Source organism: Marmota marmota, unplaced genomic scaffold, assembly GCF_001458135.2.
Source record: "Marmota marmota marmota unplaced genomic scaffold, marMar, whole genome shotgun sequence".
Classification (NCBI taxonomy): domain Eukaryota; kingdom Metazoa; phylum Chordata; class Mammalia; order Rodentia; family Sciuridae; genus Marmota; species Marmota marmota.
In genome coordinates this window covers 21,934,819-22,005,894 of record NW_026000142.1, presented here as the reverse complement: position 1 = coordinate 22,005,894, position 71,076 = coordinate 21,934,819, and the positions used below count along the sequence as shown (strand labels likewise).

At 41.9% G+C, this 71,076-nt stretch overlaps 3 protein-coding genes and 1 pseudogene across 4 annotated transcripts; 2 read left to right on the top strand and 2 right to left on the bottom strand.

Annotated features, from left to right (window-relative positions):
- The first annotated feature begins 16,269 nt into the window (after positions 1–16,269).
- On the top strand, positions 16,270–26,315 carry Prrt4 (proline rich transmembrane protein 4). The gene is given in 6 exon segments (XM_015488310.2): positions 16,270–16,399; positions 17,814–18,537; positions 18,622–18,726; positions 19,077–19,202; positions 24,040–25,458; positions 25,461–26,315. Coding segments are annotated over 5 exon segments (2,619 nt in total). The 5' UTR covers positions 16,270–16,399; positions 17,814–17,888; the 3' UTR covers positions 25,781–26,315.
- Positions 26,316–30,756: 4,441 nt separating this feature from the next.
- Positions 30,757–60,772, top strand: Rbm28 (RNA binding motif protein 28). 2 transcript variants are annotated; one of them, XM_015488309.2, is made up of 19 exons: positions 30,757–31,010; positions 33,403–33,561; positions 33,887–33,981; positions 34,457–34,532; positions 35,142–35,234; positions 35,911–35,982; positions 37,285–37,480; positions 37,634–37,776; positions 39,829–39,901; positions 42,524–42,633; positions 47,833–47,906; positions 48,692–48,827; positions 50,258–50,322; positions 52,082–52,240; positions 54,088–54,237; positions 54,566–54,640; positions 57,010–57,266; positions 57,880–57,979; positions 60,270–60,772. In XM_015488309.2, exons 1-19 carry the CDS (start codon positions 30,893–30,895, stop codon positions 60,402–60,404), a joined length of 2,286 nt encoding a protein of 761 aa, XP_015343795.1. In that variant the 5' UTR covers positions 30,757–30,892; the 3' UTR covers positions 60,405–60,772. The 2 variants fall into 2 exon arrangements, with proteins under 2 accessions (XP_015343795.1, XP_048642027.1); XM_048786070.1 differs by lacking the exon at positions 35,911–35,982.
- LOC125611341 (ras GTPase-activating protein 2-like) lies at positions 43,727–46,426 on the bottom strand. Its single transcript, XM_048785912.1, has 2 exons — positions 46,387–46,426; positions 43,727–44,901 (listed from the first exon to the last, which is right to left on the bottom strand). Exons 1-2 carry the CDS (start codon positions 46,424–46,426, stop codon positions 43,727–43,729), a joined length of 1,215 nt encoding a protein of 404 aa, XP_048641869.1.
- LOC107144522 lies at positions 58,498–58,809 on the bottom strand (annotated as a pseudogene).
- Positions 60,773–71,076: the final 10,304 nt, after the last annotated feature.

The window sequence follows — 71,076 nt, the reverse complement described above, 5'->3', positions numbered from 1 at the left end:
AAGGACCTAGAGGACCTGGGCCCACCGTTGTCCTCTCCTGCCTCTCAACATTCATTCAGTGGGTCCATATTTCTGGTACTCTCACAGTGCAGTGTGTTGCTCTCCACGCTCTCCTGCTGCCTTCACCCTCTGATGCCGGCTGGGAGGGCCTGGGTGGCAGCAACTACCACTTTCTGGCAGAGTCTGGACCCTGGGGACAAAAGTAGGTTCTCCTCACCTCGGTCACTTCTCACACTCCTCCCTACCCTGAATCTCCATAGTGGCCCCACCCTGCAAGCTTTTCCTGTCCTCGGAACTCCCAGACATGACTTCACTCTCCTATCAGCTGTGGCTGTTCAGAAAGAAGAAGTGTGGAGTAGTTCACATGGCTTTGCCAAGGCAGGACTGGAACACAGCTCTTCCAGTTCCCAGGGAAGCCTGATTAGAATTTCAGAATTTGGGATGGAGTGTAGTGAATGACTTATTTCATCTTATAAAACAGAGGTGTGTTTTGAGCCATCTGAAGACGCTGTTGTTTCTGGTTTGATCTCTTCTCCAAACTCTCATACCCTATGGATTTACAAAAGACTCCCTCAGCACACCCTATAGACCACCCAGTGAAGAGCTGCATCTGTGGAGCAGGGAAGATGCAGAGCAAAGAAACAGGACATGAGCTGTTTGTACCTACAGCCTGCACTCTGAGAGACAGCAAGCTGTGTGACGCCCCCCCCCACACACACACACACTACCCAGGAGAGGGTTAAGGTGTGAGAGGGAGAGAAAAGGAGCTGAGAGTCCCAGTGTTCTCCCTCAGTGGTCCCAGGCACAGAGCATGTCCTCCACTCCACCCTCTGCCTCAGTCTACATTTTCTAGGGCCTAAGCATCCATGGTGCTACTTAGGAACCCGGCTATTGATAGAATGAAGGCCTTAAACCTCAGGGGGAACATGAAGGAGGGCTGAGACGAGGGACCAGAGATTTCAGGATTTCAGGAGGCTCTTCCTTAGCTCTGGGCTGCAGGAAGGAAGGAGGCCTGCAAAAGTGAGCTGGGGGATCTGTAACTCCAGAGGAGAGGAGGGTACCATCCCCCACCCACAGACACCCTGACTAGGCCTCCTGTGGGCGCTGACCCGCTGGCTCTGCTATTGTCCATCCTCCCTGTCTCAGCTAGGAGCTCCTCAGCTGTTCCTCTTTCTCCTCTCCTGAGGACCCTCAGGTCATACCCAGAAGGGGATGGGGTCACAGGCAGCAGGGCTGCACTCACCTGCTGTGGGAAACAGCTGAGTTAACTGGGGGCATCTGTGAAAATCCTTCAGGCTGTCAGGTGTCAAGGCTTGGCTGAGGTTTTGTCCTACTGTCTGCCTGCTAGGGCTTCAGTGGAGGGAGGGGCTCACGTTAGAGCCCCCAGAGCTGCCCTTGACCTATCACTTCATCCCTGCTTATTCTCTACCTGGGTGGTCCATGGGTCTGTGGCAGGTTGGGAAGGCAGGAAGGAGTAGGACACCTCTGCTTTACATGGGCAAGCTGTTTACTTTTTCACAGTGACATAAGAACCAGAATTCCCCTGGGGCCTATTCTGCCCTACAAAAGCTAAACAAATCAGTGTTGCAGATGGAATCAGAGCTCCTACCAGCCACTAGCCTCTGCCCCTCCTGAAACTTGTAGCCCATCCCCTGGTAGGAACCCTTCTCTCCCCATGTCTATCTCTTACTTTTCCCAGCCCACACCTGGCATCCCCCATCACTCTCTTCTGTTCACTCCCAGCCTAAGGGCTTTGTCCTGACACCAGAGTAGTGATAGTAACCAACACACAGTATTTCTAGGTGTCAGACACTGTTCAAAGCCCTCTGTACATATTGACTAATTAATGGTCACAGTAATTCTATAAGAGAAGGACTGTTGTTGTTTCCTTCTGCAAATGAGGCCTCTGATGCATTAGAAAACAATAAGGTTAAGTCTAAGGGCTGAAGACAATAGATAGCAACCCCCAAAGCAGGTATTTAGGAGCAGCTGTCCTTGTCAAAAGATTAGGGTACTGCTGTTTTGTTTTGTTTTGTTTTAATTACAAAGTAATGGCTATAACAGGCCACTGACCTTTGCCATGTCCATCCCCCAGGAGCTAAAGACACAGATGTAAAGCAGGAACTCTCTGGAAGGAAAGGAGAAGGAAACAGAGTTGGGTAGGGATACTTAATCCCAGACCCTCAGCTCCATTGCCATCCCCACTTTGTTTCTCATTCACCCCCAATTTTCTCCATCTCTTCTGTGGAGAATGGGCAGTCACCTGCTAGAGCTGGCCCTTGGGGTGTGTGTGTGGGGGGGGGAGGGTTCTGACCTGCCTAGGAGGAGACAGCCCTATAGAACTGGGTTGTAGAGCTCCTGCCCGGACCTGCCTCTTGATATTCCTGGCAGTGACACTCTCCCCTCTCATTCCTTCCCCTGCCACCCAGGACCAGGCCAAATTCCACTCTCAGGTGACTTTGTGCATGAGTCTCACCCAGTTCCTGAACCACTGTCCTTTCCCAGGAGGGACTTGGCCCCTGGAGTATCCCTGGAAGGTGACTTCACTCTGCCCTGCAAAAAGGGTGAAAATCCTTGATCATGGTAAGAGCAGGAGTAAGAAAACAGCTGAGCTCAGGAAGCCTAGACAAGGAAGTGACATTAGGAAGATGTTAACCAGGGCCATGGGGATTAGGGGTGGGAGGGGATCCTAGTGTTAGATCCAGGAAGATCACAGGATTCTTGGATGATAGAGGTGCTTAAGTTGTTGATAATATGACTGGGTGGTTTGGTTCATATAGAATCTGAAAAGCACTTTTTTTCTGATTAAAAAGTAACTTATTGGATAAGTTAAAACTGAGAAAATAGCATCAAAAGACATATATAATAAAGAATTGCCATCCAAAATACACAAAGAATTCGTAAAACTCAATAATAAGAGAATGAATAACCAATTTTAAAATGGGAAAAAGATGCCAGGCATGGTGGCACATGACTGTAATCCCAGCAGCTCAGGCAGATGAGGCAGGAGGATAGAGAATTCAAAGCCAGCCTCAGCAATTTAGTGAGGCCCAAAACAACTCAGCGAGACTCAGTCTCTAAATAAACTATTATAAAAAGGCTAGGGGTGTGGCTCAGTGGTTATGTGCCTCTGGGTTCAATTCTGGTTAAAAAAAAAAAAGGCAATAGACTTAAAAGGAAGTTCAACAAAGAATATATACAGATAGTTGATAAGAGAAAAGATGCGCAACACCATGTATTATTAGGGAAATGAAAATTAAAACAATGAGATACACATCTATTAGAATGGGAAAGCCCCAAGCACCAAATACTTACAAGGATATAGAGCTACAGGAGCTCTCACTCATTGTCAGCAGGAATGCAAACTGGTAAGGCCACTCTGGGACACAATCTGGCAGTTTCTTACAAAGCTAAACATGCTATTGCCATAGAACCTAGAAATTTCACTCCACAGCATTTACCCAAATGCTTGAAAACTTACGTCCAAACACTTGCACATGAATGTTAACAGCAGCTTTGTTCCTAATGGTCAAAATGTGGAAATGACAAGATGTCCGTCATGGGTAAGTGGATAAAGTGTGGCACATGCAGACAATGGAGTATTATTTAGTGCTGAAAAGAAATGAGCTATCAAGCCGTGAAAAGACATGGAAGAAATGAATATTATGAAATGAAAGAAGCCAATCTGAAAGCCACTACAACTATGTGATTTCAACTTTAGAATATTTTGGAAAGGAAAACCTATGTAGACAATAAAAGGATCAGTGATGGTCAGAAATTATAGAAGAAAGGAAGAATAGGCGGAGCACAGAGGACTTTCAGGGATATGACACTCCTCTGTATGATACTATAATGATGGAAAAATGTCATTATGCATTTGTCTAAACACATAGATTATACAGTGCCAAGAGTGAACCCTAATTTAAATGATGGACTTTGGGTGATAAAGTCCATCATTTAAATTAGGGTTTCAATGTACACTTATTGATTGCTAACAAATGGACGATTCTCATGGAGGATATTGACAATGGGAGTAGCTGTGGGTATGTGGGGGCAGGAGGCTTGTGGGAAATTGCTGCACTTTCCACTCAGTTTTGCAGTGAATGCAGAACTATTAAAAAAAATAATAAAGTCTACTAAAAATGTTTAAAGTGAGTGAAAAGGGAGAGAAACCAAATGAGGCCAATTTCCCAAAGCCATTCATGTAAATTAGAAGCACAAATGCAGATAAAACAGTATTTCATGATGGGGGGGGGGGAAGTAATATATGTTAAAGTCAGGAAATTAGGAATACAAACCAAAAAAAAAATGTAAAGAAGGTAAAAACCATCCATGGTCATAGCAACCTAAGATAACCACCATTAAAATTTTGATGTATTTCCTTTTTGTCCTATTTTTAGACATAAGTGTGTAATGTAATGTGATTGTGATGCTATTGCTTAAATGCTCTTATGTCCTGTTCTCTCTCTCTCTCTCTCTCTCTCTCTCTCTCGTTGGTATTTCAGTTCCATCTGGTCTAAAAAATTAGCATTGTAAGACAACTTTCTTCCCCATTTCAATACAATCTTTATAGTACTTTACTTGAAACTGTAGCTTAAGGGATATACCATAATTTAGTTATTTCCCTTTTGTTAGACCTGTAATAGTGTCCAGATTCTGTTGTTACAGATAATGCTGTCATTAATACCTACTACCATTATACATACATATTTCCTGCAGAGTGTTTTTTTTTTTTAACTGGAGATGGAACCCAGAGGTGCTTTATCACTGAGTTACATCTCCAGTCCTATGTGTTTATTTATTTACTATTTTGAGACAAAGTCTTGCTAAGTTGTTGAGGATCTCACTAAGTTGCTGAGACTGGCCTTGAACTTACAATCCTTTTGTCTCAACGTTCTAAGTTTCTGGGATTGTCAGCATGTGCCATCAAGCCTAGCTGCATAGCTGATTTTTGATATGCAATCAGTATCTAAAAGAGGAATCATTGCATCAAAAACGTATGAACTTTTAAAAAGTTTCTAGTATCTGTTGTGAAATTGCAATTATATTTACACCATTTTATTTTTCCCCTCAGTGTTTTATTTTAATTTTCTGCTGATAAGATTCTACTTTTACATTATGTTTTTCTTCCATTTTTATTGATGAATTATGTTTATACATAATGGTGATATTTGTTGTTATATATTTGTACATGAACACAATGTAGCAATAAAGCTTGGCCAATATCTTTCCCTTGTATTTCCCTTTTCTTGCCCCTCTTTCTCTGGTTCCTTTCCTCTACTCTACTGATCTCCCTTCAATTTTCATGAGATCCCCCCACCTTTCTTTACCTTTTTCTTCTCTTGCTTCCACATAGAGGAAAAACATCTATGACCCTTGACCTTCTGAGCTTGACTTATTTCACTTAAACTAATGTTCTCAATTTCCATCCATTTTTCTGCAAATGACATAATTTTATTCTTCTTTATGACTGGATAAAACTCCATTGTGTGTGTGTGTGTGTGTGTGTGTGTATCACCCAGAATGCTAACCCCAAACCTGCTGGCTGCCTGCCAGGGAAGTTTAAGAAGAAGGAAGTTTTTGTTTGGGGGAGAGAAAACACAATTTTTATTAGATCATTATAATTCAACTTAGTATTGGGGTTCATTTTGACAAAATCATACATGCAAAGAATTTAATTTTAATCCTCATCCTCTTCCTTTTCCTCCTCTCCTCCTCCCTTCCCCAGTCTTCTTTCTCTGCCCCACCACACATGCTTTCTTGTCCATATACACAAAGTTGACATTCCCTTTGGTAACTTTATGTGTATATACATACACACACACCTTACACATGCACACACAATGCTGAAGTTGGCCTTGAACTTGCAGTTTTCCTGCCTCAGCCCCTCAACTTACTGGGATTACAGGCATATACCACTACACCCAACTTATTTTCTCAATTTCTTTTTCAGTGGATTAAGTATTGGTATTAATTATTCAGTGATTAATTATTGTTTTTTAACTTATACATCACATTTTCTTTATTCTTTATTCATTCATCCATTGATGGACACGTAGAATGGTTCCATAGTTGGGCTATTGTGAATTGTGCAGCTATAAGCATGGGTATCCATATATCACTCGAGTATGCTAACTTTAATTCTTTAGGATAAATACTGAGGAGTGGTGTAGTTGGGTCATATAGTGGTTCAATTACTAGTCTTTTGAGGAAACTCCATATTAGTTTCCATAGTGATTGTTCTAATTTACAATCCCACCAATAGAGTAAATGTGTTCCTTTTTGCTGGCTGTGGTGGCACATGCCTATAATTCCAGCATCTTGGGAGGTTGAGGCAGGAGGATTGTGAGTTCAAAGCCAGCCTCAGCAATTTAGCAAGTCACTTAGCAACTCAGTGGGACCCTGTCTCTAAAAAATATATAAAAAAGGGCTGAGGATGTGGCTCAGTGGTTAAGCACCCCTCGGTTCAATCCTCAGTACCATTAAAAAAAAAAAGAAAGAAAGAAAAGAAATTTTCATATAAAAAAGTAAAGAAAACAGCAAAATAAAAAAACTCATCACCGGGGCTGGGGATGTGGCTCAAGCGGTAGCGCGCTCACCTGGCATGCGTGCGGCCGGGTTCAATCCTCAGCACCACATACAGACAAAGATGTGTCCGCCAAATATTAAAAATAAATATTAAAATTAAAAAAAACAACTCATCACCCAACAACAACAACAACAAAAAAACCTATTCCATTTTCTCCACATCCACCCTAGCATTTATTATTGTTCATTCATTTATTTATTTATTGTTTGTATTCTTCATTGCTGCCATGTGACTGGCAGTGAGATGAAATCTCAGAGTAATTTTGATTTGCATTTCCCTAATTGTTAATGATGTTGAACATCTTTTTATTTATTTGCTGGCTATTGTCATTTCTTCTTTTGAGAACTGTCTTTTTAATTAATTTGCCCATTTATTAATTGAGTTTTTTATGTTAATTTTTTTGAATTCTTTATAATTCTGGATATTAATCCTCTGTCAGAAAAGTAGTTAGCAAAGATTTTCTCACATTCTGTAGGTTCTCTCTTCACATTCTTAATTGTTTTCTTTGCTGTGCAGAAGCTTTTTAATTTGATACATTCCATTTATTAACTCTTGGCATTATTTCCTGAGATTTAGGTGTTCTATTGAGAAAGTCATTGTCTGTGCTTATATGCTGGAGTGTTGACCCTACACTTTCTTCTAGGAGTTGCATAATTTCTCTTCTAATTCCTAGATCTTTGTTCCATTTTGTGTTGATTTTTGTGCAGGGTGAGAGATAAAGGTCTAGTTTCATTCTCCTGAATATGGATAACCAGTTTTTCTAGCTCCATTTGTTAAAAGCTTATCCTTTTCTTCAATGTGTTTTTGGCACCTTTGTCGAGGATGTGCAGGTTTGTCTCTGTGTCTTCTATTCTGTACCAATGATCTATATATTTGTTTTTGAGGCAGTACCATGCATTTTATTGTTGTTATTACTATAGCTCTGTAGTACAATTTGAAGTTAGGTACTATTTTGTCTCCAGCATTACTTTTTTGGCTTAGAATTTTTTTTCTGTAGTTGTAGATGGACAGCATGCCTTTATTTTATTTGTGTATTTTTTTTTTTTAATGTGGTGCTGAGGATCAAACCCAGTGCCTCTCACGTGCAAGGCAAGTGCTCTGCCACTAAGCTACAGCCCCAGTCCATTTGGCTTAGAATTTCTTTGACTGTTTTGGGTCTTTTATTTTTCCAAATGAGTTTTTGGACTGTTAATCTAGTTCTGGGAAGAATGTCATTGGTATTTTGATGGGAATTGTATTGAATTTACATATTTCTTTTGGTAATATGTTTGTTTTTTAACTTGCTACTTTGCTACTTTGCTAGAGTTACTAGCTGTCTTTTGGTGGAGATTTTTGAATCTTCTAATTATAGGATCATATCATCTGCAAACAGTGATAATTTAACTTATCTCTTTCCTATTTTTATCCCTTTTATTTCCTTCTCTTGCCTAATTACTCTGGCAAGAATTTCTAATACTATATTAATTAGGAGTGGTGAGAGTGGACATCCTTGTCTTGTTTCAAATTTTAAAGAAAATGCTTTCAGTTTTTCCTCATTCACTATGACAGTTGCTTTGGGTTTATCATATATAGTCTTTATGATGTTGAGGTCATTCATTCTATCCCTAGATTCTTCAGTGTTTTTATCATGAATGGGTGCTGAATTTTGTCAAAGGCTTTCTCTTCATCTATTGAGATGATTAAGTGATTTGTGTCCTTAATTCTTTTTATGTAATGGATTACATTTATTGATATGCATATGTTAAACCATTCTTGCATCCCTGGGATAAAACCAACTAGGTCATGATATAAATCTTAATATTTTGTTGAATATGATTTGCTAATATTTTATTAAGTATTTTTGCATCTAAGTTCATCAGGGTAATGGTCTGTAGTTTTCTTTCTTCTCTGGTTTTGATATGAGAGTGATACTGACTTCATAGAATGACTTTTGAAGTGTTCCATCCTTTTTTTAAAAAAATCTATTTTTTAGTTGTAGTTGGACATAATACCTTTATTTCACTTATTTATTTTTAGGTGGTGCTGAAGATCAAACCCAGGGTCTCGAACATGTGAGGCTAGCGCTCTACCACTGAGCCACAACCCAGCCCTATTCCATCCTTTTCTATTTCATGAAATAATTTGAGGAGAATTGGCATTAGTTTTTTTTTTTTTTAAAGGCATAGTAGAATGCAGCTGAGAATCCATCCATCTGGTCCTGGGCTTTTCTTTGATGGAAGGACTTTTTATTACTGCTTCTATCTCATTGCTAGCTATTGGTCTATTTAGGTTTTCTGTGTCCTCTTGATTCACTTTTGGCAGGTTGTTGGTGTCTAGAAATATATTAATTTCTTCTAGGTTTTTCAATTTATTGGACTATAGTTTGCAAAATGGTCCTTAATGATTCTCTGAATTTCTATGATGTCTATAGTGATTTCTCCTTTCTCATCTCTAATTTTATTAATTTGGGTCTTCTTTCTTTTTCTTACGATTAGCTTGGCTAAGGGTTATCACCATCTTGTTTATATTTTCAAAGAGCCAATTCTTCATTTCATTCATTCTTTGCATTTTTTTTATTCTCAATTTCATTGATTTTGGTTCTGATCTTAATTATTTATTTCCTCCTATTGGCTTTGGAATTGGGTTGTTCTTCTTTTTCAAGGACCTTGAGGTGCGTCATTAGGTTGCTTATTTTTTTTCTATCCAAATTGGCTTTTTATTAATAGTAAATTCTATTCACACATACTGCTTGCAAATAGTATAAACACAAAAATTACAAAAATAAACCAGTAGATATTTAAAGGCAAATGCAAAAATTTGCACATTAGATTATTAAAGGTTTTATATTGTTTTTATACTGTTAACAGTTGTCAAATCTAGATATATTAAGCAAAAAAGCAAGGTGCAAACCAGCAAGTACGTTAGTTACCATTATGTTTTTGAAAGAGAAAGACATATTGTTACATGTGCATAGATTACCTCTGGAAGAATACTTAAGAAACTGCTATCAGTGGTTACCTAAAGGACCAGGGATTAGGGAAATGGGAAGGAAATTCATTTTCATTGAATTTCCTTTAGTACTATCAAATTATTTAATCTCATATTCAGGTATAAATTTGTTCACTTATTTTAGTTAGTAGTTATATATAAGACTAAATCCTTAATAAGTGGATTTAACATGAAATTAATTATATGAAAAAACTTCCAAATATTTCTGGAAATATTTTCATGAAAAACGTTTACAGAATAAGAAATAAGAAAAACTGATGCACTGAAGACTCTATTACAATGATATTTAAATGAATTTCATTTTCAAGTGTGAAATATTTCAGGGGATATGTGTAATCTATAAGCTGACAACAGTGGCCAAGCTTAGCCTTTCTTTCCTAATAAGAAAAGCTTTTGTAAATATCTAGGAGGCTTGAAATTGTCACTTTAAGAAAAAATAGAAGTATCTTACAGTGAAATTGATGTCTACTTGACAGAGAAACCAACATTTTCAGCCAACCACTAATACATTATTGCCAATATACAAGAATAATGAAAAGTTTTATTTTGTGTTCTGAAAACAATAACTAAAATGTAAGTCAGGATTTAATTTCTTTAGCCTGGCTTCTCACTTGTATCATAAAGGTCAAGGTCATGGCTAAGATAATGACTGTTCCAAATATGATCTATAGTTGATGTGTTTTCTAAGTTGGGTATATACCCTATACCATCCTTATGCTTATCCCACTATCCCAACTGAATAGTATTGCCCACCTACCAAGTATGTAGCCTAAATTCAAAAGGAGAAAGGCAGATCACCTACTTCTTCTCCACCAGACCTTTTCTTAAATTATTTCACAAACAGCAAGAAATGATCTGCTGTCTCCACTCATCTGTTCCAAAACAAAGAATACCCTTCTGTGATGCCTGTCTTTGTACTTCTGTGTTCTGGAACAAGCACACCTACAATCAGTTCCAATGGTTGCTTATTTTGGATCTTTCTGATTTCCTTAAGTAGACACTCATAGCTATAAACTTTCCTCTTAGAACTGCCTTCATAGTGTTGCAGAGGTTGTATCACTATTCTCATTTGATTCTAAGAAGTTTTTAGTTTCTCTCCTGATTTCTTCTGTTACCCATTCATCATTCAAAAAAGTATTGTTCAATATATAGTATTTACATAGTTTCTGTAGGGGTTTTTTTTGGGGGGGGGTATTGATTTCTAGTATCATTCCATTATGGTCATAAGATGCAAGCAATTATATCAAATTTTGTATTTGCTAATAATGTTTTGTGACCTAAAATATATGGTCTATTTTGGAGGATATTCCATGAACTGCTGAAAATAAAATATATCAGCTGTTCTTGGATGAAATATTCTATAGATATTTGTTAAGTTCATCTGACTTATAATATTTTTCGGGTCCAAAGAGTTTATATCTGGATGATTTATCTGTTGGTGAGAGAGGTGTATTGAAATCACCCAGTATTATTGTACTGGGGTCTTTCTGTTTTTTTTTTTTTTTTTTAAGAGAGAGAGAGAATTTTAATATTTATTTTTTTTTTAGTTTTCGGCAGACACAACATCTTTGTTTCTATGTGGTGCTGAGGATCGAACCAGGGCCGCACACATGCCAGGCGAGCGCGCTACCACTTGAGCCACATCCCCAGCCCTGTACTGGGGTCTTTCTGAGACTTTAATTCAAATAGTGTCTCTTAAGTTAGTTGCACCCAAGTTTGGACCATAAATATTTACTTTGTTATACTTCTTGTTGGAGTTTTCCCTTTACCACTATGAAGTGATCTCTTCTTTGATTAATTTTGTCTTAAAATCTCCCTGTCAGATATGACATAGCTTCTTCTGCTTGTTTTCAAGCTCCATTTGCATGGTGTATCAATTTCCATCCTTTCACTTTCAACCTGTGGACGTTTTTGACTGTACTGTGAGTCTCCAGCAAACAACATGTAGTTGGGTCTTATTTTTAAATTCATTCTGTCAGTCTATGTCTTTTAATTGAAGAGCTGAGACCATTTACATGCAACATTATTATAGAGAGATTTTTATTAATTTCTGTCATTTTGATTTATTTCTGTGTTTAATTTGGTCCTGTTTCTCATTTGCTTAGCTATATGTCAAATGAGATTTTTTTTTCATTTGTGAGCTCGGCGATTTGTTTTTGATTTCTTTAAGTAAATTCTGTAGTGCCAGCTTAATAGTCATGTATCTACACTGTTTTAAACTGCCCCAGCTATATATGAAAATGCCCATTTCACCACACATTCACTAGCATTGAGTACTATTAAAACAGGAGGTAACCTGCCAATTTGACAGGTGAAAATAATGTCTGACTTAATGTCTATTCTTTAAGTGCCAGTTGAATGGTCTGAGTTAGTATCTCCTACATGGATAAAATTACCAGGAAAGCTGGGCATGGTAGTGCACATCTGTAATCTCAGCAACTTCGGAGGCTGAGGCAGGAGGATCATAAGTTCAAGGCCAGCCTCAGCAATTTAGGGAGGCCTAAGAAACTGCACAAGACCCAGTCTCAAAATAAAAAAATAAAAATAGCTGGGGATGTGGCTAAATGGTATTAATTAGTATTAATTAGTATTTAGTATTACTAATTAGTATTACTGGGTTTAATCTCTGTTAAATAAATATATATGTATGTATGTATGTATGTATGTATACATATAAAATGTATTTTATATATATAAAATATTATATATAAAATGTTATATATATAAAATTATATATATATAAAATTATATATATATAAAATTTTATATATATATATCTCCAGAAAAGGCTGCAGGTGGGGAAAGCAGATCAGTGCAGGAGAGAAGCATTTATCTTCTCCTGCCCTTAGGCATTGGAGCTTCTTATTCTTGGGCTTTGTGATCAGAAGGGGGCTTACATCTCCTTCTTCTCTGCCTCCTATTCTCTTTATCCTCCTCTTCCTTTTACTTCTGATCTTATTGCATCAGCTACAATTTGCTGACACAGTTAAATGTCAGCCTTGGCAACAGAAATGGAGAAATTTCCATTTCTGACTGAAATGAAACCCTTCTATATATTCAACTGCTCAGAATCTTTACGAATTAAGGAAATATTTCTCCATTATTAATTTTTGAATGTTTTTAAAATATCTATTAAAATGATTATATATTTTTCTTAGTTGTCCCATTGATGTAGTAAATTATATTAATGCATTTATTGAAAATTATATTCATACTTTTATTGAAAAATGAATCAGGGCTGGGCATGGGGGCACATGCCTTTAATCCCAGTGGCTTGGGAGGCTGAGGCAGGAGGATTGAGAGATCAAAGCCAGGCTCAGCAAAAAGCGAGGTACTAAGCAACTCGGTGAGACCCTGTCTCTAAATAAAATACAAAATAGGGCTGGGGATGTGGTTTTGAAATTGTACTCAAATGTTCTTCTCTTTTCTCTTCCATATTTTTATGTTTGCTTAACTTCTTAGGGAGATTTCATTAATTTTATCTTCCAATCTTTCCATTAAAGTTTTTGTTTCTGATTTTATTTTCTAAGATATCACTGTTGCTACTGTCATTCTCTGAATGTATAATCTCTTTGTACAGCATCATGGATACGGTATCTTATCTCTCTGTGGATATTAACAACAGTCTTTTTGTTGCCTGTTCTTTTTGTATAACCTATTTCATCCAAGTTGATGATGATGATGATGGTGATGATGATGATGATGATGATTATTATATCTCCCTCTTCTGTGTCAGAAATTTTTCTGAATGTCTAATGATCTGTGGTCATGATTAAAGTTGCAGGGTGGAGGCAAAAGGCTGGTTAGAAATTCCAAGCTCATAGGTTGAGTTTGGCACTATAGGATGATCTGGGCTGTTTAGTTTTGTTTTTACAGCCCTACAGATTGAATCCAGGGCCTCACACATGCTAGGCAAGCATTCTGAGCTGCACCCCCAGCCAGCTAGGCTGTTTCTGCAGAAAGCCTATGTCAGTTTCATTGAGCCTTTTCCTCTTGGGTTTGTGAAATGCCCTAGGGTAGAGTTTTCCAGTCTCCAGTCTGGCGAGCAAATGCCCTGCTCCCATCACTTTGGGAATCTGGTTGTGGGAGAAGGCTCAGGTACTTGCATTCAGCATTCTTTCTGTGTGACATGTCACTTAATATCTTATTTTCAGTATGCTATCTCTGGGGGTCACAGCTGTGCCTGAAGTTTCTCCAGTCTAGTTACCTTCTATCTTCCCTCCTTCAGAGGAAAATCTTCCAGACCTGGCTGAGATATGAGATGAACTATTGTGTAGTGTTTTAGAGTTCAGGAAGAGACCTAGGGACCTAATTGCATTTCACCTTGGTCTTTACTTTAGTCATCTCTTCCAGAGTTCCAGAGGCTCCTTAGAACTGCCAATTTCTGTGCCTTCAGAGAACCGTGCAATGTAAATCAAGTTGACTCTGTTTCCTGACTCTGTTTCCCTCCTCACTGCTAGTTGGAGATGTCTTTTTTCCTTGGGACTGGTAAGTCAGTAACTGCATGACTGTCTCGCATCCTGTCTCAAAAATTCTGTTGATGTTGTCTTTTTTCCCTGGTCTTTTCCTCCTTGCAGGTTTCTCTCTTAATTTTAAAATCTCTCTATTGAAATTTTAGTGGGGTTTTGGGAGGGAGTGAGATTGGATGTATGCATTCAGTCACCGTCTTAATCCCCCAATTTCCCTTTCCAATATCTTTTAAAAATATAATTCCTGGGAATAACCTTACTTGGTCATGGAGGACAGGTATTTTAATGAACTGGGGTATGTTTATCTCTGTCCTTCCATCTAGAAGTCTTTAAGTGAACATGATTAGCAGGAAATGAGCCTTTCTATGAGGAGGATTCAAAGAAAATGTCTCCAGTGGGAAACTTTTAGTATGTGTATGAAAGAAAACCAGAAAGTGAATCCTAGTATGCTACCTCAAGACAACCGCTAATGGACTGGGGGAGGGAAGAGGAACCAGTTGGTAACCCCTCTGGCAGGGTGCAATAGGGGATACCCTTTGCCTGTTTTATTTAGGAACTCAGAATAAATCCCAGATTTCATCATTAACTGATCCTGAGAAGAGCACAGTTGGTGACCTGATTTGATTTTACATCAGTTAGGGATGGGGTGTATGGGGGGAGGGAGACATGGATGCTTTTCTGAAATGTAGCCTATGGCTCACATGGGCCCCAGAGTCATTTGTTACTTATCAAGTAGTTATTGAACATCTACCATGGGTAAAGTGCTATGCTAGCTCTCTGAAGCAGAAACTGCCCTTGATAGTTTTTTTTTTTTTTTTTTGAAATGGAGGATCTTGCTAAGTTATCCGGGTTAACTTCTAACTTGTCATCCTCCTGCCTCAGCCTCACCAGTAGCTGGGATTACAGGTGTTCAACTACCTAGGTAATTGTTTAAGCAACACACCCTGTCCTAGCCTTGCAGAACAGAAGGGGGGTTCTTGGAAAGAAGGTTTGGAGTCACATCCAGGGCTGTAACATGGTGACAATAATTTTTCTCTCTCTGTGGCCTGTGATGAGGAATAAGGGAGGAGATTCTTAGGAGCATTCACCTTGGTGCTCAGCACTCAGTAAATTGAATGTCTGAATTTTGAGAGAAAGCTTTGAATGGTACAGGAAGCCTCAGGGGTTTTATGTTCTCCCGATATTTTAAATACTAGCATTTTTGGAAGAAAACATGAAGGGATATAGAGTAACATAAATGAGCAAGTACTGCTTAAATCAGTCACAACTGCAGCCTAGCAGGGTACGCTTCCAGAAGCATCCATGGTGGCTACTCAGTGCTGGGTCATCCTCAAGGCTGCCTCTGCTTGGTTTCTTTTGTATTCTCTGGAGGCTGGATGCTCTTTGATTTTACCATTCTCCTCTCACCTCTTATGGGAAACAAGTTGTAATCCAATTCTCACAAGCAGTTCAACTCACCATTTTTTTTTTCTACAGACATTTCTGAAGCTCTAAGTATTTTTGAAAGATCCGTTTTAGCAAAAAGAGATGTTGTGTAGAGATTGACATTTGGCAGTCGGCCTGCCAAGTGTAGGAGATGCTCCTCTGTAGCAGTACAACTGTTGCCAACCATAAGATGGTGAGGAGGGCAGCAGAGGGACCGAGTTCAAGTCTCTGTATAGCGGTGTGTAGCGGTGATGTTCTGGTTCTTAATTTACCTGGCTGGAAAATGGGAACGTAACAGGGATTTGTGAGGATGTGGAAGTATACTCTCACTCACAGTAATGACGTAATAGAATGACTTTTAGTGCCTGAAGTGCCATCGTGGGGGCAGGCTGCTGTGTGCCGTGTTTGTGTGTGTGTGTGCGCGCGCGCGGGCTTATGTGCATGCCTGTGTGTGTGTGTGTGTGTGTGTGTGCGCGCGCGCGCGCGCGCCCTGGCCGGCGGGTGTGTTTCCTGGGAATGGCTTGCGTGTAGATGTGTGCGCTGGGCTACCCTGGGAGTGTGTGACTGCCAGCTGCAAGCTGAGAACGAGGCGCCCGCGCTCACCGCGGTTGATTGGCGGCGCTGGGTGAATGAGCGCGCGTGGGGCCCCGACCCCGACGCGGCCGCGGCTTCGGCTCTGCTGTGCGCGCTCGCTCGCCTGCTGGCCAGGGTGGGGGGTGGACCGCGGGCGGCGGGCCGGGTGGGAGGAGGGGAGGGGAGGGCGCGGGAGCCAGGAGGGAGGGCCGTCAGAGCGCTGCTGCCGCGGAGCCCGGCGCGGGCGGCTGGGCCGGGGAGCCGGGCTCGCAGCCAGGAGGCAGTGCCGTGGGGAGGGAGCGCGGAGCGCGGAGTGCGGAGCCGGAGCCGGAGCCGGAGCCCGGCCGCCCGCCTGGTGAGAGCGCTGCGGGCCGGGCCGCGGGCAGACAGGGGGCAGCGGGTCGGCGAAGCTGCGGTCACTTGGACGAGCTGAGGGGGCGTCGGGGAGCTGGGGACCCGATTTCCAGTCCTGGCGCCGGGCTCTACAGAGAGAAGGCGCGAGACTCCGCGGAGCGTTGCCCAGTAGGGTGCGCCGGGGTCGCCGCGACCGCCCTTTCTCGGGGGGCTAGGCGAAGGACTGCCTAAGGGAGCGAGGGACAGGAGCAGGTCTGTCCAGACTGGGGAGTGTGTACGTGTGTGTGCGCGCCGTGTGTGTACATGTGTGCCTTCGAGGGGTGGTGGGTGTGTAGGGGCGTGGGGGGGATGACGGCGTGTGATGTGTGTATGTACAGTGCCAATGTGTGTTAGGGGCGTGTGTGCCTCTCTGACTGTATATGCTTGTGTGTGTGTGAGAGGGAGAGAGCTAGACAGGGGAGGTAGGAGCTCACAGCGCTTGGATCTGAACCCATGTAGGAGACAGGGGGCTCAGCAGGATGGAATGTGTGTGCATGTGTGCAGGGGTGTGTGAAGGGTGAGTGGGTGAGTGTGTCGGGTGCTAGGTGTGGCTATGTGTGCGTGATGGAAGGATGCCGGGTGCACGTGTGTCCCTGGTTCACCCTCCCTCCCCCCACCAGATGTGTGTTCCGGGTGGGGAGAGTCCTGGGGAGGGACTGGGAATCTATTGCTGCTGCCCCTTACCCAGGTTGCTTGCCTGGCCTTCTCCCCTGGGGAGCCAGTAATGGCCAAGCTACCCTTCCCCCCAAATACTTCTAGGGTCTTGGGGAAGGGAGCAGGCAAGCCCCAGGAAGGGGAAAGGGTTGTGAGAGGAGGGAGCTTCTGCTCGACTAGAGACTCTGGCAGAGCCCAGCAGCCTTTGCCACTGCCAGATCCAGCAGGCCTGTGCCCCTCTGGGGGCCCAGTGTTTCTGTGGTATCTCAGATCAGGCCAAAGGTGGGGGTCAGAACTAACCCAGAATGAGGGTTTGCTTGCTCACAGCTGTATTTTCAGCAGGGGGCTTGGTCCACAGTAGGCTTCTGAATTTTTGAAGGAGGTAGGAAGGCTCCACAAAAGGGTGGGGGAAGAAGGGTAAGAGTCTGCATCTGGAAGCCTAAGCCCATCCACTGGCTATGTTGAGGAACCCAATTCTCAATGTGCAAGGTTGAGGTGGGGGTGGGGGATGGCAGGGGAGAGATTTGTGATAGGGCCTGAAGGTACAGGAAAGAGCTGGCAAGAAGAGCCATCATGTCTCTCTACTTAGGCAGAACACTTTGCATCCTGCGCCCCACCCCACCTGTTTCTCGGTAATCAGAAGCCTCTGTCTGGGATGTCTGATCCTGGGAGAGGGAGAGGGTGGCAGCAGCCAGGGCTCACAAGGCCTCTCCTCCCTCTAGGACCTTCGTACTCAAAAGGTGCTGAAGAACTGAGCCCCTTGCTACTCAGGCCACCTCAGGGGGCCAGGTGGGGCCATGGCAGGGCATGGCTGCCTTGGGATGGGCCTGTTCTGCTGGGTCCTGCTTGCTGTTCCTGTGGGCCCCCAGCCTGCCTCCTCCGTCCCAGGTGCCTCTCTAACCACTTTGACCCCGCCACCTCAAAGTGAGGCCTCTATGCTGTCCCTCAACCTGGGACTTAACTTCAAATTTCATCTTCGGGGACCAGCTGCTGTCTGGGGGAGCCCTGTCACAGAGACCCAGCCTCTGTCTCCTGGGCCAGGCCAGGAACCAGAAGAGGTTGCCAGTGTGCTGAGGACTGACCCCATTTGGGAACTGCTGGTGGGCTCCCCCAGGAACTCTCCCCCAGAGTGGGGCTCTGCTGAAGGCAGTTCTGTGCCCTGGGCCTCCTCCTTGACTCTTGAGTCCACATCACCACTTTCTGGGCCCACCGACCGACCCACTGCTCCCTATCAGCCCAGGATGGGCACTGTGACTTGGGCCACTGCTTTGACGGCGACAGCACCTCCATCCAGTATTCCCAGGCTCCACCAGAGCGAGCTGGAGCTGAAGTTTGATGTGGCACTGAGAGCGGGTGCAGCCCCCACACTTGGGCATCGAACATTACCCCTGCTTCCCAGCCTTCGAGCCAGCCTGGCAGAGATTGCTGGGCGTTTGGGACCCTTTGGTAAGCACCCACCCATCTGAGGAGAGTCTCTGCTGGGTCCCCCTGGTAAGTAAGAGGCAGATTCAGCTTGCACTCCTTTTGCAGGGTTTTTTGGCACTACTCTGTCCCCACTCCGGAACTTCTCAGGCTTGAACCCCCCAGGCACAACAATATCCCCAAGCTCTGCTTCTAAAGTGTCAGATTCTCCAGGTGAGTGTTCATTTATTTTCAACATACATTTATAGGACCCTTTACATGCCAGGTGCTATGTTAGGGGCCTGTCCAATACCTCCTTTTCTTTGCCCAGGGGAGGCCTGTAATGCTTCTCCCAGGTCTTAGGACAAGGACTACTGCTCCGCAAGGAAACATATTCTTTGCTAGATTGACTCTGGTTTGGCACTTGTAGTTTAGTTCAAATTGTACATCAGCTTAGTATGTGGCTACAATTCCTAGGATAGTGACTTCCTTAGGGCAAAATCCTCAGAAGGACAGGGTTTTTTTCTCAAGCATCAAAGGCCACAACCTTTGGTGTAGGTAGGCCTTATGTGTTCCTGTTGCAGGGTTCTTTGGCAGTACTCTGTCCCCACCCCTACCTACCTTGGAAAGGAAGCTCTCAAGCCCAAGTCTGCTGGACCCAGCTACTTCCCTAAGCTCTGCTTCAACTGAAACAACACTGATGCAACGTGGTAAGTATACAATTCATTTGAACTTGACAGTTATTTATTCAGTGTCACTACATGCTAGTCACTCTCAGTGTTCTCAGACCCTTTATTTCATTGTTATTGTAACCATAATCATCATTCTTTTCATCATCATCATGGAGAAATCTACACAAATTGTCTGAGAACAAGTGTTGCCAGGGAAGATCCCACATGGAGTTAAGTTACAATGTTCTGAAAGGTTTGCAGTCATAGGCAGAATCGGATGGAGATAGGTGGGTCAGGCCAAACAGCATAGGACTCCTTCATGATTTCTACTGCACTGCCACTTACCCCACCCTCCACTCTGGGTGGCCTGGCCTACTTCCGCATCCCCTCTCAACACCAACTTTGGGCTGTCTCCTCTGCTGTCTGATCTGACATGACATGCTGTCAGATATGGGCAGAGCTGGGCCCTTCATTGGGAAGACATTGAAGAGGAGACTGTGAGTAGACAGATGCCACCTTTGATCAAGGGAGCCTTTCAGAACATGCATATAGACAGGTATGTGATACTGAGGAGGGACCACAGACTCTGACATCTTGAGACCTGGCTTTGAATCCCTTTACTTACTTAAAACTAGCTGGTTGGCCTTGGGCAGGTTAGTTTACCCCTTTGAGCCTAACTCCTCTCATTTATCTAAGGTTTAGTAATAGTACTCATTTTGCCAAGATATTGTAAAGTTTCCAGATAACATAAACTCTTGGCATGCTGCTGGGCACAAAGTAGAAGTTCATATAGTTATAGCTATTAACCTTGCTTCTGTACCCCACATATACTTCTAGACCCTATCTTGCAGAAGATACCACAGCCCTGGCCCCAAGCTATTGTGGAATCACATATAAACTCACTGGGCAGATGGCCCAGGTGCTTGGGAAGATGAAGTCACAGGAGCCCCGGGGAGGGCTCTGCAAAGGGTTACTGTGCCTGTGAAGCCCCTCAGCCACCCCATACTAGGCTCAGCCATGGATACCCCTGGTCCTCCAGTTTCTGCCAGCCCCAGACTTAACACCAAACCCCAATTTCTGGTTCCCTCCAGTCATTGTCACAGCACTCCCTAAGTGGTGGGTGAGGAACTGACTTCTCCCCTATCTAGCCAGTGTACAGCAACAATAGGAACTGTTGTGGGAGGGGGGCAACTCTGTGCCCCAGGGGAAGGATGCTGGCTGGCAGTCTGTCAGCCTGGATGACAGTGCTGGCCAGGCAGGTTTAATGAGTCTGGACAGTTTCAGAGGCAGCCTCACTCCGCAGGCTGGCAGCCCCACCCTCACCCCCTTCCTCACTAGTGGCTGCAGGAACCCAGCCTCTTCCTGGCTGCTCCTCCTGGATAAACCCAGGAGGGCCACAGGCCTCCTGGAGAGAAGACCAATGGGTTTCACTCACGTGGGAGTGTGTGCGTGCATGTGTGTAAATCCACGTGCATATATATGTAGCACTGTCGAACAGGGAACAAAGGGAGTCTTTCTGTGTCTCCTCTAAGATCTTTCTTAACTAGGTGTCATCAACCTTGCACCTTGGACTCCTATGTCTTCCTTGTACTAGATTCCCTTCACCTTAAACTGAGTTGTATTTAGCCCATACACAACCCAACAGTTGTATAGGTCCTAACATATGGGAGAACTTTTAGACTAGTTGATAAGTCCCTCCTGTCCTCAGTTCCCTGAGTGCTTGCCTTTACTCCCAGAGTACCCTGGTGGGTCTCTGTTCTGCGCAGCCAGCATTTGCTCCATCCTAGTTGTTAAATATTTCTCCAGTATCAGTGCTACAATGTTTATCAGTTCTCCAGGATCCTGGGGGTGGGTGTGGGGAGAAGGATGAGGCCAGGCCTCTAAATGAGCTACAGCATCCAGGATGGAGATGCAATTCCCCAGCCCTTTGATCTGGGCAGCTGGTGGATAATCAGGCCTGACTCTTCCATGAATGAGCTTGTCCCTCCCCTCCCCTCCCCCCTCCCCAGTCAGCTCCTGCCTCATGGATTACTCACATTGACATCCCATCTCCTCCCTCACCCCTGAGGTGAAGAGGGGCTACAGGTCACATTGGAGTCTCTCTGGAGGAGTGCCCTGTTTAGGAGCGGGATCCTGGGAAGAGGGAATCAGGTTACTATCTTCTGGGGGAAAACTGAAGGCTCTCTCTGGGGAAGCCACAAATGGGGAGACAGAAAATGAGGTTAAGTGGACCCTTCAAAGGTAGAAGTTGGATTTTCTCCTACCTGTCCCCACCCTTGCCTGGCCCACTTAGAATGTACTAAGAATGCTCTGACCCCTGGAAACAATGCTCCTAATTCAGAACTCACTCTCAGACACTTGAGCAGTCCCCATACTTTGCCTATTTTCTGGCTTTTATTCCTTCCCTGGATTGTTACAAATGTTGAAATTTGCTCTAGTTGCCATAGTGCTTGAGGACAAAGATGGGAGATGGGGTTTCCTGTGGCCCACAAGGGGGAAAAGGTGAAGATGGAAGAGTATGAAGTGGAGCTGACCTCTGAGAGCTGCATTTGTCTGTGTAGTGAGCAATGAGGAGAAGGTGAGGTGTGACAGGCTGGGGCAGAACCTCCCTTCCTCTTTGTAGAGCCCACTAAGGAAAGGCTACCAGCACTGGCCTGGCTGCTGCTGTAGGACCTCAGTCATTGCAAAGTGACTAAGACCAGAAAACAGTGCATTGGGCCAGAACATCAGAGGGGACCAGGGAATGAGGGACAAGGGAATGTGTTTATTTGATCCTGCCAATGCCAGACTGATGCCCTCTCCTAATTACCAAGCTATCTGTTCCTAGCTGGGTGATTTCTCATTTAACTGATGGCCACTGTCTTCCTGAGTGTTCTGGGATGGTCAAGTCATTAACTCAAATAGAGTTCATAAACTGAGACAGTATATTGATCTTCACTCTTCGCAAGCTTAGGATATGCGAAGGATGTTAAAAACAACAGTTTTTAATTAGGTAAATCAAGAATTAGTGTGAGGCCAGGAATGGTCACATTCACACAAATACAAACTGATGATTGATCAGTGATGAACATTAGCCAATAATAATGATATGGACCACCAGCTTGTGTTGAACATTATTTCATGCCAGGCACTCCTAAGAATATTACATACATCATCTCTTTTGTCTTTGTAACTATACTATGTAGTGGCGCTCTTACCTATTTCTTACTTGAGAAATGTGATCAAATGGGAATCAGGGTGTATGCTGCCATTTGCTATATTTAGTTTTCTGGCTGTACCTTCTCTGTCTCTCTAGTTGACCAATTCTATCTTGCCCTCCCCTCTCTCCAGAGAAGCTCTCTGGCCCCCTACTCCTTTTCCTTGTTCTTAGAACTTGTGTGCCTTTTATGTCCCCAGTGAAAGCCAGGATTTTCCTGTGTTGTTCAGCTGGACCTGTTCAAACAGTTGAGGCAGGAGTGTGAGCCATAGAAGACACTCCTCCCTCACTTCCCATCTGTGCCCAGTCTTCTTTCCCTTCACCACCAGGCTGTCCCCATCCTTCACTACCATCTTTTCTTCCTTCATTTTAACCTGAATATGTAGTTGCTCCAAGCCTGTGAGATAGTGATAGGGAGGGGTTAGCTTCCAGCATCTTCCTTGTGACCTGGCCATGGCAAGAATCCCTGGATCTAACTCTTTTGAGTTCCTCTCTTGCTCTAAGAGAGTGGTAGAACCAGGGTCTTTCTTCTCCCTGCTTAGTTGACTTCCTCTCTGTTGAGAGATGTGGGAAGATGTTGGACCCAGAGGAACTCACTTACTCGGATGGCATCTTATCCTGCTATCAACTCCTCAGTTGCTCCTTTCTGGGAGTTTGAGACCCAGGGTAGTCCAACTCAATGTCACCTTCTATAAAAGGCGGAGAACCAAAGGGCCATCTATATTGAGTCTTAGACCAATGGCTTTGTGGGGCCACAGCCATGGGTAGGCTGAGGATTGAGGTATAGTTGGCAGGAAGGGTAGTAATAAGAATAGTGTTTTCCTCAAGGTGCTGGGGACAAGAGAGTCTTTTCTCTTCCCCTGCTCTGTGTGTGTATGCATGTCAGTTCCTTGAAATGAGAACATGGGAGAATACCTGAAAAGGTCAGATGTATCTCCTACCACCAAGGTAGGAATTAGGAGTCAGGGGTACAAAACAAGAGATAAGCAGACAAGAATTATGAAGAGGCTTTGGAGTGGAAAGGGGCTCAGATTGGTGCTCAGGTCTGGATTCTAGTGGTACATCATCTTTTTTGTCATTGCCACTCTTTGACCTTGGACAAGTCATTTTATCTCTCTACAGAGCCTCAGTATCTTTATCTGGCAAATGAGAATTCATTTATTCAATGGATATCTGCCCACTGTTAACTAGATACCACAAACCATTTAGGCATGTAGATTCAGATGTGAGCACTGGGAACAAAAAAAATCTTTGTTATCATAAAACTTCATTTCTGATGGGGGATTTGTACTAGAGGGGGCATCCACTATTCCTTCCAGTTGTAGTAAAGTTCTGTAACTTCTTAAAGAAACAAACACTTTTTTTTCCCCAGTAGAATCAAAGATTGTTGGAGGAAAATAAACATAAGAGAGTGAAAGGGGAAAGGATGAGGAAGCTTCAGCCAGAGGGGTTGGAATGGGGGAGGGGAGGATGTGAGACCAAGAAGTCCTAGAGTCTCCTCTATAGAACAAGAATATCCGGGGTGTTTTTAAAATTACTTATTTATTCTAATCTGTTATACAAGTTGGCATCCTGGGTGTTTTGATGGACTCTTGAACTGGTATTCAGGCATCTGGTTGAGGTCTGTGGGTGGAGGGTGGGACTATACAATTGCCTCAGCAAAACGTTCTTTGCCCACAGACCCCACCATCCCCACCTCTGATGACCCATCTCCTGCCAGCCTTGGGAACCCTTCAGTGCAGCCAGAATGTGGGCCAGACTCCTGCAGTGTGGGAGAGTTACCTGACCATGAGGTGCAGCCTCCTGCCTCCCCGCTGCCTCTCTTCTTCCTGACCCTGGAGGCCGACTGGACAGAGGCCAGGGCTCACTGGGGGCTGGCCTGGGAGGCCCATGTGTATGGGGCAGGCGCTCTCTTCGGCCTGGTGGCCTTGCTAGCACTACTGGCTTTGGCCCTCTTGCCTTGGCGCTGCCCGCCCGGCGCCCCCTGCCTGGCGTTGCTGGACCTGCTGCTGCTGTCTGCGGGGACCACGCGGGCTTTTCCACTCTTCTACGACGCCTATGGGCACCGGGACCGGCTGCCGGCGCTGGCCTGGCTGCTGCTGCAGGACCTTCCTCTGCCCTGCCTGGCAGCCGGCTTGGGGCTGGCCTGCCTGCTTCTGGCTCGGCCTCGCCCGCCGCGGTGCCCCGCCGGATTGGCCGCGCTGTTGCTTCTGGGGCTAGGGCTGTCGGCCGCCGCAGCGCTTGGCAGCGCCGCGCATCGCCCGCTGCGGCCCCTGCGGCTTGTCTCGCGCGGGCTGCACGCCTTCCTTGCCGCGCTCCTTTCAGGGCTCCTGCTGGCGCTCTCCTGCTGGCGAGGTCGGCGGCGGCGGGCTGGAGCGCCCCTGGGAGGGTCTGGCTTCAAGGGATCTACCCCTGTCCCGCAGGCGCGCAGCCCTTTCGCCCCCCGTGAGTCTTGGCGGCGCGCGGCGCGCACTGCCCCGGTGGCTGGCACTTTCGGGCTGTTGAGCGGAGCCCTGCAAGGCTACGAGGTTCTTCACGCCCTAGGTTATGGAGGCCAACCTGGCCTAGAGGGGCCTTGGCCCTGGTGGGCCTTCCAGCTAGGCCTGCGCCTGGGCGAGGTGGGTGTCGCACTCCCGCTGGCGCTGCTGGGACTTTACCCCGCGCTCTGCAGTCCCCGCGTGCCTCCGCGTTGCTGGGCTAAGCTCTTCCGATTGTCCCCGGGCCATGCGGCTCCGCTCCTGCCAGGGGGCTGGGTCACTGGGCCCCCAGACAAGGAGCCTCTGGGTAGCGCCATCGCACGTGGCGACACCGAGTTGCTTCAGTTGTGCGCCCTGGCAGGGCCAGGCCCAGACCTCTTACTCCAGGGAGGTGGCTGCCCGGGCTTCAAAGGCACCGCGGCCAACTCGGCCCAGTCCCCCGCCTCTTCCCCTTGCAGCGATTGCACCGTAGACTTCCGCCCGCCCTCCCCAATCAACCTGCGGCGCAGCATCGAGGAGGCCCTCTGCAGCGAGGCGCTGCTGGCTCCCGGTCTCTTCCAGGGCCCTGCCTTCGGGGAAGCCCTGCCTGGGCTCGGCCTCTATCGCACAGCCTCTCTAGGGACCNCTGGCCCGCCGGCAGCAGCGCTTCCTCGGGTTCTCTGTGTGGACTCTCGCGGGACAGCTCGTCCATGCTGCTGTGTTCCAGCCCCGATAGGCCCCTGCGCTGTCCACTGGTTTGCGTCCTCAGTCCTCCGCGGCCCTCAGGAAGCAGCCCCAGCCTCCCGGCTTCTGGATCCTACCAGGCCTTGTCCCCACCCTCCCGCGACTCCCCAGAGCCAGCTCCTGAGCTGCAGGCCAAGGAGGTTTTACTGCAGGAGCAGTTCCTGGATGCCTGCCGACAGATAGACGAGCTGAGCGTGGGGAGCGACACCATAGACCTGTGAAGGGGCAGCCACTTCGCTGCTCTGCCCATGGGCCCCTTTGTGGTGCCTGTTGTGGCCAAGACCTGCACACTGTAACCTTTTCCCCAATCCTGCCTGGGTCAGATAGCTCCCCTGCTTCCTTCCTCCTCCATGGGGTGGGTGGGTCAGCAGCCGGGCTCTGTTGATTGGGACTCAGTGCCATCTTCTCTGGAGCCCTGGGCTCAGATGCCCTCAGCTGTAATTTTAGGCCAGCAGGAATCTCACTATCCTTGGCCTGTGCCAGCAATAAAGCTCCAAGGTGCTCCAACCTCTGACCACTACTTCCCACTTTGGTGCTGAGTGAGAGGAACTGTCCTCAGAAGACCTGGGGCCCTGCCCCTGCCCCATACCCACCTTTGCCATGCCCAGAAACCCCACCTCTGTGGAGAGTGAGACTCCCTGTTCTCCATCAGACCCTTCCTCACAGAAGGGTCCATGGCCCGTCCTGGAGACCTTATAGCAGTTGGGTGGGAGATAAACACTTTCAGAGTTAATTTATCAATAAAATATTTTCAGAGGAGAAAGTTCTGACCTTCTTGGAAAAACTTAGATGGCACTACAGAAGCAGTGGTTCTACCAGAAGTGGAAGTGGGGTGCGTCTGCCTCAGAACCAGGCACCTTCACATAAGACAAAGGAATCTTATCCCATGGCTGGGATGAGTGGGGGTCCTGGGAGCTGCCCCTTGAAGATCCTTATGACTCTCTGAGAAGTGGTTTTTCATAGGGATAAAAATGTAGTCCTCAGAGGTTGGGGAGGAACTCTCAGTCTTGGTGGAAATGCCTGGATTCCTAGGAGCCTGGCTTTGGGGCTTAGTGAACTACTGGCTAGGGACTATTTGGGATAAAGTCCTTCATGGAAACATTGATACACATGTAAAAGGTCCTGATCACCCCCAGCCAGAATCCCCAGCAGTCCCCCAACCACTGTCAAACAGCCTGGGATTCACAAAGAGAAAACTGCCTTCTTTACCCACCAAGAGGGCTTCTTTGAAACTGGGCTCACAACCACCTTACCCACTCCCCTGCAGATCTGTCATCCCCCATAGGCACAGATTCTCCCCAGAGAAAGCCTGTCTTCCACTGCCTGCCTCAGCCCCAGTCCAGCACCCAAAGCAGAATTCACAGTGCAGAGAGCCACAAACACATCCAGCCACCAGGCCCTCGGTAATCCCTCCCTTGCCTGGAGCATTTGGCTGGGAGCTCTAGATAGTGCACATTTGTCATTTGGCTAAAATTCAGTGATTTAGAATGGCACAAAAGCAGAGTGTTGGATTAGGTTCAAAATGAAAATCTGACAGTGTTTTGGCAGATGTCCTGCACATGGCAGGGAGACCTGTAGGGGCACACACAGGCTCAAAGTGGTAAAACAGGAACTCCAGTGGTTTTCCTTCCAATTCTTACCATCAGCTGCTGAGGCTTAGAGATGGGAGGCTAGGAGCCAAAAGAGAAGCAGGCAGGGAAGCCCAGGGCAGCTGGGGCCCTTGGCCAGACCAAGTCCCAAGCACTAGTGGGGGAATTCAAGTACTGCTCTCCTTGCAGATGATGATCTGTCTTGGTTGAGAGGAGCATCCAGGGCCTTAGATCTCAGAGGAAGGAAGGGAGCCAGCAATGTCTGGGGGGAGAAAGAGTAGCGAAGAGAAATGGGAGGTGGGTGGTACAGGCAAGGCTGAGGGATGGGTCTGGAATGGTTCTGACCATGTCTCCTCCATCACCTGGCTCAGCATGGCTCAGAAATTCTTGCTGCATCGTCACTCTGGGCTGAAGCCCAGAGAATTGCCAGGCTCCTAATTACAGGCATTTCTCACTGGTGTCATAGTGGCTATAGCAGGCTCAGCATCAGTGCTGCATTGTGTCATGCAAGGAGTGCTTGCTGCTCTGAGCAATTGCTCCTTTTCTTCTCCACTTTCCCTTCTATCTGCCTCTGCTCACATGCAGTTTCTTTTTGCCATCTCTTCCTCATTCTAATCCTTGCCAGCTGCTCTTTCTGACCCTCCCTATTGAGGGCCCTTGGGTTCATGCACACACACACCAACAGAGTAGTCAAGCCCTGGATAACTCCAATCTCTCTGTCCCCCTCCCCCCACATACATTTCTTTTCTGTCCAGAAACTGAATGGGGCTGGTGGGGAAGGAGTTGGGGAGGGAGTACAGCTTGGTGCTCACCAGCTCCAACACTGTTGATTTTCCTCAGTAAGAGTTACCCGAGCCCTTTGACTTCAAAAAGAGGCCAAGACTTTGGTTAGACAGCTCTTCCCTTTTGTCTCATGCCTTATCCCATACCCGAAGCAGGTTTCTCAGGAGTCCAGGTAAATCCCAGTGCATACATCTGCAGTTCCAAATCTTGGTCCTGAGGAAGACTGAGAGACAAATTCACCTCCATTCATTCTCTTAAAACATTTATTGAATGTTTAAAATATGATAGGTGCTGAGGATAGAGAGGTGAATGAGGAGGACACCAGCCCTGATTTTATGAAGTTGCAGTTCTTTTGAAGAAAGAGACAGTAAACAACTAATCACATAAATAATCAAAATAGCAGCAGTAATTAATTACTGTTGTGTTAACTGTGAAGAACAAGAATGACTTGGCACTACAGAAGGTTTGGTTTACAAGGAATAGCAGAATCAGAGGGATGGGGCTTGGGAGAGGCTGAGAAGAGCCCAGCCTCTCTTACCTCCTTTCCAGGCTCCTGCACAGTGATGGATGAGGGGCAGGCCGGCAGTTTATTTCCCCTGGAAGCCACGTTGCAGGGTTCCAAGACTCTTACTATTTAATAAAGAACGCTGCATGTGTCCTGGGGAGATGGATGAGCAAATATTTCTGATTGAAGAACAATGTGCTCTCCCTTATATGAATGGATACGAGGGAAGTGAGAAAAATAGATGGGACACAGGTCTGAACTACTGGGAGGGTAGAAAGGGTCAACTATACAGTTGTCCTCTCTGAGGGGCACAGAACCCTACCCTGTGGGTAGCTGCTGCCCCCTGATGGGCATAGGGAAATGGTTTGTTTTTGTTCTTTAAGAAAAACTTGGATCCAAAGTATTTCAAATAGTATTAGTAGAGAATGTTGCAGAGATATTGGAACAACCTTCTCCTCTGTACATATTGAGGCCAAGACTAGGAAGGCCTCACCACAGCTGGGGCCCTGAAGCTTGCATTTTAGTCCTTGGTGATGGAATTGTGGTTTTAAGGTGAAGGGTGCAGAAGGGAAAGAGAAAGAACAGGTAGGAATGTGGAATCTCAAAACAACTTTGTGCAAGCAATCCAGTTCATTTCCCTCATCTATTTGGCTCTCTTTATCCTAGGTAGGATTAACCTAGTAATCTTAACAATCTGTTTTGTATTTCAGTGCTCCCTCTCCTGAGTTATGTGTCTAAAAAGAACTGTGTTGTGTGTGTGTGTGTGTTTTTTTTAAGTACATAATACTTACTTGGAGCTAGGGATTCATAAATCTGATATTCAGAATTTCCCTTTCCCCCCCAAAACTACCAACCAGTCATCCATCCATCCTTAAATGTATTGAGAGTAGATAGGGCTTGAAGAGAAAAGGAAACTTACTTTTCACTCTACCTTTTATCCTTTCTGCATTTTCTACCTATTATGCTAAATCATTAAAAGCAATGATTTAGAAAGTGCTTTGGTATTTTTTGCAGCTAAGTGTTCTGCAGATGCCATGGTCTTGCATACAGGTCAGTTCCTGAGCCTAGTGTATGGCAAATACTCTTTGTGTTTCAGGACCCAGGAGCATCCAGATCTTCTCCTGCTCAGATCTCTCAAACTTAGATCTGTCTGATAAGCTGACCTGGGGGAAAATCCCCTGTCTCTGACTGGAACTGGGTTCTAAATCTGTACGCATAAGTCGGGTGCTTTGTTTGCTTTGGGTGTGTTCTGATATGATCTTGCACTGTACATGCTGTGATATATTTGTAAGATTTTTTGAGTAATGTCTGTCTCTCTCACTAGACTATCTTCTATAGGAGGGCAGGGACCTTGTTTTTTTTTTTTTTTAACTCCCTGATTTTATCCCTAATGCCTGGCACATAGTAGGAGCTCAGTATTTATTGAAAGCATAATTGTGTACTGTGTTAGTTAGCTTTTTGTCACTGTGACAAAGTACTTGAGAAAAACAACTTAGAGGAGAAAATTTATTTTTGGCTCATAGTTTCAAGTTTCAGAGAGTCAGTCTGTGGTCGTTAGGCTTAATTGTTTGGGGATGAGGTACATCAGAACATCATGGCAGAGGAAAAGAAGATAAAGGAAGAGGAGAGGAGAGGAGGGGAGGTGGGGACAAGACATAGTCCCCCAAGGACTATATCCACTACCTCCAACTAGGTTCCACCTCCTTCAGTTTCCACCACTCCCCAAAAGTCCATTCAAATTATGAATACATCAATGCATTAATCCACTGATGATGTCAGAGCCCACATTATTCAATTACTGCCCAAAAATCCGACCTCGGAACATTGCTTCATTGGCAACCAAGCCTTCATGCCTTCAACACATGAGCATTTGGGGCACATTCCAGGTCCAAACCATAAACCATCTTTATGTATGCATACTTTAGTAGCTACACTTTGTCAGTGAAGCCGAGATGACATTAGTCTTATATTCTCTGAGAATTTGAGAATTGTCCGAATGGTGTACATCCGTGTGCGTTCTGCCTGCAGTTTAAGCGCGTAAACTGGAAATCTGTGGAGACCCTTCAGAAAATATTTTAAAACATTCGTTATATGATAGATCCCGGATAAGGCCTAGAGCAAACCGGCCTTTCTTGCCTATCTTGGATTTTCGGGAGGTGAGATTTTCAGAAAGAGTAAACTGTTGATATGTTTTCCAACAGTGGAGGGATCGGTGTTGAGACAGAGGGTGGAGCCTCGCTCAAAATCTCCACCCCCCCGGGGCGTCACTATTTTTTCATTCCGGAACGTTTCTTCCCCGTCCCACTAGGCTTTCCGCTCCGGAGTCATTTGAGTGAAGAGCACTTCCGGGATCGCCCAGCAAGTCGGCGTGGTTGTTGTACTCCAGCCGGTCTTTACCACCGGAGTACGGTGGCCGTGTTCGCTCTTGGCCTCACGACCCTCGTTTTCCCGGTCTCATGGCCGGCCTGACCTTGTTTGTGAGTCGCCTTCCGCCTTCAGCCCGCAGCGAGCAGCTGGAAGAGCTGTTCAGTCAGGTGGGCCCGGTGAAGCAGTGCTTCGTGGTGACTGAGAAAGGTAGGGGGCGGGACGGTCTAGGAGAGGGCTGGGGTTTTCCTGGGGACGGGATCTCTTCCAGGACACCTTTTCAAATTTCGGGGAGCTAAATTATTCTTTATACGCCCCTGAGAGAATGCACCGGGAATTGAGTTTCTTTTTCAAACTGAATGGGCTTTAGACGGGCCTATAGGATCGGTTTATGAAAGTCAGAGCCTCGTTTTAGGTTTCTGTAGCGCTTTCAGTTTATATTATGCACATTTATGTTCGTGATCTTATTTGGTAATAATGAAAATAGCAAACTTTTTTTTCCCCTTTTGGTACTTTGGATTGAACCCAGGGGCGCTTTACCANATATTTGGGCTGGGATATAGCTCAGTTGGTAGAGTGCTTGCCTTGCATGCACAAGTCCCTGGGTTCAATCCCCAGCACCACACACACACACAAAAAAAGGATGAATATTTGCAAAACTTTTATTTTGGTTTTATATAAAGTTCCATGTGACAGTCTTTTTAGGGAAGAACATGCTATTGACTGGGCGTTCTGCTTTGAGTCTTCAGAATATAGGCTATATATAACCACCTTAAATCTTTTGTACTTTTGTCTAAATCATTAATGACTTCTTTTATTTAAAAATTTATACACTTTCTTGTCCAGGCAGCTGGAAAATATTGGACAGAGTGCTGTAACTCAGTGGAATGGGAGGGGCGAGGGGTGAGGTTAGGTTTTCCCCAATAGTAGTGTCATGTCTCTTAGCTTCTTTAAGATGGGGTAGTTTCAAAGGGTTCTTATGAGGATTCTGAATGTATTTGAGAATGCTTTGTGTAGACATAATTATTGGGCATTGAACTCCTCCACATTTGAGATGCTTTATTTTTGGTTGTTTTCATTAGGAAGGGTCTTGATTTTTCTTGTGCTTATTCTTTGAAAGGCGAGTAGGCAGGCTTTTGGTGTGAGGGAATTCCAAGAGAAAAGAAGTGATATCCTTGTCATGGGATGCTTTCCTGTTGTTAAGTGTCAACTTTAACCAGCTTATGTGGAGCTGTATCCTGTGTTACACTGCACATGAATCTCTGGAGGAGATTCAATTGTAGTTGAAAGGGAAGCAGAAGACAAGTTCTGTTTCTTTTGCAGGTACTGGGTGGACCTTTTTAACACAGTAAATTACTTAAAATTGTATCATGCAAACTATGTTAAACCAAAATAAACATACCAAAAAAGGGCCAAGGTGGGTTACAGTTGATTTTCATAATTATCACCTGCCTGGTCCTAATATTCTTCTCTCTGGAATCCTGTGGAAGAACATGGGGCTGGTATGGAAGCATTAATTGAGCTACTAATGTCCTGTGTGACATTCACTTGCTTTCCTCTGTCTCAGATTATTCTTTGGGAAAAGGAACTTGCTGAACCTAATTTGCATTAAAGGTTTTATTTGATACTAAATAGCTAAGGCATTTGTAATAATGGTAATAATATCTGCAGAGCAGTGTTTATTGTTTGAGGTTCTTTTGTCAGGGCCTTAGGCATTTGTTGTTCATCTATTCTAGGCATGCACTTTACTACTGAGCTTCATCCCTGACCCTGTTGCTGACTTATTCTAAAGAGGGACTGCAATCTTATATTCTGATTTTCAAAGTTACTGTACTTACATTTCCTACCTTCCTTGGTGATCTTTCTTCCTATTTGATATTGAGTTCTTTGGGGACCTAATGTATATCATGGGTCCTCCAAATCTTTTTTTTTAATATACTACTGGGGATTGAACCCAAGGGTCCTCTACACTGTGTTAGATCCCCAGCCATTTTTATTTTGTATTTTGAGACAAGGTCTTGCTAAGCCCTTTAAATTAATTAATTAATTTTTTGATGGTGCTGGGGATCGAACCCAGTGCTCTACCAACTGAGCTATATCCCCAGCCTCTTTATTTTGTATTTTGAGTCAATCCTTGAACTTGTAGTCATCCTGCCTCAGACTCCTGAGTAGCTGGGATTACAGGCATGTGCCACCATGCCCAGTAGATCTTTCATACTCTTAAGATTATCAGGAAAGGGGGAAAACAGGAAATAACGGCAAAATACCAACTTAGAAAAGAAGAAGAAACTTAACAATTTCTGAGAAAGTGGGAAAGGGGTCATAGATGCCAGCCTTGTATCTTTCTTTCCTGAGACATTTGGTAAACTGATCACAAGGTCTCTGCTAGTGTAAGCTTTTTTTTCTTTTCTTTTTTTTGGTATGTTAACTGCAATTTATTATTTTTAAAAATTTGTTCTAATTAGTTATACTGACAGTAGAATGCATTTTGACATATTGTACACAAATGGAGTAGCTTAAGCCTTTGAGGATTTACTTATTAGTGTCCTTGGCTTATGATTTTCTGTCCTATTCACCCTACTCACTTTTTTTCTTGTTCCAGGGAGTAAAGTATGTCGAGGCTTTGGCTATGTCACTTTTTCCATGCCAGAAGATGTTCAGAGGGCCCTCAAGGAGATTACTACATTTGAAGGTTGCAAGATCAATGTGACTGTTGCCAAGAAAAAACTGAGGAATAAGTCCAAGGAAAAGAAGAAAAATGGTGAATTTCTAGTAATTGAAGGGAGTTTCCCCCCAGGTTGGAGAGCAGCACTATGAAAATGAAAGAGGCATAGCAGCCTTGGGTAGTCTTTAGAACTTAGAGCTCCTTGAATTTGTTTTTGATATCCAGAATCACCTGGTGTATTTTGATATTCATTTGAGTCCTTTGCTTCCCCCTCAGCTTGGAAAATCTGGTGTTCCTGGTTAATATCATGCTTAACATTGTGGTAAATGCCATCTTATTAATAGCTTTTGCCCTGTGATGTCTAACTTAGAAGTGATTAGTTTTGGAGCTTAGAGTTATTCCATGCCTTTTATATTTTTAGAAAGTTCGGAGTCCCCAAAGAAGGAACTGAAGCCTAAGAAAGCCAAAGTGGCAGATAAGAAAGCCAGATTAATTATTCGGAACCTGAGTTTTAAGGTAAGTGATAAAGAACTTAACTTAGTGCAAATACCTTCTGAAAATGTAGAAAGTGGGTTGCTGTATGTGTTCTGGAGGCAGTTGGAGCCAAGGCATGCTCACTGGTAGAGCTCCTTACAGGATGGTATAATTTGGCTTAATTCCTCCTGGGAATGAACCTCAGCCTACTAACTTGAAAAAATAGGCCTGTATTAACAATAACTTTTAAGGACATTGAATGGTAAGATGCCCTCCTTTTTGGGAAATCTGCTATGAAGGAGAGTGGAAAAACTCTGACATCTGCCTTTTTGGCCCCTTGGATGCAAAGTAAGATGTCATCAATTCAGAATTGTTTTGATAACCTAGTTTCAGAAGTAAAAAAGAAATAAAATAAAAATATTCATATTATTCTTAATGAATGATCTTTGTAGTTGATGCTTCATGTTTATTTGATGAGATAAATTTCTTATTTTTCTTTCTTCACTTTTGGCTATAGTGTTCAGAAGATGACTTGAAAACAATATTTGCTCAATTTGGAGCTGTTCTGGAAGTAAATATCCCAAGGAAGCCAGGTACTAATATCAATCTTCATCTGATGTCTTTTTCCATATTGCCTTGAACCAGAAATACAAGCTTCATGTCTTACTCTTTATCAGCCCTAGATGTATATCATGGGTCCTCTGTACTTTTTTTTTTTTTTTTTTAATGGTATTGGGGATTGAACCCAGGGGTGCTCTATACTGAGTTAGATCCTCAGCCCTTTTTATTTTGTATTTTGAGATAAGATCTTACTAATTTGCTAAACCCTTTTTATTTTGTATTTTTTTCCTTTTTTTGGTGGGACTGGGAATTGAATATGATGATAGGCTATTTATGAAATGTCTGACACAGGACTTGTCAAGTAATGAAAACCCAAGTAATAGTGCTAGTCCCTTGATGGTTTTTAGATAGATTAGGATTAATTTTAGAAGATTAGTTACTTTTGCTTTTAACTTCTTGGCTCTTCTCAAGCATGAGTCAGGGTTAACTTAACAAGAGAATATAAACTATTGCCTTTGGGAAGGGACTACCTGGCTGGTTGTTGGGATTTGGGCCATTTTGTCAGCCCAGGTTGCTCTGATCTCCTTAGTGCTTTGTGGCTCCGCACTGCTGCCTCTAAATTTTTTGTACATTTTATATAGATGGAAAGATGCGTGGTTTTGCTTTTGTTCAGTTCAAAAACCTCCTAGAAGCAGGAAAAGCTCTCAAAGGAATGAACATGAAAGAGATAAAAGGTAAGTTTTCTATAACCATACCATGACCCAGATATTTCTGGTATTTGGGTGAATTAGCACAGTAACCCACTTTCAACATTTTTTTAAAAGGTGTTTGCACTGTGGAGAGTCACTACTAGCTGTTTTGGTAAGATATTTCTAGTGCTTGATCTTGAGATTAAACTTGACAGAATACATGCTAGGATTCCTGTCTTTATTTGGTGAGAGTATCCTCTTAAATTTTTAATGAAGAATGTCCTAATCACTGATAGATGCAGGTTGGTATCTAGATTCCTCCTCTTGGTTGTGACTACTATTCAGCATTCATGGGCTATTAAACTCACTGAGGCTACTCAGGTACTGTGCCTAAGGGATTTTCTAGCTTTTGAGTAGGGTGCCCATTAGTCCAGAATGCCTGTTTTGCTACTTGCTGATTTAACTGGAAACAACATTCTAATTCTTCCTTTTTTTTTCTCCTTCATCTTTACTAAGGTGTGGTGCCTGTGATAGGCAAAATTTGTAATTTTAAAATGTTTTAAGAATTAAAAAGAGCAGCTAAAGTTCAGTCATTTCTGAACTGGTGTTTCCTTGTCTCCACTGGTTCCATTACTGTCTTTCATGGGTTGAAAGTCATATACAGGAGTAGGAATATTAAGGAGGAGGAAAGCCTTGCTGATGCCACTTTCCTATTTGACAGGGCGGACAGTGGCAGTGGACTGGGCTGTGGCAAAAGATAAATATAAAGATACAAAGACTGTTTCTGCCCCAGGTAAGGCATTGGATAGGAGGGTTGGATATCCTGGGTGAGAGTGTGAAAAAAAGTCTTGTGTTTATGCAAAAAGTATGAAGGAAACTGCTTGTCAGAGTGAGAATATTGGGCTGGAGACATCAAAAGCACAAGAGTAGGCAAAAAACCAAAACAGAGCATTCAGGAAAAACTCTGAGTTCCTTAGGCTCAGAAATGAGCCCAGGGCTTTGTGTCACTTCCTTCATATCAGACCATCTGGTGATTTGATACCAAAATAAGATCTTTTTAGTTCTAAGTCCACTCATGGGGTATGGACATGGGTGAGGAAGGGCCCGAGTTTATTGTTCCCTGTACTTGCTCTCTTTTCCCAACTTTTCATGGGAATGATGAAACTTTCAGAATAGAGAAACTTGAAACTTGAATTTCATTTAGAGAATAGTTGGTTTTTGAGCCACCAGGGTCTCAGAATAGATCTCACTGAGATTGAAGTTTATGCTTGGTCCTCTGAGTGATCATTGTGCTGAGTATAGTATATGAGTGGTGGGCTATACGGAGAGGCTGAGCTGCTGTTCTCTAATTCTAGGGCAGGTTAACCTTCAGGCTTCTGAAGATGAGACAAACTCTAGAGAAATCTGGTTGATGAGTGTTTTGTTTTTCTTTTTCTTTTTTTCCTTCCTCATAGCTTCACTTCTTATATATAATTGTCTCTTGGTACCTATGGGGGATTGGTTCCAGGATCCCCCTCAGATACCAAAATTCTGGGATGTTCAAGTTTCTTATATAAAATGGTGTAGGTTTGCATGGATTTTACAGTATCCTCCCATGTATTATAAATAATTTCCAGACTACTTTTAATACTCAGTACAATGTAGTGCTATGTAAATAGATGTTATACTGAATTGTTTTGAGAATGATTACAGAGAAAAAAAGTATAGTTTTGATCTATGTTTCGTTGAATCTCAGGATGTGGAACCAGTAGTTATGAATGGCCTACCATACAGTCAAGAAAAATCTATGATGGGACTGGGGATGTGGCTCAAGCAGTAGCGCGCTTGCCTGTCATGCATGCGGCCCGGGTTCGATCCTCAGCACCACATACAAACAAAGATGTTGTGTCCGCCGAGAACTAAAATAAATAAATAAATATTAAAAATTCTCTCTCTCTCTCTCTCTCTCTCTCTCTAGAAAAAAAAAAAAAAAGAAAAATCTATGAAATTCTGAAAAACCAAAGAACTAGGAACTTGGAGTATTAGTTGCTCCAGTTAAAACAACCTTGTTTTGGCTATTAGAGAAATTCCTAACTTTGTTTACCTTCCTCCATAGATGAGGAGAAGAGTCATAAACCTAAATGTCAGGAATCAACTAAAACGAATAGCAAGGTAGAAGAGGAAGAAGAAGAAGATGATGATCATGATGATGATGACGACAATGACGATGATGATGATGATGATGAAGAAGAAGAGGAGGAGGAGGAGAATAAAGAATCAAAAATGACCAATCATGTGCAAATTCAGAAGAGGTAAGCAGTGAGCCTGTTCTGAGACAATAGAGGAAGATACAGGATTGTCCCTGAGAGGGAGAATTTTCCTGTCTTCCTAAAATTGACGTGCGTAATGAAGTGGAATAGCCATGAAACAACTCAGATCCTTAGGTCTGAACTATGTCATTGCAGAGCAGTCAAGAGAGCAGCTTCCGAAGAAAGTAGTGAGGAAGACCACTCTGATGAGGACAGTGACCTGGAGGAAAGAGATAGCATTGATGTTCGAGAGGGATTGGCACAGAGTGATAGCAGTGCTGAAGAAAAAGAGGATGAAGGTTTGCTTGGATCTTCATAAATAATAAGTTATTGAGACATGTTACATAATTTCTGCCCCGGTCTCTTTAAATAGGACCCTAAGTTGTTCAACCAAATTTATGTTTAAATGCTGAAAAGGAAACCTTTATGTTCCTTTCATTTTAAGGTTTTTTTTTTTGCTTGACATTTAATTTTTGTTTGTTTTCAAAATGAATTTAAAGTGGTGTTTGAGGATTAAGACTCTTTCCTGGACAATTTAAAACCTAGTTTAATACAGAGATACTAAAGTCTTCATTGTCCAAATTGAATAAATAACTGGATAAATAGGATATATTGCATGTCAATACCAAAGTGGTGTCAAACAACCTTTTTTTGAGTTGAGATGGGATAAATGACTGAATAATGAACTCAGGCTGCCATGGCAAAGTACCATAGACTGGGAAGCTTAAATATGAGATTTATTTTCTCACAAGTTCCAGATCAAGGTGCTGAGTGATTTAGTCCCTGGAGAGGTTCTCTTCCTGGCTTGTAAAGTGCTGCCGTCTCACTGTGGCCTCATATAGCCTTTCCCTGTGTGCTTCAATGTGGGGAGAGAGAAAATGAGTTCTGGTCTTTCTTCCACTTCTTATAAGGATACTAAACCTATTGAATGTCCTCACTTAGCTTTAATTAACTCCCCAAAGTCCCTATTTCCCAATACAATCACATTGGGTATTAGGGCTTCAGTGTATGAATTTTGGAGGGACACAGTTCAGTTCATGTTAAGGACCTCTGCAAGCATTTTGTAAAACTGTTACAAATCCCTATTGCTACCTTGATTGAGAGTTAACTCATTTATTGAGGAAGGCAAGTCATTATAGAAAAAGAAATGACCAAGAACTGGACCTTTGGCTTGTCTAGTTGGACATTTTTATTCAGCTCTGTGACTTCCATATTGGTTTGAGCATATGAGAAATCAGAGGAAACAAGATTTTCTATGAGGTTGGAATGGTAGCCACTTTAGAATTGAAGCTTTTATACTGAAAGGACCATGAGACTCTGCATCCTACATCCCAGATTCAGCTGTCTCTGACCATTCTTTCACCTGAAAAACTTACAGGACTAATCTATGATAATGAGAGCAAGCCAGAAAATGCAGTATAGAAGAGTGTAATGTGGAAAGTAAAGTTCTTCAACAGTCCTCCTAATAATTCCCCAAAGTAACAACTGTTGTTTCTTGTATAATTGTCTGGAAATTTCCTGTGTACACACAAGTATATATGTTTATTCTTCAAAATAAGTATTGAATATCCCTTATATCTAGATCCCCAGACTCTCAGGGCACACCCCCAGAGACAACCAGTGTTACGTTTCTAATGGATCTAGAGAACATTGTAACATAGTTATAAGCAAAAACACAGACATTCTCTCTCTCACACACACACACACACACACACACAAAATATAATATGTTTATGTGTATGTTTTCTCCTTAAAGATCCTACATGTTTGGGACTGGGGTTGTGGCTCACTGGCAGAGCACTTGCCTAGCATGTGTGAGGCACTGAGTTCTATCCTCAGCACCACATATAAATAAATAAATAATAAAGGTACATCAACATCTAAAAATTATTTAAAAAAAGAAAAAGATCCTCCATATTTTATATTTCCAGAAAATGTACATTATCACAGCCTTATATAGGAATGTATTTTTCTCACATCTGCACTACATTGGATTCCATGTCTTTTTGATTTTGCCAATCTGTGGGTGAAAGTAGTCTTTCATTTCTTGTGCAGTTTCTCTTCTCTTTTCTTGTGTTGGAGATTAAACCCAGGGCCTTGTACATGCTAAACACATGCTCTACCATTGAGCTACATCCCTGCCCCGTTGCTATATTTTTCCTTAATTTTGAGTTTGAGCATCTTTTCATATATTTAGCTGCATATCTTTTGTTCACCTTTAAATTTTTTTTATTAATTTATTCAAGATCTTTACATATTTAAGAAGTTAGCCCTTTGTTATATGGCTTGCACCTGTATAAGTTCTTTTAAAATTAAACCTTAATCACTACTCATTTTTCTTTTTACCTTAGATATACACGTCTCAAAGAAAAAGAAGAGAAAATTACCCTCTGATGTGAGTGAAGGCAAAACTGTTTTTATCAGGTATGCTTTCTACCTAGAGAACTGTTGTTTTCACTGCCTTGACAGATTTCCTTTCTTCCTTTTTTTTTTCCCTCTCTCTTCTCCCACTTACCCAACTCTTCTCCCCACTTCTTCTTTTTACCTCTCTTTCTTCTTTCTCCTCCATCCCATCTTCCCCTCCCATCCTGCTCCCTCCTGTGCTTGCTTCCTTTGGGCATATTCATGTTACCAAGCCCAGAAAGTTACATGCTATTAGATCATTAGCACATCACATCTGATTCTGGGAATGTACCAAACACTGGGACATACAGGAGAATCAGAACTAAAAAGCAGAAAGTAAGGAGTGACAGGGGTCCAGATATTTTGTCCTCTTTAGATTTCATTCTTTGTAATTTGGGTGGCATTATTTGGAACAAATTAGCATCTCAACTGTTAGGAACATCTTGGTTCTGGCCTTTGTTTTAGAGGGAGTACTGGGGTGACACACTTGTCACAAATGATTTTTCTCTCCATACTACCTTACCTTTTAAAGCAGTGTCCAGAATAAGTAAGACATGCTGTTTCCAAAAAATGTGGTGGTGTGGGATGAGGGTAGAACTTGGTCTTATTGCACATTTGTTGTTGCTATTTCAGCCCTACCAACAGTAGATTGAAGTTTTTATAGTTCAGGATATCTTCAGTTCACCTCAAGCATGTCTTCTAGTCCTTTCCTTAGTTCTAGTGCACTAGGCTCATTTGGGTCTACTTTTAGAAGTATGTATTTTATTCTCCTGTATAGTCTTTTAATATTGTTATTGTTATATAGGTAACTTATATGTTCATTGTAGAATATTTGGCAAATACATGAGCAGGTAGAAAAAAAAATTAAACCTTAATCACTACTCGGAAATCATCCCTACAGATGCCACATAAATATTTTTACAAAGATGAGTTTGGCCAAAACAGGCTATTTCCCATTTCATGCTTAATAGTAATTTATGTTACAATTATATCTTTCCATAGTTTTTCCATTTTTTTTAAACTGCAAAATTTGGAACTTCCATGTAAATAATTTTGTATTACAGAAATGCGAAAAGTTACATTCAGAAGCCTGTGACCTCAATACCAAGGATTCCATTACTTTTCTGTATGTGTTTTAGTTAATAACTTAGGGAAATAAAGGGGTGAAATAGGATGTAAAGGGGTTGGATATACATGATGAAGCAAATTAGAAGAAATAATATAGATATATCCTCTAAATATCTTATTATAGAAAACTTCTATTTATCTGATTATCCCATAAACTAGAATTAGTTATGGGGTTATTTATTGAGTATAAGCAAAGTAAAATTGTTGTAATTACTAGGAGTTATTTTTCATAACCCTGGAAGGATGTGCATAGCTGGAGAGATGAGGAATCTTTATAGTATATCAAAATTTAGGAGAACAGAATCTTCCAGCATTTGTAATTCCATCAGAAGAAATAAGTACAGGTTGAGTATTCCTCATCTAAAATGCACAGAACCAGAAGTGTTAAAAAAGATTTGAGTTTTTCAGATTTTAGAATGTTTGCATACATTTTACCAGTTTAGTGTCTGTCTCTAATCCAAAAGTCCAAAATCCAGAGTCCAGAAGTTTTTGAGCATCATGTTAGTGCTCAGAAAGTTAATTGGTATTTGGATTAGAGATGCTAAACATGTAATTATTTATTTTTTTGCACTTAGCTAGTAGACTTTATTATATTTCTGTTTCTGTTATTATGAAGGATTTTCTGACTTTTATAGAATTTTAATAGAAACCTAGATTTCATAGAAACACAGAAGAAAAAACTGTCTAATCTGGGGTGAGAGGGACAGAACTTTTCCTCATTAGACTGCTGTAGTAAGAGAAACTTTGGTTGTAGTAAGAGAAACTCATTTTGGCCATCCTGAGTGAAAAAGAGTTTGTGGGATAAACACAAGGGTGGCTTATAGAATCAAAGTTGTCAAAGAGTGGACCTCAAGAAGCTGATGAGAATCTGGGTAATTCTAGGACCCTGCTGCTGGTGTCCGTGGGTCTTTATTATAGCAACACTGCCTTTTTTTTTTTGGAATAGGTATAACATGTTATGTAAAGTACATTACTAGTAAGTGAAAATTTTCACATGTATATATTTGTGCAACCACCACCTAGATCACTTTGTAGAAGATTTCTAGTACCTTGGAAGTCTTGGTTGGGATACTGCTATTTTGAATAGAATTCAAGTCTTTGTATATGTCTATTTAAGTTTCATACTCTGCTAGAGAATCTGATTGTATAAGAAAGTCCCTTGGGACCAAGGGGCAGAGTCATATTGCAGAAGCCTGATTATTGGAGTCCACCCCTTCTGTATTGGTGCTATTTCTGAACAAGGAAGAGTGGTTGTGAGCAGTTGTGTTCATATTTTTTCCCCCATGGACAAAAGCAATTCTCTGAGCCTCTCATTCACACAAGTGAGGAAACTGCCAGAGAGGCACTAGAGGCAAGGGCCCAGACCTTCTCCCCTTCTCTGCTCCTCTCTCCCCGCCCCCTCCTTCTCTCCCTCCCTCTTTCCCCCTATAAATGTCTAATTCATTTACTTTGTAGTGGAACACAGATCTCACTTTGTAATTGACCTTTCTTGTGACCTTCTGGTTGTCTTCGTAGAAACCTGTCCTTTGACTCAGAGGAAGAAGAACTTGGAGAGCTCCTCCAGCAATTTGGAGATCTTAAATATGTCCGCATTGTCTTGCATCCAGACACAGAACATTCTAAAGGTATTTGCCACCAGCTGGCCATTGCCATGGATGTTGACTGGTCACATGAAGGCATAATGTGTACCATTCTGAGGTGTCCACAGTCTGTTCTGCCTCTGGCTTCCTTAAGCCCAGGGATGTTCTGAAGTTATCTTCCATGATGTCAAACAGTAGCTTTAATGGTGCTGCCAGCCATAATTTTATATAAGCTTTTTAAGCCCTTGCTTATTTACTTTAGGGTAATGAATTCCATTTGTTGTTCTCCTTTGAATTTCAAAAATGATAACATCTCATGGGTATTTATCATTCCACATTGCTTGAAAGTACAGCGCCCCCTTCTTTTGTTAGAAATGGAAGCTGACAGAGAAACTTTGTTGCATGGCAACAATCAGAAAGAAAACTATGTAGCAGGAGTGCTGCCTGAGATTTTTTTTTCCCCTGAAATTATGTTGTGCTCCAAAGGTTAACCTCTTATTGTAGTATATCACTGTTAAATAAGGATTTTCAGCCCATTCTGATCTTTGTCTTCTTGGATTGCGTTTGTTCTTCTAAAGCACTGGATTCCTTTGAGATCTAGCAAAAGATAGAAACCCTCCAGAAAAATGCTACTTCTAAGTGTGTGGGCTCTTTAGAAATTATCCATAGATTAAGAATATGTAGTCTAAACCTTATTTTCCAAATTGATAAGACTATCATTTTTTAAATTTTTACTCAGAAAAAGAAATATAAATATGTCAGAACTAAACAGCTTTCTGGAGATTAGGAATATAATCCCAACCATGCACAGATGAGTTGGGTGATTCCTGCCCCTCACCCTCATCCAATCTGGGTGATTTTGGGCAAATCATTTAACTACTGTGGGCTTTATTTTTTTCTTTTAATCTGTAAAATGAATGGGTTCAACTATAATAACCACTTAGGTATCTTCTGCCTAATATTCAATTATTCTTCTTGGACCTTCTTCATTGCCAGTGTTTTTCTAAAAATGGGCAGCTAGAGTTACTTAGAATATTCCAAATATGGGTATGATATTGCTTTACTTTTATGATATTCAATATCTTTTACCCCTTCTTGAGTGCACTAGTATATTGGGTTGATATTTTGAGAATGTAGTTTACATTTGATTTACTATATGTCTTTTGGGCGTGCTGAGAGCCATAGCCGAGTAGGAATGACGCATGGCATTTTTGCCTGGCTGTTTGTGGTAGGTGAGCTCCCTGCTGGTTAAGCAGAACCACCATTTCTTGAAATTCTTTTTTCCAATTTGAGTTCTTCCCTGAGCTCTTTTATTCATTTCACCTTCTTTCAGGTGCACAGGCTCTCTTGTACCACTGGACTCTTTAGTTTCAGTCGAAATTTCATCCAAGAACTTTTTAACTGCTATAATATATCCTTTTTCTTGAAACATTTTGAAAAATTCACACATGAATGTCTCTTTGAAACTTGAATTGCTTTTGGAAAGGCTCCCCCAGCTTCCCAAAGTTTGAATGGTTTTTGAGATGAGAGTTAATGTCCTAATGGTCTGTGCATCTGGATGATGAGGTCGCAGATGAAAAGTATGAGGTGATACTACGGCTACAGCAAAGAAACGAAGAAATACAAAGCTGCTCACTGCAGAGTACTGAACATGAGGGTCATTAGGAAATCTCTGAGTAGCCATTTGCCTTAGAGAATAAAAGATATCACACATTACAGTGGGGCAGCTCATACTTGATCTTACAATTGTACTAAATAACTTGTCCACATAGTAACGCAGATTTTCCTTATTGTTTTCTACATTATCTCCCTCTTTCAATTTAATAGGATCAATTTCACAGGATTTTGAGGATTCACATATCTCATCTAGAGTAGATTTTAAGGTTACTTTCAGGTAGTGCCCTCCCACTATTTTCATCATCTCATCCAGACATCGGGTAGCCAGAGAGTTTTCTCTAAAAATTGTGTTTGCATCTTGGGTATCCTTCAAGTTTAATTCCGCCACTGCTGTGACAAAAGGAACAAGTTTATCATGGTTCAGCAGCAATCGTACAAGAGGCAAAACTGCATCATTTTTATCTCGACGTATTTCACCCAAAATGTAAGCAGCTGAGGCAGATGTTGGCTGAACATCTGGTGATTTTAGCAGCAAAGTTTTCAAAGGACCATAGTACTCTGAAGGAAGCACATAGGATGCATTGTGAACTATCTGTTGGTGCAGTGAATTGTGGTAGTGCTGGAGTATCTTTGCTGATGGTGTCACCTGTGGTACAATTTTTCCAAAGGTGCCGTCATTTGGCTTGGTGTCATTTGGCTTGGTGTCGTGGCGTTCTGCATCCTCCTCCCTTCTGCTAGTGATGGTCTAAAATTTGGGGGCCAACAGAGGTGAGGCAAAGAACCTCACCCCCCCCACTGGCACCAAGGCCAAATTTGGGGGCCAACAGAGGTGAGACAAAGAACCTCACCCCCCCACTGGCAAAGGTCAAATTTGGGGCCAACAGAGGTGAGGCAAAGAACCTCATCCCCCGACTGGTGCATAGGCCTATCCACAAGTATGGCTGTATGCTGGACCGGTAGTCAGTGATGGGTAAGATCCAATTGCAGTGGTACCAACCTAAGACAGGAGGCTGACGCCTTGAGGTCAGCTCATCCGATGATGGGTAAGGACCATATGTAGTATTGGACAGCCTAACAGACATGGTCCCTAAGCCACATGCTTGGTGTTTAATTAAACAGAAGGGGGGAGATGCTGAGAGCCATAGCCGAGTGGAATGACGCATGGCATTTTTGCCAGAATGGTGTGGTTGAGAGGTGAGGCCAGCATGCCATTGAGATGATAATGGTTATGTTAAGCTGTGTATTCAATTGTATATTAGACCCCTGCTGTCCCCCTCCGCCTGCTACTTTGGAGTGGGGATTCCTGGGAGAGTTCCCATTGGTTGGGGAAGTGCCGGAGGAGGGATTTCTGGTTGGTGTGGTGTGTCCTGGGAGAAGGCCGTGTGCATGGTGTTCTCAGGAGTGCGGAGAATAAAGGAGTTCCTGTTTTGAAACTACAAGGCTTTGTGGCTGCTCGGTTATTTTGTGCCCAGCCAGACTGCGGCATGGGCTATTAAAGTTAACAGAATTAATGATCTTAAAAGCATAATTTTAATTTTTTTTCTTAATGTATTATCTTTTCCTAACTCATATTAAATTTTTCTGACATCTATTTTGCCTACTCAGGCAAACTTGTGCTCCTCCTGCAGTGTATCCCCCTCAGCATGCCATTTCATTGTCTAGAAGAGCTAAATATTATCTGTAAATATTATCTGAAATGTTAAGACTGAACCCAGTACTGACCCTGGAAATTTTAATGATAAAATCCTTATTAAGGGAGAAGTACTAGGCTGGGTCTATAGCTCAGTGGCATAGTGCTTGCCTACCATGTGTGAGGTACTGACTTCGATCCTTAGCACCACATAAAAATAAACGTAAAGTAAAGGCATTCTATCTATAACTATAAAAAAATTTTAAAAAAAAGAGAAGTACTGTCAGGTGTAGTGACACACACTTGTAATCCCAGTGGCTTGGGAAGCTGAGGATTGCACATTCAAAGCCAGCTTCAGCAACTTAGCAAGGCCCTGAGCAACTTAATGAGACTCTGTCTCAAAATTTTAAAAAAGGGTGGGGGTGGCTGATGATGTGGCCAGTGGTTAAGTGAGAGAGAGAGAGAGAAAATACTCATTTTCTTTAAATTGGTTGGTTAGGTAATATGCCTGTTAGAAATCTTTCCCTCTGTATTTCTTTCTTTTATTATACTTGTTCTATAGTACCAATGGGGGATTAGTTCTAGGACCATGGCGTATACCAGAATCTGTAGCTACTTAAGTTTCTTATTAAAAAAATGACGTTGGGGCTGGGGATGTGGCTCAAGTAGTAGCGCGCTCGCCTGGCATGCACGGGGCACTGGGTTCGCTCCTCAGCACCACATAAAAATAAAATAAAGATGTTGTGTCCACTGAAAACTAAAAAATAAATATGAAAAAGTTCTCTCTCTCTCTAAAAAAAAAGATGTAGTCTTTGCATACAATCTGTATATTGTAGTATTTGCATCCTCTGTATTTTGTAAATTATCTATAGTTGTAATACCTAATATAATGTGAATAGTTGTTAAACTTTATTATTTAGGGAACGGCAAGCAAAAAAGTCTGTGTTCAGTATAGACATTTTTCCCCCCAAATATTTTCGTTTCTTGGTCAGTTGACTCCACTGATGTGGAATTCGTGATGCAGAGGTCCAACTGTGTTTGTTATTTTGTTGGGTATTTATTCATACTGTACACTATGGTGGTGGTTCTTAGTCCTGAGATATTCACTGTGTTTGGCAAGATACCCCCTGACCAATGCTGTAAGAGAGAGATGAGTGGAGGACAGGAGCGGGTGGGGACACAGAAGTAGGAGCAGTCAGCCTTGTCTGGAGCAGGCAGAGACAGCCTCACTGAATGGTGACCCTTGGGTTGGCTTGCCATTTGTGTCCTTTCGGTTAGTTTGCTACCATTTATTCCTGTCACAGGCAGAAGATAATGCCCCAGTAGTTCTAGGAAATATGGGAGTGTTTTCATATATGGAGAATATTTAAAGTTTAAAAAGTGCTAACAAAATATAAAGACTGTATCTCTTTTTCTTTTTTTTTTCTTTGCTTATAAAAAGCTGCTTTATGTCAATAGTAGAAATTTGGGCTGATGGCCCTTCGTCTATCCAGTGAAAGTACTTTATGGTGATTCTAGAGCATAAACCAAGAATTGAGCTTCTGGATTCTGGTTTCTTGGGATATTCATGTTATGGAGGCCTTTTTTACCCCAGGAGGTAGATCTGATTCCTCTCAAGTGACTGAGACAGTGAGATGTAATTAATTTCAGGGCTAAGTGGTTCCTGCTTCATCTTTTAGTCCTCTGATAGACTCTCAGTAAGTACAGCCGAGTTAAATATTTACCTGAAATTTCTCTATCATTTTATGTGGATATTAGTAAGGAGAAAAGTGTTGAGACTAAAGTTCTAAGATGAAGGGAATAATAAAATTTTATTGAGAGGAGTAGATGTGCTCTCGTATTCGATTTTGACCTTCACTGCCTCTTGGTACTTAATAAATGGATTCTACTTCTTCCTCCCTTTTTGTGCCAGGCTGTGGCCATTTGCATTATTGTCTTTGGTTTACTGGTGGGCTATGAGAGTTTGTGATTTCATTTAATTTTGTGTCTTTGTGCAGGTTGTGCATTTGCCCAGTTCATGACTCAGGAAGCAGCTCAGAAATGCCTTGCAGCTGCTTCTCCAGAGACTGAGGTAAGGAAAGCTTTTCTTTTACCCCATAATGTAGGAGAGAGTGATTCCTAGGGGCAAGATCTGGTGTTTACACAAAGTTTCATTATTTTTGTTAATGATGCTGCTGCTGATAAACTAGCACTTGGTGCGTGTTAGGCACTGAACTTTACATGCATTACCTTATTTAATCATTGTGTCAGCCCCATTAGGTAAATAGGAATATTATCCCTATTTCTTGGGCAAGGAAACAGGTATAATAATTTCTCTAATGTTTATCAATTGCTGTCTATGTGGCCTCTATCCTAGGCTGATAACATGATGTGACATGAAGGTATTAAGACAATCTGTGAAGTGGAATACATATTTGAGAAAGTGTGTGGATGATTGAGAATTTTTCTCTGTTATGTAACCAAGTATATATTGTTTTGAGATAAAGTTATCCTGTATTGCCATTATCCCTTATATTTTCTAGTTACTACCATTTTACTAACTTTCTTTAGAATACTAAAAATAAACCTGATTGCAGATCATTTTACTCTATTTTGGCCTACTTTGGAATTAATCATCTCCCCTAAAGTAAATCCTTTACTGGTGACTGCCCTCAGTACACACATGACCTTTTGCTTAGCTATACTAAATATTATGAGGGTCAGGGATCCACTTGTGGACAGCTGGGATGAAACATCCTGGGACTTGACTTCCACAATGTAATTGGGGTTTTCTGATTCCCTTTCCTTGGTGTTCCTTGTCAGGTGCTCAGTTTCTGCTTGTTGTGTATTTGAAGAGAGGGTTACAATCTGTTACAGGGTGGTGGCCTTAAGCTGGGTGGCCGGCAGCTCAAGGTTGACTTGGCTGTGACCCGTGATGAGGCTGCAAAGCTTCAGACAAAGAAGGTGAAGAAGCCAACTGGAACCCGGAACCTCTACTTGGCCCGAGAAGGCTGTGAGTAGTGGAAAGGAGATGTGAACTAGGCTTCTGAGTAGCTGGCTCCATGCCATGACATAATCCAACAATTGTATTTTGGTGCATATTAAAAAAAAAATTTCTTCTTAATTGTATTGTCATTCCACCTTACTAGTTGTGGCTTTCTGTTAGAAAAACTTCACCCAATTTTTAAATTAACTGATCCCATTCTTTTTTCTGCCTGATTGCCTTTAGACGGTGTTTTTTTTTTTTTTGTACTGGGGATTGAACTCAGGGATACTCAAACATTGAGCCACATCCCCACTCCTATTTTGTATTTTATTTAGAGACAGGGTCTCACTGAATTTCTTGGTGTCTTGCTTTTGCTGAGGCAGGCTTTGAACTCACGATCCTCCTGCCTCAGCCTGGGATTATACATGTGCACCACTGCGCCTGGCCTTTAGACTTTCTTGATGGAAGATTGGCAAGGCAAAGAGGGAGGAAAAACTTAAAACTATCTTTGATTCTTGACATCATTTCTTTTATTTTTTTAGATGCTAGGAATTGAACCCAGGAATTGAGTCTTACACATGCTAGGCAAGCACTGTGCCAGTGAGCTATATCCCTAACCCCTTGCCATCATTTTTTTTTTTTGAGAGAGAGAGAGAGAGAAATTTTTTTTAATATTTATTTTTTAGTTTTCGTTGGACACAACATCTTTTTATTTTTTTATGTGGTGCTGAGGATCGAACCCAGCGCCCCGCACATGCCAGGCTAGTGCGCTACCGCTTGAGCCACATCCCCAGCCCCCCTTATCATCATTTTTAACAAGAGGTGTTCTGAAGGCGTTGAAAATTATGACTAATTGCTCTTTTGGATTATTCATGGATTTGAAGTAGGCATCTAGTACCTTTCCTTAATATCAGGAAGGTAACCAGAAATTAGCATAAGTTAAAAAAAATCCTTTTTTCTAGGTCACATGGTATTTATCAGCTTGCTTCCTGCATAGTCTCAACTAGTAGCCTTTGATCCTAGACCTCTATAACTACGGATGTGTTCTCTAGTCTGACTTATCTCAGTGCTGAGTGATGGCCCCTGGTACATGAGAGGCAGCTAAGTTTAAGGGGCTGGTTATAGGTGGTACATTCATAATCCTTACATTGTACTTATTTTCAGAACTTTCTCCAGGTTTTTCGGTTAGTATTGTGCCTATATATGAAACTTCTTTGAAGGGAGAAAAGGAAGAGAACAAAGTCACAAAATATTGAGAGTTTTAGTCCTTAAGAGTAGCTCTAAGTCCAGAACTTAGCCCTGTAGCCTATTTTTGGACCTGACCAAATGATAACATGTTCTGGCCAGCACAGTCCTCTGGGCCCTGTACAGAGTTTGCATCATTCAAATCACATTCCTCCTGTTGCTCAGTGAAAATTCCCTTGGTGATATCTTGGCCTTTTTTCCTCTTTCTGCAGTGATCCGTGCTGGGACGAAGGCAGCCGAGGGTGTGAGTGCTGCTGATATGGCCAAACGAGAACGGGTAAGCAAATTAGGCACCAGCCTACTTTTAAGGCTCCATGGTTTAAAGTCGGTCAAAAACAATTATTAGATGCAGTATTATATGCCATTATAATAACTGAATCTTATTTTTGTTTTCCTAGTTTTTCATCAGTAAGCATCTGCTAAGAAGTTCACTGCTGGATCATGCAGTAGACATGTAAAGGCTAGGACTATGTATAATTGTAAATGTAGAGTAGCATCAGAAAGGAAGAGCTATATAGGTTAGAGTATTAGGATAGGGGGGAGATGTGGGTTTGAAAGGAGCAGCTAAGATGTCATTGGGGAAGGGGTGATAACTCCAGTTTATAAAATTGTTGTAGTAAAATTCTATATTATAGGAGTTTCCACTGTTAACTGATAGCTGATGTTATGGCACATGCCTGTCATTCCAGCAGCTCCTGAGGCTAAGGCAGGAGGATCACAAGTTCAAGGCCAGCCCTAGCAATTTAGCAATATCCCATCTCAAAAAAGGGCTGGGGATGTGGTTCAGAGCCTCTAGGTTCAATCTCCTATAAACTGCCTCCCCCCCAAGAAAAAGCATAACCGTTAACAGCATTAACTGTGAGACCTTAAAGTTTGGGAAATAATGAACAGAGGTAAGGATATAATGACAACCAGAAACATTGTTTCTTTTTTTCAGTGTGCACAGGTTTTATACTAGTGTTCAGTTTCTTTTGTAGTGAACATCAAGAAATCTTGGTATTTGAGGGAACATGGTGTGCCCTTTTCTGACTAAAATGCAGTAATGACATATTGAATTTTAGAGCTAATTTTGAAAATTAGCTCTAAATCCAGTGAAAAGTTCACTGGATTATGTGTAGTAATTATAAATTCACAGCAGGCACAGCTTTTCCTGGGAGAAAAATAGTCTGTTGAACTTAGACATGATAGCCTCTTCAGATGTCCCTTTAGTATTCATTTTCAGAGTATTTGTTTATTTTGCAACTTGTATATACCTTTACCAAACAAGGAGCAGCAGGACTGAGAAGACTTGATAAAAGAGAAAAAAATTAACCGAGAGCTTTTTATCCTATTAACCTAGTTTAAAAAAAAACAAATTAGCAGAAGAATGTCATCCTTCATTTTGTTTCTTAGGCAGGTCACCCAGGGAACCGCTGTTTCTGGCAGTGTAGTTGAGGAAATTGCCTCTAGAGCGGAATTTGATTTTGTGGTCATGGATGTGTCTTTGCCTCAGGGTGGCAGAGTTGAGTCAAGACACTGTTCTATGCTTTAAATAAGTCCTATTTCTTTTTGGAAGGAAGCTCCAGATAATTAGTTTGAGTTAGTGGGTAGATGAGCACTGGGCATAAACATTAGCCACAATATTCATTCTTTTTGCTCTGGGCAATATTTTGAAACAGGGATTTGTATGTGTGTGTGTAAGTAATCTAATTTTGGTCTCATGTTAGTACTGAGAGACAGACTATATTTTATCTGCAGTTCCATTTTGTGAATGAAAAATTGAGTCTTGAAAATTTCATGTTTTTTCTGCAGTTGGACAGCTTTCTAGTTCAGATCTGATTCCAGAGCCCATGATCTTTCCACTACCTACCCACTGTCTAACCTCCTTAAACCTTTCTTTTCTTGTGCTGGTTATTAAAAGGCTTTAAGGTTGTTAGTTTTCTTTCTTTTTCTATATGTGATTTTGGGATGAGGATCATGGTTCTTTCCATCTATAGAATTTATGTCTGCCTTTTTAAAGGATGGGTTCTACTGTTAACAATTTGTAATTTTTTTAGTTTGAACTACTGAAACATCAGAAACTCAAGGACCAGAATATCTTTGTTTCCCGGACCAGGCTTTGCCTGCACAATCTCCCAAAGGCTGTGGATGACAAATGGCTCAGGAAACTGCTGCTGAATGCCACTAGAGGGGAGAAGGGGGTGCGCATCAAGGAGGTGAGAGTTGCCCCATGCATTCAGAACTTCCATTCTCATCCTGGGTTTATTAACTGTGTATTTCTGGCTAGGATTCTGACATATTAACAGATTTTCTTTTTAACACAGTGTCAGCATGTAACACTGGATTCAGCAGTCATTTTTGTTTTGTCTGTCTTGTGAGAACTGTCTTCCATCTGACCAAATTACAGCAGAATGTGAGGAAGTCTCTATCCTCGTGAATTAATTTAGCAAGCATTTATTAAATGCCTGCTATGTATTCAGCATTATACTGAGTGCTGTATTGTGAATTTTCTTGCAGAGAAAATAATTTTTGTGCTTTGCTCTTTAGAAGAGCATTTTATTTCTAATTAGGGTCTTACTCAATGGAAAGAGCCCCTAGTACCCCATGTTGAGCAGAGGGGCCATGCATGTCTTCAATAGTTCATACTAGGTCTTGGTTCAACTCCACATGAGTGCTGAATCCTCTCCTCTGTGTCTCTTTCATAGGACTTACTGTTAACACTGGCCTGAAAAACCAGACTGAACTCTTCGAGAGCTACTGTTATTATCCCCAATCCTTGGTATAGCACATAATAATTTTTCATTAGTATTTATTTTAAAAGTACCACGGCCAATATTTGGGGTCTGCTTTGCTCTGTTTTATCACCATAAACTGTTTTAAGCACTGAAATCCTCTTTAAAATGTATATGTTGATATTAGGAAATGATGTGAGAAAGTGTGAATATATCAGCATATATCTCACCAACATTCCTAGTAAAACTGCTAGAAGTGTTACTGGCTTAGGGTCCATGCCAGTAACCTCTCATCAACTTCCACAATACTTAGTGTCTATTTAAAACCTGTGAGAATGTAGCAAAATCTCTGTATTCTATAATGTGTGCATTATATTGGATTTTTCTCTTTATTTTTTGGTTTATATAAGTATAGTGATTCAGTAAGACATTAAGCATCTTGAGGACAGGAACTCATTGTATACTTCTCTTGATTCCCCACTGGTGCACACAATAGTATCTAGACACACAGTGGATACTGAACAAAAATCAAATATAGACTCCATGTGTTCCCAATACTTAGACTTCTCCGTTTTAAGGGAATGACAGCTTTCAGGAGTAATTGAATATAAATGGTCAGTTTTCTCATTATATCCTACCATACCTCAGTGGTCCAGTACTTACCACATCTTGCTTAAGAATTTGGGGAAAAAAGAGGATCTGATTTTGAGCAGAGAGCTGAAACTTCTTTCTGTATTTCTGAGTCTAGAAGTTGGAAGGCTCGCTCTCATACCAGAAATGTCTTTCTCACCCAAAGCCACTGGCCTTCCCTCCTTCTTTCAATAAGTCCCTTCCTGGGCCTTGCTTTAGTGATGAGATCTATGGACAGTTTTCTATCCACAGTGATAAATTGTTATACAGTGTAGAGTGCCATATGCCTCTCAGCTTGTATATATTGTGAATAGTTAACTGCTATAAACTTGCCTTGGCAAGTTTTATTGTATTTATGTGCTTATTTATGGGTCTGTGTTGATGTCTATAAATTCTTAGTAAACAGTAAAATAATCTGCTCTCAGTGGGTGTATTCTAATTAGATGGACACTTAGAAATATTATTTTAGTATGTTTTTTATGATGGTAGCATAAATGAAGATTCTCTTTTTATAAACTGATTTTCTTCTTTTTTGTGTGTTTTGCTGGGGATTGAACTCTGCCTTCATGCTAAACAAGCACTGTACTGATCCATATTCCCAGGCCATAAGCTCATTTCTTATTGATTTTGTTAAAGCAGTTTATGTCAGGCAAGGCTTATCATTAAGTAATTGCTGTTTCTTTTTCTCATTCTACTCATAGTGTAGAGTGATGCGAGACCTTAAAGGAGTTCATGGAAAAACAAAGGGCCAGTCCCTGGGCTATGCCTTTGCAGAGTTCCAGGAGCACGAGCATGCTCTGAGAGCCCTCCGCCACATCAACAACAATCCAGAAATCTTTGGGACTCAAAAGGTAAGCCTCATCCTTCAGAGAGACTTGTTTCCTTGGAGCCACCTGTGGAAAAGAATAGCTAGTGGATGGGGTGGAGGAGGAGATATGAGTGGTTATTCCAGGTGGTAAAATGATTATAAGGAGCTCTAAAATGGATAGACTGCTTGCAGACTGGCTCCTTACCTTTAAGTAGAGCTAGTGAGTAGTAATCTCTGGTTTGTGGGGGTAGGTACTTACTCACAGATCAAAGTCTAAATTTGCACTGGGTTCAATCCCCAGCACCCCACTCTACCCACCCCACCCCCCAAAAAAGTTTAATGAATGTTGTTCTTGTCTCTTTCTGTCACAGAGACCAATAGTGGAGTTCTCTTTGGAAGATCGAAGGAAACTTAAAATAAAGGAACTAAGGATCCAGCGCAGTCTGGTAAAAAAAAAACTTAATATTTTTTATAAGGACATAGTTATTTAAACTTAAAATTTCTTCAGTTTGTGCTTCTGCTCCCTTAGAGCAATTCTCAGCCCAATTAAGGTTATTCACCCTTCACTTTCAATTCCCTAAGGCTCTTTAGGCCATTTTCTCCTCTGCTGGCTGTCTTGTGATAGCTCCATAGATAAAGGGAGGATGGAGGAAGCAGTCAATAGTTTGTGTATAGGTTTGTGTGGGACATGTCAAACGTAATGGATGTTGTTATGGTTTTACATTAATGTAGGTTTCAGTGTCCCTTCTAGAATTCTTTTTTCTTAGATAGCTCCAGAAACATGATGCCTGCTAGTTTTAGAACTTTTTTTTTTTTTTTTTTTGTGGTGCTAGGGATTGAACCCAGGGCCTTGTGCATGTGAGGCAAGTACTCTACTAACTGAGCTATACCCCAGTCTCTTTAGAACTGTTTTTTTTTTTTTTTTTTTTAAGAATTTTTTTAATATTTATTTTTTTTAGTTTTCGGCGGACACAACATCTTTGTTTGTATGTGGTGCTGAGGATCGAACCCGGGCGGCACGCATGCCAGGCGAGCGCGCTACCGCTTGAGCCACATCCCCAGCCCTAGAACTGTTTTTAATCTAGCATGGTAAATGGAAAATAGAGATTTTGGGAAGTTTGAACTTGTGTTCAAACTCTAGTTTTGCTTCTTTCTTGCTATATATTCCTTGGTAAGTTATTATCACTCAGAATCTCATTTTGTAAAATGGGTTGACAATATCTGCCTCACTTGGCTGTGAGGATTAAATGAGATGACACTTGTCATTGCCTACCTTACTGCATTGTCATTTTCCTGCCCATCTTCCTCTTATAGCTCTTATCAGTATCATACATTAACTTGTATATATAGTGAATATTCATAGTCTTTGTGGTTCTACCAAGAGCATGACTAAGAGATGAGCAATTTTAGTGGTTAAGACAGTGACTCTGGGTTGGAGAACTTGGGATCTGGCTATTGTTCAGGTTAATTTTGTTATTACACATGATAGAATTATTTAATGCCTTTAGCCATTGCTTGATTAGTGACTCTTAAGCTGCTGGCTTTGTTTTTTCACATTGTTCTTTGCCCTTATGTACATACTACTCCTTCTGTGTAAAAATGCCCCTTTCAACCTTAACTCAAAACAGATACTTTTTATTTCCATATTCAGATCAAATGAGTTATGTTTTTCCACCTCTCAGATAAGTCCTCATTACTTTAACTTTCTTAAATGACTTTGTTTTTTACTTTGCTTTATTTGTGTATGCGTCTCTAATCTCCATTTGTTTTGTTATATCTATAGCTTCACTATTTAGAAATAGACTGGCATATAATCAGTGTTGGTTGTAACTGTACCTATCTGGACATTTTAAGGTGAAAGGGCATAATAGCAAACTCCTATTGTTACATTATTTTTCTTGAATCTTCTTTTTCTTTGACTTAATTACAAATAAATCTGTAACATTCCTTATGTCTTCCTTTGAAGCCATAGCATCCTTTTTTTTTCTTCACTTCCTTTATGTCTTCTCTAATGCTCTTCCTTTATCTAGATCTGAATTTCTGACTTGTGTCATTTTCCTTCTCTCTGAAGAAATTTGTTTAGCGTTTCTTACAAGGTAGATCTCCAGGTAACAAATTTCCTCAGAAAGTCTTTATTTCTCCTTCACTTCTAAAGATTATTTTGTTGGATACATAATTCTAGGTTGGTGATTATTTTCCCTCAGAATTTTGAATACCCCACTTTACTCTTTTCTTATTTACATGATTTCTGGAGAGAAATTCAGTGTTTAGTGTAATCTACCCTTATTCCTCTAGAGATAAGATTTTTTCTTTTTGTTTCTTTCAAGGTCTTGTCTTCAGTTTTTTACAATTTGACTATGATATGCCTAGGTATGGGTTTTGGGGTATTTGTTTTTTTTCTTAGCTCCTATATGTGGTTTTATGTCTGTTATTACTTTTTAAAAATCCTTAGCCTTTACTACTTTAAATATTTCTTTTGTTGCTTGCTTTCTTCTCTTGGTATTCCTCTTTCATGTGTGTTACCCATTTTGTACTTTTCCCTCATTACTGGCTTTTGAGTCTTGGGCAAGTTACTCTATGCCTGTTTCTGTGTTATGGGAAGGGTAATGGTTGTTTTGTGTCCCCCACCCAGTAACTATCTGTTACTATAGTAGGGCTTGTGAACTGCTTGTATTTATTTTTCTATAGTCTCCAACCGTGTGGGGAAAGAATTCCCCTTCTTTCACCAAACTCACATAAAGCTCCACTTCTGCTGAGTATTTCCAGCAAACAAACCTTATCCAGAAACCAGACGGCAGTTTCTTGTTTTATGCAGCAAAAAATGAGTTTGAAGCCTGCAACCAATAAGCCCCAAAAGGAGCCAAAAGAGCCTGGAAAAGACAAGCAACAGAAGGCAGCCCAGACTCACACACAGGAACAAAGCAAGAAACCCCCAGCCCAGAAGGGAAAGTCAGGCTCTACCTCATGGACAGGGTTCCAGACCAAGGCTGAAGTGGAGCAGGTGGAGCTGCCTGATGGAAAGAAGAGAAGAAAGGTCCTGGTGCTTCCCTCACACCGAGGCCCCAAAATTAGGTGAGATGCAGGAGGGTGGCATGGAACAGGGCAACTCTGGGCACATTTGTTTTTGTGCAGCTCTTTTCCCTTCTGTGGCATTTATTTGGATTGGATGAAAGGGATTTTTAGTGCTGTGCTGGTTCCACATGGGATTTACACACAAGTTTTTCTACACCAGCAGAGAAGTTACTCTTGGATCAAATGGCAGAGGGAGCCTCAGAGGAGCCTTCCAGGGCAGGCTTTTATGCCATTTTTCTCTTTTGAAGAGCTTCCTCCTGTCCAGATGGCTAGTTCTGTCAGCTGACGCCATATACTTGAAGCTCACCTGTAACTTCTGTTTGGGGTGCCAGATTAGTGCTATGTGTAAATGTAGATTTTTATAAAATATTTAGTAAGTAATGAAGGTCTTTGTCATTCCCATGATTTAAACAACAACAAAACCTGATAAGTACACAAATGTTGATCCTTAGGATCATCTGTTCCAGAATCCCATTTTAGAGTGACTCAACTTATCCTGGGCCTAGAAAGAGTTTGAATAAAAAAGGAATTTATCTCTGGGACTCAAGAGAGCCCAGGAATACCAATTAGAGGAAAGACTCAGGGTGATATTTAATTGGACGTCTTATTTCAGGTTGCGGGACAAAGGTAAAGTGAAGTCCCTCCCTCCCAAGAAGCCAAAGACTCAGAAAAACCAGTGGAAGCAAGAGAAAAAGCAGTTATCTTCCAAGCAGGTGAGTTCTTCAGGGTACATACTTTATGGTGAGTCTCCCAGGCTGGCAGCACTCTCATACCTGGGTTAGTTGAGCAAATGTATTCTGGATTGCAATTGCATAGGACTACAGCACTGTCACATCTACTGAAATTAATAAAAACTTCTTAATATCATTTAATGCATAGCCCATATCAAAATTTCCCTAATTGTCTCAAAAATATTTTTTAATGCTTGGATAGCCTTGGTCAGGATCCATCAAAGTTCATATATTACCTTTGGGTTTTGTATTTCTTCAGTCTTCTTTTATTCTATAGTAGCCCTCTTTCTTTCCATGCCCCTTTTTTTCCATGCCCCTTTTTTTCCATGCTGTTAATTTTTTTAGGTCATTTGCCCTAAAATATAATTGATTTTGAGTTTAGCCACTTTGTGATATCACTGAACTTGTCCCTATGACACCACATATTGCCTTTCAATTGATAGGAATAGCAGCTCAAATTCAGTTTTCTTTTTTTCTCTTTTAAAAACCAGAACATTTATTGGATGGTTAATTGTTGAAATTCTCAAAATGAACTGGATGCTACAACAGTTGACCTCTTGGGTTTAGGAGTTGTTCCTTCACAGAATCCATGCCTGAATCTGTGGTATAAAATTCTTAGGTGCCTCATTAGACCAGTCCTGGTGCTGTTTTATCTTTTGGTCTTGGCACGCCAGTTATACTTTCTCTAGCTCTTGGCAGGGTAGCCACATTTGCAACAGGTTGACTTCTAAAGGTGGTAGGCCTTAGAGCTCCAGTGGTGGCACAATGTGTGTATTATTGCCCTTGCCAAATGATGACATTCCCTTTGTCATCTCCCTTCTGCTGCGGAAACCAAAGAGCTCAAGTTCAGTTTTCTTGACAAGTGTATTTCATGGATGGTGCTGTATGCTTCCTTGCATCACAGACATCATACTTGGTTGCCCCTTTTTAGTGATGTGGATATTGGTCAGTAATGTAAAAATTATCTACCTCGATTTAGAAAGTTTCCCACCAACCTTTTTTTAAAAAAAATATATATTTTTTTAGTTTTTTTAGGTGGACACAGTATCTTTATTTTACATTATGTGGTGCTGAGAATTGAACCCAGTGCCTCACGCATGCTAGGCGAGTGCACTACCACTTGAGCCACATTCCCAGCCCTCCCACCAACCTTTTATCTATGGTTTTAGCAATCATTGCTGAGTGCTATTTAGACCCATTATTTCATTATGGGTTGCAGAAAAGTGATTTTATTGTTCATTCAACCTTTTTGCATTGCAAATTGTAGGCAAAAAAATTGGGGGGTTACCACCAAATACCGTTTGTATGAGAAAGGCAGGGTAACTGCTCACTTTTTAATTTTCTCTGTGTATTGGTTTGCAGAGTAATAAGCTGTTGCCCTACCAACTTCCTATGGCAACCAATAAGAATTTTTTAGTATTTTGGAATTCTTGGTTTCCATATATTTGATGTGTTTCAGTCCAGTGCTATTATCATGCTTGTCCTATCATAGGCCAAAAGAAGCCCCTTCAGATTGGCTTCTGAGTCCAACTGACATGACCTTATCTGTCTTATATGCTTTTTCCTAGTCCTGGCATTAGCCATTTTTCTAAGGAGCCCTAGTTCCTTTTAGTAGAAAATACTTATCCTGTGTTCTTGAACATTTGAGGTCAAATTTTTTTCTACCTTCCCTATTCCATTTCTTTTAAGGTTAAAGGAAGCATTAATTTCTCATCCTACCTAAGAAATCTGTTTCTGGGAAATTTCTGGCTATATCACATGATATTAGAGATCCATTTCTGAAATCCCTTAAGTGGTATATTCTTTATTTTTTTAATATATTTTTTTTAGTTGTTGATGGATCTTTATTTTACTTATTTATTTATATGTGGTGTTGAGAATCAAACCCAGTGCCCCACACATACGAGGCAGGCACTTTACCACTGAGCCACAACTCCAGCCCAAGTGGTATTCTTGGTGAGGACTAGAGCAAGCAAGAATGTCCATACTCTGGACTGTGTTGAGGTTAAAGTGAGTGAATGGGAGCTAGAATGGGAGAGGCTCCAAGACTTTCAGCAAGCTCTGCTCCCATGTGCTGTTGCTCTGATGGATGGACCAATGGATGATTCCTTTTGAGCTTTTCTCTTTAAGGGTCTCTCTCTGAAGGTCTATCTCTTCTTGGAGGGGTGTGAGCTCTATAGCTCCTTATTTTCTCTCTTCGTTGACTTAAAGGTAAGGTGATATTTAGTGTTTGAAACTGATTATCTTATGTCTTCTTTCCTTTACTTTGTAGGTACCTAGGAAAAAAGCTAAGGAAAATAAGACAGAAGTCCACTTCAACCAGTTGGTCGAACAGTATAAGCGGAAATTATTGGGACCTTCTACAGGAGCACCTCTTGCAAAGAGGAGCAAATGGTTTGACAGTTGATGCTGCTAGCAGACTGGGTAAGAAGTCAGGCATGTACTTTCTGGTAAAGCTCTTAACCCATGTCTTTCACTGAGGGAAAGAAGATCCCTGAGAGCACCCACTCTGTTAGGAGGCTCCCTGGACTGTGCACATCTGAACTTTGGTTCATCCTCCAGTATGTGGCTAGTTAGCCACAAAGAAATATCTGAAAAACATCATGATGGTTCTTGCAATATTAGCCAGATTATTGTGTGAAGTTGTGTCTATTATTGTCCATTTTTATTCTGTTTCTCAAATGGAATTAATTGTAAAAAAGCATTCTGGAGCACTGAGTTTTTAAAATGTATAATTTGTTAACATCCTCTAAATGAAATATTGTGTGATTCTTTGAAAAACAGACTATGTCTCATTTCTAATATTAAATCCTTTATTATTTATTAACATTTTGACATTCCTAACTAGTTCAGCTCTATAGAACTGTATGCTGTAGGAGTTGACTAAGTAAAAGCAGAAAAAAATAAAATTGTTGATATAATCAATGCAAGGTGGAGACACTTGAATTGGAAAGCAGTTGAGGGCAATGGGCCAGGCACAGAGCAGCACCTGCTAAGTGTCTAGTATTATGAAAGGGTAATGGCTGATAGCTGATTAGAGATCAGTTTGCTGTGGCTAGAGACACTCGCCTGGCCAGTGATGACCTGCATTTCTGTCATGAAGCTCTTGCTGGGGACTCAGAGCTAGTAGCTGTGGTAGAAAAAAACAGTGAACATGAAGCCCAGGTCCCTCTAAGGCTAAGTACCATCACCCTGTGGATTCTTTGGGGGTCTTAGTTTCTTCACCTGTAGAATAAGGGTTTAACTAACTATTCTCTCTGATCCTTTGCTGCTCTAAATTCTTCCTTCATTCTTAATTTTTTTTTTAAATTTTTAGTTGTTGATGGACCTTTATTTTATTTATTTATTTTTATATGGTGCTGAGGATCAAACCCAGTGCCTCACACATGCTATAGGCAAGTGCTCTGCCACTGAGCTATGGCCCCAGCCTAGGAATGGGGTTTTCTGAATTAACGTGTAGGTTGAGTTATAGACTACTTGGTTACTAATAACAGTAAACATTTTTGTTCATTTTGAAGATTAAGGCCATCAGTCAAAATGATCAAGTTTTGGTGGTATTTCCCTGCTTAATTACACAGTAGCTTGGCTCAGAGATAAGATTTCCAAATAAAGAATCTTAAGATAGTGTGCAGCTATTTCTTTGCCTTGTCCTCCTTCCCCAACCTTGATTAGTTGGTAATTTTTGAGGAATCTGCTTTATTCCGGATTATACAGTTTCTTCTTTTGGAGTTGGGCCTGGGGTAAGGAATGTGCTTCAACTGTTGTAGAATGAGAATTGTGGTGTCCTCTGTTACAAAGTTAGAGCATGTGTTTGTTTCTTTGAAATACAGTCAGGTATCACTGAAAAACTGGGGCACATTCCAAGACCTGCTTAGTTAGTCAATTTTATCATTATGCAAACATCACAGAGTGTACTCAACAGACTAAGATGGCCATAATGTTACTAGATGATGTAGTCTTTTTTTTTTTTTTTTTTNTGTTGATGGACCTTTATTTTATTTACTTATTTTTATATGGTGCTGAGAATTGAACCCAGTGCCTCACACGTGTGAGGTAAGTGCTCTACCACTGAGCTACAACTCCGGCCCCTCTATTTCATTTTTTTTTTTAAGAGAGAGAAGAGAGAGAGAGAATTTTTTAATATTTATTTTTCAGTTTTCGGTGGACACAACATCTTTATTTTATTTTATGTGGTGCTGAGGATCAAACACAGCGCCCCGCGCATGCCAGGCGAGTGTGCTACTGCTTGAGCCACATCCCCAGCCCTCTATTTCATTCTTACAATATTCATATTCCTTCTCTCTCTTTTCTAAAGAAAGGGTAGGGGCTAGGGGCTGAAATATTAGAGTCAAGGTCCACAAGGATCCTGATGGCATGAGTAGTGGGCTGAGTCTGAAAGATGAAAATCACTGGAGACAAACTGAGCTGGGGTCTAAAATCCCATTGCATAACTTCTGGTGAGAGGGTGGGAGTCAATTGAATTCATGTTAGAAAGCAGCAGTCTGGCCCTGACATGTGCAAAGGGACCATTGGGCTGTCTTAATAGTAAACATGTAAGGTCTCAGGTGAAGGAGCTGCTAGTACTCTGAGCTGGCCAGTTCACACATGCAGGACAAATGTAATGACCAAGTAGGTGAAAGAAACCAGAATGCCACATGGAAGCAGAAATGGTCATGAGTTAATTGTTGTTGAAGCTGGTCATGGGTAAATGGAGATTTGTTACACTATTCTTTCTGCTTGTATGAACATTTTGAAATTTTCCATAGTAAAAAGTCAAAAAAGACAATGGATGAGTTGATAAAGGAAAGTATATTGGCCTGCCTGAGAAGAAAATTCTTGGGGGATGATAGAATGAGGAAAACCAAGAAGGGTATATAGAAGCAGATGAGTGAAAGCCACAAGAAATCAGATTTTGGCTCAGCATAAGGAAGAATTTTTTTAACATAGCTGTCAGGTGTGTGAGTCCATCTAGTCCAGATATAGATGTGGTATGTCTAGGATACTGTCTGGGGACTGCATTGCCAGAGTTATGCTAAAGGAGATGGTAAGGACTGGTCAGATCATTGATATTTGGCCCCTTGATGACCTGAAGATATGTCTTTTTTCTTGCCCTGGTGCCTGAGGCCTTTTTTCTAGAGACTATCTGACATTCTTCTCTGCCCAGTGTTTTGCATATACTCAGTCCTCATTAACTCTGGTCCTTGAAGTGGCTTAGCCCATGTTTAAAACTCTGCTGTAGTTTCTCATCTTACTTTGATTAGAGTGATAACAGGCAATACAGCTCTATCCCCTCTCCTACCTTATCTTTGTTTATTCTCCTTTCTGTTTATTTTTGGCCACACAGGCCTGCCTTCAGTTCTCTTGACTCAGACACCTCAGAGCCTTTGTGTCTGTGTTCCCTCTAACTGGAAAACTTTTCTCCCCAATTAGAATATTAACTTTGTGAGAGGGAGTTTATCTTATTTGCTTCTAGAGAGACAGCACCTACAGAAACAGCACCTAGTCCTGACCCTGGCATTTATTAGGTATAAGAAGTGTTTATTAATTGAAAAAAAAAAATTGAAAGAAAGAAATGGTACTCACAAGAGAAGAGAAAAAGTTGGGAACATAGGCCAGAGTTTTTGATTCCCTAGTCCAATCCAGTGCCATAAATGATGCTTTCACAGAACCATTGCTGAGCTAGGGATAGGGCTGTTTCAAGGCAGTATCTTGGGAAAATAATGAATACTCTAAATTCATTTGGTTCATTTAGAGATAGGTGAAAAAGGCCTTGAAAAATATTTAGACCCTTTTGGAGAAATTAGAAGGACAGGTGCTATCTCCAGGGTTACCTTTAGACATTGTGACTGAGGGAGATTTGAACATTCTTGCAGTAGCCTGTCAACATACCTGTCCTAGATGTGGGAAGAAGTAAGGTACTTTTTCTTAAGGCTATGAAAGTAGCCACAACCTGCCTATCATTTGATAGATACTTTCTCCCCACTGTACAAATATCCCTAACATTTAAATATAATATATCTTAACATTTAGAATAGATAAAAAATGGCGTTCTTTCAGGTAACATTGCTAGATTTTGTTAGATCCAGATATTTCTTCTAACAGCTTTAGCAATTCAGTGTGTTAGAGCATCAGTCAGTTGCTTGGAAAGTTATTATTGCACAATTCTTTCAAGAGAGAGATGAGGATAAATCGTCTGGTTTCTCAACAACTGGGCTTCATATATGGTGTCCTCCTTTGAGACACCTTCCCATGGATTCTTTGGTTAGCCATTGACCCCTTGAGATTTGAATTCACTTCTACTTCACTTCGGAGCCTGATGTTTCAGGAAATGGGGTTTTCTTTTTTTTTTTTTTTTTAATTGTAGATGGACACAATGCCTTTATTTTATTTATTTATTTTTATATGGTGCTGAGGATNTTTTTTTTTTTTTTTTTTAGTTGTAGACATAATGCCTTTGTTTTATTTATTTATTTTTATGTGGTACTGAGGAGTGAACCCAGTACCTCACACATTCTAGGTGAACACTCTACCACTGAGCCACAACCCCAGCCCTCAATGATATGGTCTTATGGTACTACTATTGTATGTGCAGTCCATCATTATGTGGCATATGGCTATACTTCAACTTTGGTATTATTTTGTCTTGAAAAGAAGTGTAATCCCAGATGTTGGGAGACTGAGGCAGGAGGATTGTAATTAGTTCAAGGCCAACCTGGCAACTTAGACCCTGTCACAAAATAAAAAAGGCTGGGGATCTCTCTCAGTGGTAGAGTACCCTTGAGTTCAATCCCCCAGTCCCCTGTAGTACTGCATAAAAAAGAAAAGAAAGGATGGAGGGCAGGATGAAGGGAAGGAGAGAGAAGTAATTCAGAGTCAAAAACTTTGAAGGCTCCGGAGATCCTCTTTTTATTATACATTTGGCCTTCCATTGCCTGAAGAGGCAGGTAGTCACCACAGCGAGTACTGACTCTCCAGAATCTGCAGTTTCAGCTCTCCAGCTAACCTAAGTAGCCAGTTCTCTGCTTAATATCTCACTGTTTGTACAATGATTGACATCACCTGCCAGTTATGTCATCTAAAGAGCAACTCTTCCCAGACAACTTTGAAAGTCCCTGTAACTTCTCCAAAAACTGCTTCTTCATGGAGATGGTCATATTATTGGACTTTGGGGTGCTGAGACAAAGTTTGTATTTCTTTTGCCTCTAGTGATGCTCAACTCTGATTTTTAACTCACTTCTAACTGGTACTTTAAGGGCCAGGATGAGATTTCTCTCAGGCCAAATAGAGATTTCCAAATTTCCCTTTGCCCAAAGTTGACCAATTTGGAAGCTGTCTACATGTGTTGCCTTGATTCTTTTCTTGTCTTGCTACCTTTTCTTTCCAGAATTGTTTGCAAAGTCTGAGATCCCTTGTTAAATGGGGTGTTATTCAGCAGCCCAAACATGGGGTGACATAGGTGTAGTGTGTGGTTACATTGGCTTCTGATTCTGAACTGTAATTGGCTGCAGACAAGCTTCTCTATTCATGAAGGAGTACAATGAGAAGATTGTTGGACACAGCCTGGAACCAATTCTGAGAAGAAAACCGCTGAGTTACTAAAAGACTTATTGGACCACCCCCAAACAGAGGATGTGCCCAGAGTCCACTGCCTTTTTATCAGAAATGAGCCTGTACTGCTGCAAAGCTGCCCCAGAGTCTCTTTCACTGAACAATTGATAGAAGGAAAGTCCTTTCTGTGTTTGAGGGCAGGATCTATATTTTATGCTTTGCTATATACCCTGCAACACTCAACATTGATTTACCCATAGTAGTAGTTCATGTAATACTGCTGAACTCTCTAAAGACTGTCTGTTCTAGGGCTTAGCTGGGCTTATGAAGGACAATGGAGTCATCTCCTGAGATGATACAGTGAAGGCCAATAAAAAGTGAATAATAATAACAAATTGCCGGTCACAGTACCTTGAATGTAGATCTATATCCTTTCTGCTATGCCTCGTCTATGCCAGTCTTGACAATTTCTTTGCCTCTACTCTCTACTCAGATGCCATCCATCATTCATGTTCAGACTTAAGGCCCAGCTCTTCCCTGGGGACCTCAAGCATCCTAGGGCATTGTGATCCCTCCAAGTTGCTGGCATACTTACTGGTTGGCTTCCTCTCGCTTGACAGTGTAGGCTACTGTGGCATATGGCTATACTTCAACTTTGGTATGATTTTGTCATATCTCTAGGTCTTGCCTTCCTAGGGAGACTGTGAACCCCTTGATGGTAAGAATTTTCTCCCTGTAGTTCAGCTCCAGGGCCTGGCACATGGTCCTTAGTGATTGGTTATTGAAGATAATAAAGGTAAATGATGTCCCCACTCATCTGTTGCAGTGATAACCTGTCCTTATTTTATGTATTTTCTCTTTCTCTTTTCTTTCTTGCTCAGTCTCATTCATTTTATATTAGATACATAAAAAATGTCAGTTCTCTCACTCTCCTGTACCATTTTCTCTTCTCTCCTGAACTATTGTCTGGGCCTTAATCCACCAGCAACTCCCTCACATGTTGTTTAATCTGCCTTGGTGGCTAGAACTCCCCTTCCTGTCCCTTTGCCACCAAGAGACTCCCAGCCCTTATGTACAGGGCTGGATGGTGGAGGCTGAATGCAGGAAACAGTGGTAAGAAACTGACTCAAGTGTCCCTCTCTTAGCCTGTCTTCCCAACTCTTCCTTCTCTTTTTCCTCTCCCCTGGGTCTTACACTCCATCGTCTGCATGTACTTTATAGTTGAAAAGACTCACAAGTCATGTTTTTGATAAAGCTTCCCCTTTAGATGCCCCTGCAGGAAACATGTTATCTTTATATTCTGGTCCTTAGTGTGGAAGACCCTATCTTCCTATGCTGTTTACAAGAGGATGGGATTAAGATGTACCTTTTTTTTTTTTTTTAAATATTTATTTTTTAGTTTTAGGTGGACACAATATATTTATTTGTTTTTTAAATACCTTTATTTTATTTATTTATGTGGTGCTAAGGATCAAACCCAGTGCCCCATGCATACAAGGCAAGTACTCTACCACTGAGCTATAACCCCAGCCAAGATACACCTTTCTAATAAGATACTTTTAAGGGCACTCTGGTCTAGCCCAAGGACACCACAGCAGGGTGTTGGCAGCAGGGGTCTGGGAAACAGAGCAGGCTTGTGTTACTTCAGAGGTAGGCAACACAAATAAAGTGAAGAACAGCTCTGTGAGGCAGAGTGCTTTGGCCCTAGCAGTATGCTTCTGAAGGCCCAAAGTGGCCTTCCTCACCAAATCGGTGAGAGGAGAAACCTCCCAGTGTTAGGAAGGACCCTGTAGGCTCACATTTCTCAGGATAGTAGCTGAGTCCATCTGGATGGTACTCCTGGTTCTGAGCCTATTGATGGGTTGGAAGCTTCTGTCAGAAGGCGATTTAACTCAGACCGTTCCACATGTCCTACAGCTGATTTAACAACTCATGTTCATTTAATGAGACTTGGGTGGGTGCAGAATCCAATAGTAATACAAAATGTATCTGTAGTCTATGTTAAGTCATGGTTGAATTGCAGCCACAGGTTCCCTACGGATACAAGAGTTGGCACATATATAATCAACAAAAGTAATTCCAAACATTGGAGTGTATTATTATTCTATAATTACAATAAAGAACATTGCGTATGGTATTTCTGTGTTTAATTTTTTGTGCAGTGGTTGGTTTTTTAATTTTTAAAATTTTTCTGCATTTAAAAATTTTCTCTATTGAGTATGTATGTATGTATTTATTTATTTTTGGTAGTGGGGATTGAACCCAGGGGCACTCTACCACTGAGCTACACCCCTACTCCTTTCTTATTTTGAGACAGGGTCTTGCTAAGTTGCTGAGGCAGGCCTCAAGCTTGTGATTGATCCTCTTGCCTCAGCCTCACACATCCTTTTTATCAATGACATGCAAACATTTTATTCTAGAGAGCCCATTGTTAAACAGTCAGCACACTAGTGCTGTAAAACCTTTTTTTCTCCTGCTCACACTGATTCTGGGAATAGCCAGCTCACTGCTTTGGGCTGTTCCCATTTCTCTTTTTAAGTCGCCCAAGTAGTGTTCTACTCAATCTTCCAGACTTTCTTACCGTCCCTTCAAAATTGTTCTGTTGCTCAGTGGTAGAGCATTGCCTAGCATGTGTGAGGCCCTGGGGGTCTATCCCAAGCACTGAAAAACAAGAAATATAAATAATAAGCCCTTTGAATATCTTTTATCTCAATGAGCTTTACATCAAACCTAGCAAAAGTCATTGAGGGGCAAACACGACCTATCCATGTTAAAGCCAGTTTAATAGGATGCAGGAAAGTCTAGAATCTCTCCCAGAATCCCTTGGCCTCATGAGTTAGGACCAGAACAGGGCTTCTGCCTGGCTTGGTGTGCTGTTCCCTGGTGTTATTTAAGGAATAGCTTGTATTGGAAAACACTTTTGCTAGGTACCCCAAGTGTTTTTAGGGTAAAGAAATGGTTTCTCTTTTTCAAATTAGGTAGGGAAAAAAAGAGCATTTCATTCTCACAGTCTTTGGATGGTGAAATCTTTGATAATTTCCCTCATGTAATAATGCAAAGTTTTTGTTTTGTTTTTTAAGATTATAAGTGTTTCCTTCCTTCCTTTCTTCCTTCTTCTTCTTCTTCTTCTTTTTTTTTTTTTTTTTGGTACCGGAGATTGAACTCAGGGCCACTGGAACACTGAGCCACATCCCTAGCCATATTTCGTATTTTATTTAGAGTCAGGGTCTCACTGAGTTCCTTAGGGCCTCGCTAAGTTGTTGAGGGTGGCTTTGAACTCAACAATTCTCCCGCCTCAGCCTCCCGAGCTGCTGGATTATAGGTGTGTGCCACTATGCCTGGCTCTTTCTTTCTTGACAGCACGTCTCTATTATATTTGTTTATTTTATGTGGTGCTAAGGATCGAACCCAATGCTAGGCAAGCATTCTGCCACTGAGCTACAGCCCCCACAGTGCAAGGTTTTTATGACAAATTATTAACTTAAAATTAAACATTTTGCTTGGCCAGCTCCTTTCCCCTCTCCCCCAGGGCAAAAGAAACCAGTCACACATTTTCAGAGTTTTTTCCCTCTCTCTTTCTCCTGTGCTACCAAAAGCCAAATGCACTCATATACATACATATAGGTCAAAAGAGAATTTGAGCCCTGAATACATTTATTTTGTGATTTTCTTTGCGACAGACTTGCTAGGACATGGCAGGGGTGACTTGGCCTCACTTGCTTCTATAACTGCCTTTCCCGGAATCCAGAATCTGCAGACATCTCCATTCCCCTGGAGGTCATATAATGGCTGTTTTCCATAGTCAGGAAAATCTCTAGGGAGAGCCATGGCAATTTGACAAGGGCTATTAAAGGGACATTTAGATTGAAGTGGCTGCTCAGGGAATCACATACCCTTCATCCTGTCTGCAGGACAGCTGCCAGCACTGACCAGTTGGACCCTGGCCCTCCTGCCTGGCCCAGCTGCATGTGGGTGCTGCTGGCAACCAGTCACTGGAGTAAGTCCCAAGGAAGGGGACAGGTTCTTGGAAGAACTGCTTGTCTCTGCTCTCTTTCCACATTGAAGAAGATGGTTGTTATAAATTCAAAAATGTTTAGTAGTATCAACTAATTAATTACTCTGCTTACTGTGTGTCATGCATATGCTATAGATTATCTCAATAAATAAAATGCTTATCTCTATCCCATGTCCAGAGGCCAGATGAAGAGCACAGAAGGAAATGTCTGAAAATGCCAGAGGTCTTTTTCCCTCTATTTGCAGACCTTTAGTGATAGGCAACTCACTGCCTGTCTTGCCCTGGCACATTACACATTTTCCCACATTTTGGAACATGGACGTGTCCAGGGAGGATGATAATAGGCTAAGGTCCTTTAGCAGAGCCATTTGAAGTCTCTGTTTCTGGGCCTGTCTTTCCTGTAGGAGGTCTTCCCTTCACTTACCCCCCACCCCATCATACTTGGTTAGCTAGCAGGCACTTAAAACTAATGCAGTGAGGGTCTCCAGGGGAAGCTCCAGTAGGGGGCTGAGCACCCAGTCATTTTGCCTAAATGTTCAGGTTGGGTGCTGCATACTGGGCCAGACCCAAGGTAGGGCTCCTATGGTTCCCAGGGACCTGCCTTAGAGTTTCTAGCTTTTTGAGTCATTTGGTGACCCTGGCTCTTTTATTTAGTTCATTATTTTTTGTACCAGGAATTGAACCCAGGGGTGCTTAACCACTGACAGGGTCTCTCTGAGTTGCTTAGGCCTCATTAAGTTGCTGAGGCTGGCTTTGAACTCAGGATCCTACTGCCTCAGCCTCCTGAGCAGCTAGGATTACAGGCATGTGCTACTGCGTCCAGCTGACACTGCTCTTGGCAGGGATCCCTATCCTTTCCTAGGGGACAGTAAGTATATCTGAGCTGCTTCTGAAGTATAAGCAAGAAAAGCAGGAAAATAAGAGAAAGGCCAAGGCTCCCCCAAGAGATCTCAAGTTCTGTTGGGGAAGAAGACAGTCAGGTTGTTTAAAGCTGGTAGGAGAGTCAGGGAGGGGGCTAAGACTCATCCTCTATGCATCTTCACAGCTCACATCTCCAGGGACATAGGTAAAAGTCAGGGTGTAAGAGTCAGGGTGTAATCTTGGACCAATCATTTGGCCCTGCCAGTCTTCTTCATTCATCTGTGAAATAGAGGCCATTAAGCCTACATCACAAAATTGTTAGCAAGCACCAAGTGAAGTAACCACTGTAAAAGAGCCTGGAAAACAGGTTGTGGGGACCAGAGTATCTGGGGAGTATGGAAAGAAAGGTCTCTGATGACATTCGCCCTCAGTGCCCTGAGTGAATTAACAGGAAAGACGAGAGAGAATGGCTGACCACTGCAGGATGATTGGCTGATTTCTACCCTCTTCTGCCCATGCTGAGAAAGCCCACCCTTGGGGAGAAACAGCCAGAGACAAGGGTGGCCCTATCTCCAGCCTTCACAGGAGACCAGGAACATATGGCTTGAGGCTCTGCTCCCAGGGCCACTGCAGGGAGAGGAGAGCATGTCATTTC

Coding starts and splice junctions, on each gene's coding strand:
- Rbm28 (XM_015488309.2), top strand. CDS start 30,893: ATGGCCGGCCTGACCTTGTTTGTGAGTCGCCTTCCGCCTTCAGCCCGC. Junction 33,562..33,886: donor CAAGGAAAAGAAGAAAAATG/GTGAATTTCTAG, acceptor TTATATTTTTAG/AAAGTTCGGAGTCCCCAAAG. Junction 35,983..37,284: donor AAAGACTGTTTCTGCCCCAG/GTAAGGCATTGG, acceptor CTTCCTCCATAG/ATGAGGAGAAGAGTCATAAA.
- LOC125611341 (XM_048785912.1), bottom strand. CDS start 46,426: ATGGTCCTAGAACTAATCCCCCATTGGTACTATAGAACAA. Junction 44,902..46,386: donor CCATTGGTACTATAGAACAA/GTATAATAAAAG, acceptor ACGACACCAAGC/CAAATGACACCAAGCCAAAT.